The 72,089-nt window shown below is 35.8% G+C and overlaps 4 protein-coding genes across 4 annotated transcripts; 1 reads left to right on the top strand and 3 right to left on the bottom strand.

The window, feature by feature from the left end:
* Window positions 1-8,797: 8,797 nt before the first annotated feature.
* Window positions 8,798-9,721, bottom strand: LOC100602239 (olfactory receptor 5M3). Its single transcript, XM_012512331.2, is given in 1 exon segment — window positions 8,798-9,721. A coding segment is annotated over 1 exon segment (924 nt).
* A 30,918-nt stretch (window positions 9,722-40,639) lies between these two features.
* On the top strand, window positions 40,640-41,614 carry LOC100601901 (olfactory receptor 5R1). Its single transcript, XM_003275285.2, has one exon. The coding sequence runs from the start codon at window positions 40,640-40,642 to the stop codon at window positions 41,612-41,614; it is 975 nt and encodes a 324-aa protein (XP_003275333.2).
* A 3,595-nt stretch (window positions 41,615-45,209) lies between these two features.
* Window positions 45,210-46,148, bottom strand: LOC115834698 (olfactory receptor 5AL1-like). The gene is given in 3 exon segments (XM_030810118.1): window positions 45,210-45,570; window positions 45,572-45,656; window positions 45,659-46,148. Coding segments are annotated over 3 exon segments (936 nt in total).
* A 21,126-nt stretch (window positions 46,149-67,274) lies between these two features.
* LOC115834649 (olfactory receptor 5AL1-like) lies at window positions 67,275-68,243 on the bottom strand. Its single transcript, XM_030810037.1, has one exon. The coding sequence runs from the start codon at window positions 68,205-68,207 to the stop codon at window positions 67,275-67,277; it is 933 nt and encodes a 310-aa protein (XP_030665897.1). The 5' UTR covers window positions 68,208-68,243.
* Between the last annotated feature and the right edge of the window lie 3,846 nt (window positions 68,244-72,089).

Genomic DNA, 72,089 nt, shown 5'->3' with positions numbered 1-72,089 from the left:
CAATTGCCAAATTGCTGAATGCATTTAGTTACAAATTCTTTCCCAAGGCCCATGTCCAGAATGATGTTTCCTAGGTTTTCTTCTAGGCTTCTTACTTTTTGAGCACTTACATTTAAACTTTAATTCATCTTAAGTTAATTTTTGTATATGGTGAAAAGTAGGGGTGAGGTTTCATTCTTCTGCATATGAATAGCCAGCAACATTTAATGAATAGGAGGTCATATTTTTTTGACTTTCACAATTGTCAGATGGCTGTAGGTGTGCAGCTTTATTTCTGGATTCCCTATTCTTTTCCAATGTTGTATATGTCCGTTTCTGTACCAGAGCCATGCTCTTTTGGTTACTGTAGCTATACAGTATAGTTTGAAGTCAGGTAATGTGATACTTCTGGCTTTGGTTTTTCTCTTTTTTCTTTTCTTTTCTCTTTCTTTTTTTTCTCGCCATTCAGGCTCTTTTTGGTTGCATAGGAATTTAAGAATAGTTTTTTTTCTAATTCTGTGGAGAATGACGTTGGTAGTTTGATAGGAATAGAGCTGAGTCTGTAGATTGCTTTAGGCAGTATGGCCATTTTAATGATACCAATTCTTTCAATCCATGAGCATGGACTGTTTTTCCAATTGATTGTGTCAGTATGACTTCTTTCAGCAGTATTTAGTTTTGTAGTTATTATAGAAATCTTTCACCCCCTTGGTTAGATGTATTCTTATGTATTCTATTTCTTTAATGGCTATTGTAAATGGGATTATGTTCTTGATTTAGTTATCAGCTTGGATGTTATTGATATATAAAAATGCTGCATTTTCATGTTTATTTTGTATCCTGGAACTTTACTGAAGTCATTTATTTGTTTAAACAACCTTTGGCAGAGTTTTTAGTGTTTACTAGGTATAGAATAATATTAGCAGCAAAGAAATATTGTTTGACTTTTTCTTTTCCTATTTGGATGCCTTTTATTGCTTACTATTGCCTGATTGCTCTGGATAGGACTTTCAGTAGTATGTTGAATAGGAGTGATGAGTGTGGGCATCCTTGACTTGTTCGGTTTTCAAGGATAATGCTCCCAGCTTTTGCCCATTTAGCATGATGTTCGCTATGGATTTCTCATAGATGGCTCTCATTATTTTGAGGTATGTTTTTTCGATGCCAAGTTTGTTGAGGGTTTTTTTTATCATGAAGGGATTTTAGACTCTCACCAGTTGTGGGCCCCTCAACTTTGGATTTCCCAGCCTCCAGAACTATAAGATACAAATATTTTTTCTTATTAATTACCCAGACTATGGATAATTTATATGTTATAGCAATGCAGATGAAGAAATTTTTTTAATTTTTTTAAATATGTGTATGCAAACATCTGTCTTCTAATAAGGATATCAGTCACATTGGATTAAGGGCACACACTACAATATGACTTCATCTAGTCATATCTTTCATGACTGTATTTTCAAATGTATATCATTCAGAGGGATTGGGCTTTAGAACATGTATTTTTAGAGAACACAATTTAACCCATAGTAAGTAACAATAGCTTAAGATTTGTATTGGTTAAAAATGTATAATGGAGATTTGCCTAGTTTATACCTAGCTAGAAACATGGTGCAGAGAAAATAACTAAGAATTACTGAACCCAAGAAAGAGCTTGTATGAAAATGCTAACAGAGAGAAATAGCCTAGAAGTAGGACACAGTATTAACTAATGTGTCACAGTGTGGCCAAGGACTCACCAAGTGTTAAAGTAAAATGAATCCTATCTAATTATTAACTTGCCCTAGGAAGGAATCTTAGGCTGAGGTAAAGTGCCAAGAATCAAGTATCTGAAAAGTATTGTAAGAACAATTAAAAGGAGGATTAGGGTGCTAAGTGCTGTAACTAATGAACCACCAAAACAAAGTAACTTAAAAAGATAGGTTTATATTTCTTTTTTATGCAATCAGGTGATTATGAGTATTAAATAAGGCAATTAGACCCTCAAGATGTGTCTTCCATAATACCATCTAGGGAATTCAATTCAGTGGCCACATTTTAGAGTAAGAAAATGAGGAGAAAGTTCAGGTTTAGTGGCTTTGGCCTTTAGGAGATTATTCTTAACTTTACACATAACTTTCTACGGATCTATTGTCAAAACTTAGTAACAAATGTATACTTCTGTTCATAACAGTCTCTGAGGATCTTTTGCATTTCTGTGGTATTGGTTATATGCACACAACCTAGAAAATTTAGAGGAAGTGGATAAATTCCTGGAATCACACATCTTCCCCAAATTAAATCAGGCAGAAATTGAAACCCCAAACAAACCAAATTATGTTCTGCAATTGAATCAATAATAAAAATTCTAGCAACTTTTTTTTTTAAATAAAAGCCCTGGAACAAATTGATTCACAGGTGTACCAGATGTACAAAGAAGAGCTAGTTACCAATTCTACTGAAACTATTCCAAAAAATTGAGGATGAAGATATATTCCCTAACTCATTCTTAAGCCAGCACCACCCTGACACCAGAATCTGTCAGAGGCACTCACGCATACACAAAGGAAACTTCAGGCTAGCACCACCCTGACACCAGAATCTGTCAGAGGCACTCACGCATACACAAAGGAAACTTCAGGCTAGTATCCTTGAAGAACATAGATGCAAAAATCCTCAACTAAATACCAGCAAAGTGAACCCACGAGCACATTCAAAAGTTAATTCACCACAAGCAAGTAGGTTTCATTCCTGGGATGCAAGGTTGTTTCAACATGCATCAACCAATAAATGTAATTTACAATGTAAAGAGAATTAAAAATAAAAACTATACAATCACCTCAACCTATTCAAAAAACTATTTGAGAAAAATCTAACATCCCTTCATGTTAAAAACCCTTAACAAACCGGGCATCAAAACAACATACCTCAAAATAATAAGTGCCATCTATGAGAAATCCACAACCAACATCATGCTAAATGGGCAAAAGCTGGAAACATTCTCCTTGGGAACTGAACAAGAAAAGGATGCCCCCACTCATCACTCTTATTTAACATACTACTGGAAGTCCTAGCCAGAGCAATCAGGCAAGAGTAAGAAATAAAAGGCATCCAAATAGGAAAAGAAAAAGTCAAACAATCTTTCTTTGCTGCCAATGTGATTCTATACCTAGAAAACACTAAAGATTCTGCCAAAAGGTTCCTTGAACTAATAAATGACTTCAGTAAAGTTTCAGAATACAAAATAAATGTAAAAATCAGTAGCATTTTTGTATACCAATAACATCCAAGTGGAGAGCTTAATCAAGAACATAATCCCATTTACAATAGCCACCAAAAGATAAAAAATAAAATACATAAGAATACACATAACCAAGGAGGTGAAAGATTTCTCTAAGAACTAAAAACACTGCTGAAGGAAATCATACATGTCACAACCAGTTGGAGTCAGTATCATTAAAATGGCCATACTGCCTAATGCAACCTACAGACTCAGTACTATTCCTATCAAACAACCAATGTCATTCTTCACAGCATTAGAAAAAAAAAAAAACTATTCTTAAATTCCTGTGGAACCAAAAAGAGCTTGAATACCAAAAAAAAAAGAAAGAAAAAAAGAAAAAGAAAAATAGAAAGAAAGAAAAATAGAAAAGAAAAGAAAGAAAAAGAAAAAGAAAAAAAGCCAGAAGCATCACATTACTTAAATTCAAACTATACTATATAGCTATGGTAACCAAAAAGCAAGGCACTGGTACAAAAACAGACATATACACCAGTGAAAAAGAATAGAGAATCCACAAATAAAGCTGCATACCTACAGTCATCTGACATTTGAGAAAGTTAGAAAAAAAAAAAAAACCTCCTATTCATTAAATATTGTGGGGATAGCTGGCTATTCATATGCAGAAGAATGAAATTTAACACCTACTTTTCACCATATACAAAAATTAAGATGAATTAAAGTTTAAATGTAAGAAGTCAAAAAGTAAGAAGCCTAGAAGAAAACCTAGGAGACATCATTCTGAACATGGGCCTTGGGAAATAATTTGTGGCTAAATGCATTCAGCAATTTAACAATTCCTATGTTAGCAATTTGCAACAAAAACAATAATTCATAAGTGGGACCTATCTAATTAAATGAAGAGTTTCTGCACAGCCAAATAAACTGTCAGCTGAGGAAATAGCCTACAGGATGAAAGAAAATATTCACAAGCTATGACAAAGGCCTAATATCCAGAATTTATAAGAAACTTAAACAAATCAACAAGCAAAAATTAAATAACTCCATTAAAAAGTGGTCAAAAGCCATGGGCAGTTTTCTAACATATACAAGTTGCCAAAGAAACATATAAAAAAATACTCAACATCACTAATCATCATAGAAATGTAAATCAAAACCACAGTAAGACACCATCTCACACCAGTCAGAATGGGTATCATTAAAAAGCCAAAAAACAACAGGTGCTGGCAAGGCTGCCAACAAAAGGTAACATTTATACACTGTTGGTGGGAATGTGAATTAGTTCAGTCACTGCAGAAAGCACTTTGGAGATTTCTCAAAGAACTTGAAACAGAACTACATTCAACCCAGCAATCCCATTACTGTATATATATCCAAAAATAAAAATAAAAAATAAATTGTTCTGTTGTGGCTTTCTTACTCCTGTAGTTTGGCAAGCAGGAGGGGGTGGTGCCCAGTGGCTTCTTCACTCCCATACTTCAGTGAATGGGAGGCAGTGGCACCCATTAGCTTCTTCACTCCCATAGCTTGGTGAACTGGAGGAAGTGTTACAGCTCTTTGACTCCTGCAGTTCCATGAGTTCCAGGTTCTTCTCTCAAGACCAAGAGGAATGAGGTACACGGACACTGAAGTGTAAGTAAGGCTCAGTAAAATTTTTTAAGTGAAAGAAGCACTCTCAACAGTAAGAGGGCACCCAAAATTGGACAGCCTTATGCGAGGCTGAGTCTGAGCGTTTTATGGGCTTAGAATAGGGAATGCATGCTGATTGATTTATCGGTGAGCTTGGAAAGGACACCATTCAATTAGTTAAAAGGCATCATTCAGGAAAAAAAAAAAAATTGAAAGAGTGGGTCAGTGGATTCTATCTGGAACTAGTGGCTCAGTTTTCAGGCCTTAGACTGTCCTGGGCTTGGAGGTGGAGTTTCGCCAGGGACTGAACCCTGTCTGCCTAGGAATTTGTCTCTTTCCTGTTGCTAAAAGTTCTACACATTGATAATTATGCATTTCGGCAAAATATTGGTTTGCATCATATAAAATTTCAGTGAGTCTCTTTCTTTCTAGTTGGACAACTGTTCAAAAAAGCACCATCTGTCAGGAGAGATGATCATAGCAATGCATGTCTCATGCATCTCATGGTTGTGTTCAGATGTCAGATGCCTCAAACAATAAATCACTGGCAAAATGAATAAAAGTAGAAGTCATAACTGAAGTCAGACAGATCTGAAATTATACCTTTGCTATACATACACTTTCGCTATGTTACCTTGGACAAGCGATGTACTTCTGAGCCTCAGTATACTTATCTGTAGAATAGGGAGTCTATTATCTTACATTTTAGTTGAGATGATCTTAGAATAATATAGGGATAACTGTCTTCCCAATACCTGTTGCATGTAAAGCAAACAAAAAGTTGTCATTATTTGTGCAGTTTTACCTCTAAACAGTTTACTATTATTGTCTTACCACTTCTTTAGGATTATGGTTAATATTATTCTCACTTTGAAGAATAAAAGTATTCCTATGTGAAAAAAAAGTGATGTTTAATTTTCCCTTTTTTAAATTTAGGTTTGGGGTACATATGCAGGTTTTTTATACAGACAAACTGGTGTCACAGAGGCTTGGTGTACACATTATTTCATCGCCCAGATAATAGGCATAGCACCTGATACGTATTTTTTTGCTCCCCTCCCTCCTCCCACCCTCCATTCTCAAGTAGGCTGTAGTGTCTGTTGTTGCCCTCTATGGATTCACATATTCTTGTTTTTTAGCCCCCACTTGTAAGTGAGAACATGCAGTATTGGCAAGTTGAGATACTATCAAGCCAAAGAATATGGATGCAAACCTACATTATTTAAATTCTAAAAAGTATACTTCCTAAATTTAGTCTGGAAAATCATGAACAGAATTGTGCTTGGGAAAATTTTTTTTCAGCGCCAAAGTACCCAGAATTTATGAATTTCTTCTCGCCTATTATTGAGAAAGCCTATTGGATGAGTTTGACACTAGGGAATTTTGACTTCATATGCAACATCTCAAGAAAATGTAGAAATCAGAGTCTACAACCTTAAAAGTAACTAGATGGGTGACAAAAAGTGACTTGTCCAAGGTCATCTACAAATTCACTTGAAATTTGGAAACTGAAACTAGAAACATGATTTGACCACTGACCTTGATTCATCATTCTTTATGTAACACTAAACTAACTCTCCAAAAGAATAAAGAGAAAACGCATTTTACCTTCGAAAAAAGAGGTAATAAAGATGGTTCAAATTTACCTGCCAACAAGCCGCAAGTGATTAAATGCTTTCAAAACATATTTAGAAATTGATTAATAATAAGAAACTAATTTAGCATATCAAGAGTTCCCCAAAAATGGCAAATAAATGTTCTTATTGCCAAAATAAATTACTTTTAACTTTAGAGTAGTCCCAAAAGATCCTTGTGTACCTTAGATATTAAAAGTCTCTAGAGGTTTAACATTTTTCATCCAAAGACACAGTAACACTATAATTGAATCTAAATTACCAATTTGTTTATATATGCAAAAGGTTATAAAATGTTGCCCATGATTTATATGTATGTGGAAATGAGTTCATTGCATTTTTGGTTTCTCTTGATGTAAATAAAATTCAATAATGGACAAAGAAGAATGCTTTTTTACACTTCTACCAGCAGTGTACAAACATTCCTTTTCTTCCCAACCTGGCCAGCATCTGTTATTTTTTTGGGTTTTTGATAATAACCATTATTACTGGTGTGAGATGGTATCTCGCTGTGGTTTCAATTTGCATGTATTTAATTATCAGTGATGTTGAGCTTTTTCATATGATTCTTGGCCTCATGTATCTTAGTTCAACCATTGTGGGAAACAGTGTGGTGATTCATCAAAGACCTAAAACAGAAATACCCAGCAATTCCATTCCTGGGTATATGTCCAAAGGAATATATATTGTTCTACCATAAAGACACATGTCCGTGTATATTCATTGCAGCACTATTCACAATAGCAAACACATGTAATTGACCTAAAATCCCATCAGTGATAGACTGGATAAAGAAAATGTACAGATATGCCATGGAATACCATGCAGCCATAAGAAAATAAAACAAAATGAGATCTTGTCCTTTGCAAGAACGTAGATGGAGCTAGAGACCATTATCTTTAGCTAACTAATGCAGGAGTAGAAAACCAAATACCTCATGTTCTCACTTAGAAGTGTGAGTTAAATGTTGAGAGCACATGGATGCATAGAGCGGAGCAACACACATTGAGGGCTATGAGAGGGTAGAGGTTGGGAGGAGGGAGAGGATCAAGAAAAATACCTAATAAGTACTAAGCTTAATATCTGCTTGACGAAATAATCTGTACCGCAAACCTCTGTGACACACGTTTACCGATATAACAAACCTGCGCACCTACCCTTGAACTTAAAATAAAAGTTAAAGAAAAGAAGAATGCTTTTTTCTCAGATGGCACCAATCTTGTTTTATATTCACATCTTTGCAGATAATCTTTAATTTTTTAAATGTATAATTCAAAATATGTAAGTTACATTTCTTTAGCTACATATTGTTTGCATCAAAACAGATAGTGATTATTTACTTATTTATTTGGCCTAAGGACGTAGACTTTGATGAAATAAGTTAAGTTGTAGCTTCATCCTTATTCTTCATGAAATAAGGTGCAAGAGATGTGAAATTATGTTCCCATTATTATGTCAGAAAATTGTTATTGATAACAACAAATAGTGCATCCTAAATACTGAATTTATTTCAAATGCAAAAGTTAACTAGACTATGTAAGTGCCATGTCTTGGTCACAGGTGTACCAAATATCTCACAAGAGTGGAATGTAATTCATTCTGTGGAATTTGGAGAGCCATGGTTTTACAATGACAACTTCTTCCACTAATTCTCCTACTCTTCAGTCAGAGTGAAGACACCAGCAGGGGAAAACCACAGTCTGGTGACTGGCAATTGTAGAGTTGAAACACTGCAGTTACTGGGATCTGTGAAAGAGAGACACCCACCATGTTGTTGCTTAAGAAACACCAAAAAGTTAAAAAACTTAAAATACAATAGTATTGCTATTTTCAAAGTAGCAGTCTCTGAACAGATGCTACCCAACATAATGAAAGATGTATTAAACAATAAACAATCTCATAACCATTAGTGAGACCACTATTTTACATCCTCACACTGGAAAACCAAATTAAATATTTTGAATTGTTTCTGCCCCAAATTTGTGTTTAATTGGGCAAATAAATATTACCTAAATTCATGCAACTGCACTTTTGAATAAGAGAAATTCTTTTCATTGCGGCTAAGTATTTGAGCAACTTCCATTAGCACACCTATGAACTTTGGCACACATCGCCATCTCAATTAATTAATTTATTCATATTTAATTAATCTCCATACTCACATGAACAGAAATGAAACATTCTACCTTATATTTTCTCCATTTGCATCACTTTTATTTTTCTTTTCAACTGACAGAATATCTTTATCTTAATGTTCCTAAGTACTGGGCAATAACCTTTCTCCAATCAAATAATAGAAGACAAAACTAATTCAAATTTGATTTTATTTTGTTTAACATGATCTGCTGATCACTTTCATCATGGCCTTTTTCACATCTTTGTTCCTCAGACTGTAGATCATGGGATTCAACATGGGGATCACTGTGGTATAGAACACAGCCACCATCTTCCCCTGCTCCACAGACTCCTCTGTGGGACGTCTGAGATACATGAAGATCAGAGTACCATAGAATATGATGACAGCTGTCAGATGGGACCCACATGTGGAAAAGGCCTTCTGCCTTCCTTCTGCTGAGCGCATTCTCACAATGGCAATGAGGATGAATAAGTAAGAGATGATAATTACAGTCAGGGAATATGTGAAGTTGATGCCGGCAAGTATGATCATTGTATATTCTTTTACAAAGGTCCCAGCACAGGCCATTTTGATGAGAGGTGGATCTGCACAGTAGAAATGGTTGATCTCAATTTTTCCACAGAAGTACAAGCCATAAGTCCATAATGTTGCTGCCAGACTCGTCAGAAAACCATAAATGTAAGGGAAAGTAATCAGTCGAATACAGACAACCCTTGACATTTTGCTGCCATAAAGCAAAGGATTTCCAATCGCCGTGTATCTATCAAAGGCCATCGCAGCAAGAATAAAAATTTCCACATGCACAAGAGCAATGAAGAAGAAACACTGTACTAAACAGCCAGCATAAGAAATTGTTTTTTTATCTGATAACAGGTTTTCCAACATTTTAGGGGTGACATTGGAAGAAAACCACACATCAACAAATGACAAGTGACTGAGGAAAAAGTACATTGGGCTGTTAAGCTGAGGACTGATCTTGATTAACATCATCATGCCGATATTGCCTACCATGGTGATAACGTAGACCACAAGAAAGATGATGAAGAAGAGAACTTGCCATTCTCAACGGCTGGTTAGCCCCAAAAGAATGAACTCTGTCACATCAGTGAAATTGAGCATTTTCTCAATTCTACATCAACATGAGTTACAAATCTTCATAATAACTAAAATAAAATAAAAAATTAGGATTTTTTATTTATTAATTTATACCTTTATCTGTGCTCCTTTTATATAATATCTATGATCACACTTTAACATTATTATTTTCAGCAAATCTTTTCTCAGCACCTGTTATGTAATAGGCTCCACAATGAATAAATGTAGACAGTCCCTATTATATAACCATTAAACAAAGTTTACTGGCTGAAATACACTGGTAGTAAGTATTGTGAGTAGTCAAATTTCCAAGATTACTTCTAAATATCCCTCATTTCCAATAATGGCATGTTTGGAGTTTCATATTTTTAAGATAATTACGGGGGATTATAGTTCTTTTTGTAATAGGACTAAACAAGTCTGCTTTTTAAACTTAATCTCTTCTTCATTATTAGCATATTCTCAATGATTAGAGAAAAAAGCCATATGATGAAATAATTCATCAGCCTAAAATGTTATCAAAATATTTTTAATCTAATCTCACATTTGCATTCTTTTCAAGTGAAGAACAAAAAGCCGATGACAGTAGCCATCAGAGTCAAGTTAAAGGGTGAATTATTTGCCCACGTTCACACTATATAAACATATCCTGGATATGGACTCCCAATTCTAACATGAAATTATAATCCACTAGATATCATATACTTCTATGTTTTAGAGATTCAAAAATAAGTAAAACATACAGATTACTGTCAGCATTTATGAAGGTACTAATGTAAATGAATACTTTTTGAAACTTGGATGTATTCTTATAGAGTTATAATAAGGACAGAAATTTGGGAAGGGATTTATTCTTCTTTGGGAATTCAGTGGAAAGTTTCTTTGATATTTTGGAAATTTATTTTCAAACATAGGATATATTACATTGGAAAAATTTTTTAGAAAATATTTCTCAAATTATGTTTTAAATATATTAGAAATATAACTAGTGCTTTTCATGATGTTAATAGCTATAACGGAGAATAATCCACAAGTGTTCTTCCATCAAATGGGACATCTTTGTGCTCTGTCAAATCTCTTAGTAATTCACAGTCTCCCTAGTAAAGTTATTTACTGTACACATCATTCATGTAGCTTACAAATTTACATGCACACACACTCACACACACATACATGTCTATATATATGTCTATATCTATGTGTGTACATACATATACACACACCTATATGTATACTCACATACTTATAGCTTATATATTTCTTTCATATATATATGAGAGAAATTCCATTAATTAGATATTTTGTCAATGAATATTCACATTCTGCAGAACAAAGAGTGCAAATCAATCTAATAAGAATCTTGAGATAGCCTTTCAGCAGGACAATATATTTGTTGGACATGGGGCTGTTTCATACCTTCTGATGGCTATATCATCTCTAGAGCAAACGATTATTCCCAAGACCCTTCCTGTAATCTGCAGTATTAAACTATGTTCAACCACAAGTTGATGAAATTTATCTATAATTATTACTGGCTAGCAGTTACCAGAAAATTTAGAAAGCAGGCAGGAAGGTAAATTTCATTGCATAGTGAAAATAAATGCAAACTTATCCACAGTGAAAATCCAAGTTTTCAACCACCAAACTTGGAAAGAACATTTTTCTGTGGATAGAGGAGAAAATTACTAACTGAAACAGATTACATTCTACATGGCTCTAGAGGTTTGGTTTAATTCATAAAAATTTGAGGCATCAATTAGTGGGTAAATTTTTACAAATGAATAATTGTTAAAGTTCTAAAAACCATATAAAGTGCATTAGAATACATTCATGTATAGGCTGCAAAATCTCTTACAGGTTTGTTAAAATAGTCTCTAAGATCCTTAGATTCATGACTGAACAGAGATTACAGTCATGTCCAGATTCCTGATTCAACAGTTTATGCCTGCAGCTGCCTGAAATATTCTTCTTTATGTAATTTTCAAAGACTGGCAATAGAGGGATTCTTACTTGGAAATTCATATCTCATTCTGTAGTACTAAGGATGATTCAGCACAAACAAGAATGTAGAAGATGGCATTGTTAGTACTCCCCATAAACTAAATACAAAGATACCTGAGTGATGGTTATCCAGGTGATGAATAGCCATAGTAAACTTACAGGAAACTAGGGGTTCGATATGATCCTAGGGGGTGCAAGGTGTACAAAGAAATAGAGAATTAGGGACCTCACGAGTATTTAGAGAATTTCCTCACCACCTAAATCAAAAATACACACGTAGCCTTCCCTTATTGAATTACTCTATTTCAAATTAAGTTACCAATAAATATAGATTCTTTTTTAGACCAGGTGTGAAGCAATATTAAGTATCCCAGTCAGGCCAAGCGTGGTGTCTCACCCCTCTAATCCCAGCACTTTAGGAGGCTGAGGCGGGTGGATTGCCTGAGGTCAGAGTTCAAGTTCAGCCTGGCCAACATGGCGAAAACCCATCTCTACAAAAATACAGAAATTAGCCAGGTGTGGTGGTGCACTCGTGATCCCAGCTACTTGGGAGGCTAAGACAGGATAATCACTTGAACCCAGGAGGCTTAACTTGCAGTGAGTTGATACTGCGCCACTATACTCCAGCCTGGGCAACAGAGCAAGACTCCATCTCAAAAACAACAGCAACAACAAAAAAGTATCCCAGTTAAAGAGTTCTGTTTCTATTGTTAGACCTTGGTTGGATCCTGGCTCTATGACTTATTTTATAAAACTGAACATGTTTTATTCTAGTTTTTTGCTTTGTTTTTAAGTTTCCTGTTCCTCAATATGACTGAATAATATCAATTTCATTGTGTGTTTGACTATGTTGACTATGAAAAGAGGCATTACACATTAACACATAATAGATATAAAAAATAATTATCAGATGCGCTCCATTAATCATTTGTAATTATCAAATAATATAATTTTATTGAAAAAATATCTCTTTTTTTATCTCTCTCACACCCTACACACATAACATAATAGATAAAACCACGAATGCATTCTTGTAAATCATAAAATAATATTTTATTTACAGGAATCTTTTATGATTCCTGTAAATCATAAAAGAAAATAAAATCTACAATATAAGCTCCATCTAACAATTCCAGATAGATGAATTTTTCACCAACCTGAGAATGAAGAGAAACCTCTCCAATAAAGATGCAGAGTTGAAAAGTGCGTGCTATATATGGGAATGGTAAACACTTTCAACCTGACAAAAGAGAAACTGGGAGAAGTGCAAAGGAGAAGCCTCCCTTGTTTGCCTTAGAAAGCAAAAAGCAATTAAGGTTTTTTCCTTAGAAATGACTCTGTGGGAAGTACATCTCTAGAGAGAAAGCCAACTGTTGAGTTTGTGGTTTTTTTTTTTTTTTTTTTTGACTTTTCTACAATACTATATTCCCTCAACTCCAGTTTTTTTGAATGTGTACTAGAATTAAATAAAATTTGGGAGGGAATTTTTATCATACTAAACCTGTTTATAGGGTTACTCAAACTGTATATATCAATTTCATGCTCTATACTTCACATTCTCTGCCACTTGGGTTTTCCAGGGAAGATGAGTCAAGCGTTATTTCCTATAATTAAAATTATAGCATATCAAAGCAGAAAACAAAGTCTGTTTTCTTAGATTTCCTCATTTTATAAATAATAAAAATACTACTCCAAGTAGTAGTAATAATAATAGCAACAATAATGCATTTTTGAAGTGGCACACACCAGATACTGTGCTAATTTAATTATCGTAACTCAACCCTGAGGTAATTACTATTACTCTCACTTTATAGACGAGAAACTGAATCTTTCAGAGGTTCAGTGACTTGATCAGTGTCACACTTTCAATGAATCAGGAACTAGATTCCTGATTCCAGAATTTGTACCATTAACCATCTCATCCTTTCGTCCGACAAATAACCATTACAAGGCAAGGGACCAAATTTCTTATTTCCTAATCCTAAAATACTCTCCTTTTCATTACATAAGTGGTGTACATGATGCATTGTATCATAGTCTTTATGGACTTAAGGGAACACAAATCTGTTTTTTGTATAGCCAAAAATTGTGGATTGTTTTGGTGTCATATGCAATTGATCACTTTACTTGGGTGCCTGATAATTTACTCCCACAGCTCAAACTTGTTCCCTCTTCTGGCCTCCCCACTGCACTACATTAACACCACCCATATTTACATTCCCCCCCACACACAAAAAATGTTGATTCTCATTCATTAAGTTGTGGAGAAAATTGCTGGTTTCTCCTCACATCCATTATTCCTTCTCCATGGTAATACAATTTTGATTAAAGGGCCGTTGACTGCATTGTCCCAGCCCTGCCCCAGTACTTATAACAGTATTTAGCACATGGTAGGTGTTGACAAAATATTTGTTAACTGAAAAAAATTGTTAAAGTGATCAAGTTTTCAATCAATGACTAGATACACAGAAGAGGTATATAGCTAAATATTCCTAAGTACTTCTCAGAATAATGTTGAGATGTTTCAGGCACAAAATGAAGCTGTAGTTTAACACTGAAGAACTTTGGTTAAGACTGTGAAAGTTAGAGGTCTGAGTGCATCTAGAGAGAATAATCATTGGCATGAGAGAATAATTGTGCTATCTATTGCCAGGAGTTTACTATCCACAGAGGTCACATTTTATTTATTTCTTTATTTATTTTGAGATGGAGTCTTGCTCTTCCAGGCTGGAGTGCAGTGATGGGATCTTGGCTCACTGCAATCTCCGCCTTCTGGATCAAGCTATTCTCCTGTCTCAGCCTCCTGAGTAGCTGGGATTATAGGTGTGTGCCACCACACCCAGCAATTTTTTTTTTTTTTTTTGTATTTTTAGTACAGAAGGGGTTTCACCATGTTGGCCAAGATGGTCTCGATCTCTTGACCTCCTGATCTGCTCGCCTTGGCCTCCCAAAGTGCTGGGATTACAGGCATGAGCCACTGAACCTGGACGGGCCTCACATTATGAAGAGTAACCTACAATTCTCCAAACACAGACTGTTTTTCAGTTGCAAATTAAATAATTTTTGTCTGTACTAATATTGTGTTAGGGTTAATTTTTAAGGTCAGTCTACAAATCACTAAACAGCCTCATGTGATTTTTCTGGGTTTTATGTTGTAAATGTGGTTATCAGTTACTGCGACAAGCTGTGAGAGCCATCTATTTAGCATAGAGAAATCCAGATAAGACTCATTCCATATAGGAAGAAAGTAAGCTTTTCTTATTCTAGTCCTAATTAAAGTCCTCTCCAACATAGAAAGAAGGTAACTTAACTTAAGAGTTGCTTACTTGAATTATGCAAACGTTGTCTTCTCTTAAACACTTCCTGGAGGCTCCCATATAAAATTAATAATCTCTACTCCTGCATTTTGACAGCCCTTAGCTCAGATTGCTGATATCGTAGCTATCACATTTTATCACAGTTCATTTTAAGTGCATGTTTCGTAATGCTAGACTATGAATAGGTTGAAACCAAACACAGTGTCTTAGTCGTTATTGCATTTTTGATGATTATATAATATTAAGTATTTTGCTAGTTACTGTAGAAAATACAGTAAGGTGCATAATATTTCCTGTCCTACTTGCTCACACTGGGATTCACACCTCACACACCCAGAAATACACACAGACCACACTGACCCACCAAACTTATCCCATGCCTCTAGCACATACTCCAAGATGCCTGCATCTGTCTCAGGGTCCAGGGCAATTTGTATTTTTTAATTTATTAATTTTAATTTTTACTTTTATGGGTATATTAGGTATATATATTTATAAGGTTTTTTTATTTGATGTTTGTAGGATTTTATCTGTGAATTTTTTAGAAATTGGTGATTAAATTATATGTCACTAAAATTAAATGATGATATTAATAAATTAATTGAAGTCTCATGTTTTCCTAAATTTCATAAAACCATGCTATACCTTGATCACCTTGGGCACATCTTCTCAGGACCTCCTGAGGGCTGTGTCATGGGCCATGGTCACTCATATTTGGCTCAGAATACATTGCTTCAAATATTTTATAGACTTTGACTCTTTTTGCCTTCCTGACAGAATCACTTCTTTATGGTAATACCTCTTAATACCATCAAAATAGCAATTAAATTTCAACATGAGATTTGGAGTCAACATTGAAACCATAGCACACAGCCATGTGAAAATAGAGGCAGAGATCGTTAATATGCTGCCACAAGCCAAGGAATGCCTGGGGTTACTAGAAACTAAAAGAAGAAACAAAGGATTCTTCTCTAGAGTTCAGAAAGGAGGATGGCCTTGCAGAAACCTTGATTTGGGGTTTCTAGCCTCCAGACCTGTGCAAAAACACATTGTTGTTGTCTTAAGTCATTCGGTGTGTGGTACTATGTCACAGCGGCTGAAGAAACTAATACTTTACTCTTCAGTTTGGAGCTGTCATTTATATCAGCCTTTATTAGTCTCCTTATCTAAAGCCTAGGAGGGTGGGCTGTTTCAATTTAGGATGCTACCTAGTAGTGATGGGGAGAGAGAGCAGCAAAATTCTAGACAGACGGGGAAGGTCCCTAGTGAATTCCCACCACAAGCTGAAAAGCTTGAGACCATGGCCCAAAGTGAGAACTTCCATCTTTGTATTCCTGATGGAATGTTTGCTTTTCCTAAACTATCCATGGCCCAGCCCTGCCCCATCCTGTGCCTATAAAGACCCCAGACTCAGCTGGCAGAGAGGATAAGCAGCTGGATGTTGGGGACTATAGCTGGACGTCAGAGGGAAGTGGCTTGACGTCAGCTTGATGGTGTAACTTTGGAGAAGAATCCAGCTGGAGTGGGCTGGACTTCAGGGAAAGATTACCTACCCTCCCCATCCTCTTCTCAGCTCCCCTTCCCACTGAGAGACACTTCCACTGGCAATAAAATCCCCTGCATTTACCATCCTTCAATTCACTTGTGTGATCTCATATTTCCTGGACACTGGACAAGAACTCGGGAGCCATGATTATGGATACAAAGGGCTGTCACATTCGGCCTTTGCCCTCCCTGGTGGAGGGAAGCCACAGGCCCAATGAGCTGTTAACACTTAAGCTATCCATGGAAGAGAAGCTAAAAGAGCACTGTAACACACCCTCTGGGGCTTCAGGTGTCACAGGCACCCAGCCTGAATGCTGCTGTGTAGCCTGCACAGAGTTCACTCCTGCTGGTGCCCAAAATTGTTCCTTCAGCTCCTGCACCTCTTCACCTGTGCACTCTCCCATGAAGAGTGGAATTCATCAGGGTCCAAGTAAATGGAGTTTGATCTCACCAGCACTGAAACAGCCAGCTGGTCCCAGTGCTCCTGCACTCCAGTTCCTGCCACGCTGACTCCTGCACTCCTCCCACAAGGAGTTGAGAGTGGCAGGCTGAGTAAATGAGGCACCCCTATGGCGAGTCCTGTGAAGGCGTCAGGGAAGTATCCTGCTTCAGTAGAAGGGCAGTAGAATCTCTTTTCAATGATTCAATAGCCTTTAAATCCTACTCACATTGCCAAATTCAGGTTCAACCCTTATTGCCTATGATTAGAAAAATGGTTATTTTGTAATTATAAGTGTGTTCTCACTCTGGCTTCAAAATTAATTTTCTGCTTCTTACGCTACCTCTACAAAATAAACTTTCGAGCCTGAATGTCATAATTATAACTCATTCCTTTTCTCCAGAATTTGTACCTTGACAGTAATTCATTTAGAACACCTCCTTTCTGCTTTTATGATAATGTTCAGATTGGGTAAGGCAGATATAAAAATGCTTTTAAAAAATACATAATTTAATACAATAATATTAATGTCTTCACATTAGTATCTAAATTTAACCATAAAACCTGTTTTAAGATAACTTGAACTGACTTAAGCTAATGTGATTTTCAAAGACTTCTAATTAATTCCTAATATAGCAATTTTTGCCAATATTTACTAAAATATCATATGAGATTGTTATGTATAGCACACAGACATTTTGATATTTTCAATATTTGAAAATATATAATATTTGTTGCTTTCTATTTGTGACAATTGGCACAGAATTATCACTTGCAGTGGCTATATAAAATTTAGTTTCGGATTTATTTAAATAAACGTCATTTAATTTAAGATAAATATGCTTAGCACACAATAGTTCATGTGATTTGTCAATGTGGGAAAAAAGAATGTGGAAAAAATGTTCTGAAAACACAACTCTAGGCCAAATTAACATAATCACATACATATACACACAAACATACATGCACACACCAGCCTGTCATATATGTATACAGAGTCGGTATGGACGTATTGTTCATAGAATAATATATATGCATATATAATATACAAAGTTTTACCACATATAGTAACTTTTGGGGCTATTATCTGCCTCATAGGCACTGCTTCTCATGAGTTGTATATATTATCCACCTTTTTACAATGTTTCAGATTTCAATAATTTCCATAATGTTCAGAACTATTGAGTAGTAGAATTAAGGCTTGAAGTCCAATACATCTAATGTGAAAGTCTCTTTTTATGTTATTGATTAATTTCAGTGATATAATATGCAAACATATTAGGAGGGGACTCAGATGTACCGTGAGCTTCCCACATTGTAGAATGAAATGTTTTCCAGGACAGAGCTAGCTTTGAGTTTCTGAGTTTTATGAGCACCATTCACCCAGGAGTTCATAATGTTAAAGCAGCTTTGCCTCCTTTGCCCACCACTCAGAAATGGTTTTGAGGCGTCCATTTGAGAGAAGTCAGAATATCATCTAATTTCACTTAACGAGTACATGGTACGAATGAGCTTTTACATCAAGACAGTAAGATTCCAAGAGCTACCTTCTTCCTGCTTAGCTAAGGTGACATCCTTGGAATGCCAGCAAATTTTAATTACTAGTCATGCCTGGATCTGAATCATGAGCTTGTTGGTGAGATGATAGCAGTAATAGAGTGAATAACAAGGTTAATCAGGTCAAGATAGAAAAAGGATTGTCTTTTACTATAACACACACTTTTAGCATGGCTTTTTTTAGAGTACAATTAACATGTCAGAATGAGTTGCTAAATCCATTCTAACACTATCAGAATACATAGGTCATAATAACACAGTATTATAATTCAGAACATGGATTTAATTAAAAACTAAATAAATCTACTTCAGCACAACATATTTTGGCATTTTGTGATTTTTCTCTAATTAGTAAAATAATAAGCTATTATAAAATATTTTATTCTTAACTTGTTAGAAATAATCCAACATTTTAAGAACAAAACACTAAAAATTATGTGTTGAACAAGACAATATGGCTACCGTAAAACTTTTTACTTATTGCTAAATTAACTTTTTCTGATAATATTCCTTAAAGTGTTGTGTCTTTACATTTGCTTCCAGTTTGTCTCCTTTCGTTTTTTTTGAAATAACTTCCATAGCCTTTTACACCCTCTTCCTCCACCACTCCACTGAAAATCTTACCAAGGCTATACACGACCTCTATGTTGCATAAAACGATTGTCAAGTCTCCATCACATGCTGTTTATCCTGTCAGCAGTGTTTGCCAGAGCTTGTCACTCTTTGATTATCTTTCCTTATGTGGATTCCTACACTCTCCTGATTTTCTCCTACTTCTCTGGATGTACCTTCTTGGTTTTATTGCTGTTCCTTCTTCATTGCCTTTTCTTGTTAATATTGGAGAGACACAGATCCAGTCACTTCTCTGCCATTTTGTCTTTTTATAGCTGCACATCTTCCTTTCCTCGATAATTTCATTCAGTCTTTATACACACCACACACACGCACACACACACACATACACACACACACACACACCCAACAGTTCCTAGAATAACATTCTTTTGTTCAGCATCATTTTATTATAAAGTTGACTAAAAATTAAACATCAATCCTTGGCCAAATCCACTGTCTGTGTGAAGTTTGTGTGTTCCCCTCATGTCTGCGTGAGTTTTCTCTGGGTAACGTGTGTGTTCCCACATCCCAAAGATGTGCATGTTAGACGAATTGGCACATCTACATGGTCTCAGACTGAGTGTGGGTGTGTGAGTGTGCCCTGCCATGGAATGGCATCCTGTCCAGGATCAGTGCCTGTCTTGTGTCCTCAGCTGCTAGATAGGGTCTGGCTACCTGCCGCCCTGAACTGGAATAAGCAGGTAAATAATTATCTTACTTGCTTTTATTAATGTTTCTTAAATCTATTTATCTATCTCTATCTATCTATCTATCTATCATCTATCTATCTATCTATCATCTATCATCTATCTATCATCTATCTATCTCACATTTATTTTGTGAGATAATTAGAAGTGTTTTCATATTTATTTTAGAAATTATTCTACCATAAAGACATATGCATGTGAATGCTCATTGCAGCACTATTCACAATAGCAAAGATATGTAATCAGCCTAAATGCCTATCAATGACAGATTGAATAAAGACAATGTGGTATATATACACCATGGAAAACTCTGCAGCTATAAAAAAGAATGAGATCATGTCTTTTGTGAAACCGTGGATGGGGCTGGAGACTATTATCCTTAGCAAACTAACACAGGAATTGAAAACCAAATGCCGCATGTTCTCACTTATAAGTGGAAGCTAAATGATGAGAACTGGTGGACACAAAGAAGGGTACAACAGACACTGGGGTCCACTTGAGGGCAGAGGGTGAGAGGGGAGAGAGGAGCAGAAAAGACAACTACTGGATGCTGGACTTAGCACCTTTGTACAGATGAATTAATCTGTACAACAAACCCTCATGACACAAGTTCACTTATAAAACAAACCTTCACTTGTACACCTGAACCTAAAATAAAAGTTAAAAAAATCAATTTCTAATGTATCCAAAAGAATAAAATGCCCAGGAATATGTTTAACCAAGAAAATCAAAGACTCGCAAAATGAAAATTATAAAACATGGCTGAAAGATAATAAAAGCCTAAATAAATGGAAAGTCCTCTCATGTTCATGGATTGGAAGACAGTGTTATTAAGATGGCAATAAAAAATGATCTGCAGATTCAATGTAATCTCTGTCTAGATCCATTTTTTTCCTTTTTTTTCAGCAATGAAAAAGCCAGTCCTCAAATTTACATGAATTTGAAAAAGAAGAAAAAAAAGAAATTTTGTGATGTTTTTGTTACCAGAAATATGCCATAGGAAGTTAACTCTTGTTTACATCAATTAGCTTCTGGTAAAATTGATCTCATTATACTTTGTTTTGTGTCAAGTCACAGTTTCCAAGAACCTATCATTGAAATTAAGTGAGGACTGTGTATGTGTGTGTATGTGCATGTAAAATTTCCCAATTACCTCCTCATCTCAACACACTCCTCTGAATTCTAGACTCCTATATTCAACATCCTATTTGACACCTTTACTTGGAAGCATATTAAACATCTCAAATTTATTGTGGTAAACCACCTCAGATCGGCTTCTTTTTAACTTTTCCTATCTCAGTGCATGGAAACTTCATGGTTGCATCAGGCAAAATCCTTAGAGTAAGGCTTGACTCGTGTTGCTCCTATCTCACATTCACTCTGGAAGGAATTCTGGCTCCAGCATTCAACTACATTTACCAACTGCACTCATATTCTGTGGTCTTGCTTATCATTTTTTGTAATATAAATATTTTTCCAAGTAGGTTTGTAGTTTCTATGCTTTCCGCCTACAGTTGACTGTTTTTGTTTGTTTGTTTGTTTGTTTTGTTTTAACACAGTAGCCGTAATAATCCTTTTAAACAGAATTGCCTCTGCACAGAAATTCTGCAGTGGTTGCCCTGTTTCACCCCAAAATTCAAAGTCTTTATGAGAGCCCGTAAAGTCTGGCATGATCTGGCTGGCCCCTGTTAACTTTCTGATTCTTGATCTCTTAGTGCTACCTTGAAATCACCATTCTTCTATCCACTCTGACCTCAAATACTCCAGGGCGAGGCCAGCCTTGAGTATTTGTACTTGCTTCCCCTCCCTGGAATAAGTCTTTCTCACATATTGCTATGCTTTCTCTCACTTCCTGACACTTCCGTGGTTATAAAGTGTGAGAGCCCTGGAAGTGGACTATCTGGCTATAAATCTGGCTCTGCCATTACCTTCTATAAGAACTTGGTCACATAATATCGCTGTGTCTTGTTTTCATCATCTTTAAAAGAGTAACAGTAATAGTGAATGCCTCAAATGCTGCTTTGAGGACTGGGTTAAACTGTGTGAAGATCTAGAATCGTGCTCTATAAGCATTCATTATAATAGTACTACCACTGTATTCCTTCCCATATACGTTTTTTCTTATAACATCACTATATAATATTTTTAAATTGTTAGCTTATTTGATGTCTTTTTGATATTTTATTTTATTTTATTTTATTTTTTTACATGGAGTCTTGGTCTGTCTCCCAGGCTGGAGTGCAGTGGCGCAATCTTGGCTCACTGCAACCTCCGCCTCCCAGGTTCAGGTCACTCTCCTACCTCAGCCTCCTGAATAGCTGGATTTACAGGAGTACGCCACCACACCCAGCTAATTTTTGTATTTTTAGTAGAGATGGGGTTTCGCCATGTTGGCTAGGCTGGTCTCGAACTCCTGACCTCAGGTGATCTGCCCTCTTCGGCCTCCCAAAGTGCTGGAATTACAGGCATGTTCCACCGTGCCCAGCCTCTTTTTGATATTTACTGTGTCTGCAAACATTTTGGTCTCCTTTTCACTGTTTTCTGTAGTGCCTGACACAAACTAGGGACTCACTATAAAATTGTTCAAATGAAAGAATCTCTTAGAAAGCTTTGACAATTTCACTCACAGAACTGCTGTAAGAATGCCCATTTTTTTCTGCACTATTATTAAACATTATAAATTTGCCAAGTTGATTACTTAAAAATGCTGTTTCTTCTTTTATGTTTATATATTTGATCATTAATAGAAATTGATATTTCATGTTTGTTATTTATTCACTTTTTTCTATTTGAAATTGTTCATGATTTCTATGTATTTTCACATTGTTTTTCAGATTTATTTGCTGATTTATAATCCTATGTTATTTTAAAATATCGGAATATGTTTTCATTTACTGAAATATTCTCCTCACTGTTTCCTGTGCATAATTTTTTGTTGTTGAGTTTCAAAATAGAGAAGCTTAAATGAATGCAAATATACCCATTAAGTTCTTTGTTCTCTCCCCTCTTTTAACTCTTCTTTGTCTCTTTCTCTTTCTCTTCTTTCCTTTCTTCTCTCCCTCCTATCTTCCTTCCCTCCCTCCCTTCCTCCTTCCTTCCTTCCTTCCTTCCTTGCTTCTTTCCTCTTTTTCTTTCTCTTGGCTATGCTTGAGTTTCTCCATCCTAACATTGTATCATTGTTAATCTGGAGCATTTTATGTCTTTTAAAAGTATAATTAACTCTTTAATTAGTTCATAATAATTATTTTTATAATAACTATAAATAACTCATTAATCAATAATTTATTTTACCATGGGGAATAAGTCAAGGATTCCACATTTTAACTTTATTTATTCTCCATAAAACTGGTTGATGATCAGAGCCTCATTTGGTGTTTAAGACATCTTTTTCTGTTTATTTAAAATAGTGAGTACCTACTATGTGTCAAACACTGTATTATATACTTGAGACACAATGGCAAGTAAATACACAGAAGACCCATGCTCATATGTCACATATTTTGATGGGGAAGGGATATTAATGCACAGTAAAATAAATTTTCCCAAACTATAATCAATTATGAAAAAAAAATTATGTTGTACTAGGAGAACGTATAACAGAAGGGCCTGGTCTAAAATAGAGGTCAGTATCATTCTGTTGAGGTATGATTATGAGTACGAGCTCACGAAGTAATAATAAAATTATCTGAAATACTCCTACAAACCTGGTTTGCTTCTCTGATTTCTGTATTGCGCCATTAACAGAGCAACTCTTCCCCAACCCTTCCATCACAGTTTTAAGATTATTATAGATTGAAAATGACTTACTAAGTGGCAGTGTATTTTCTCACCTAATATTCTATTTTTTCAAAAAATTATAGTCAAGATCATCCATTATATTTTTCTAAATAAATATCTGTGTATATACACCCCCCGCATATATGTGTATGTGTATATGTATATACACACACAATTTTAGAATCTCTGTTATTTTCTGAAAGAAAACCCATTTTGTTATTATAATTGTACCACATTTATAAATTAACTAGAAGATAGAATTGAAATATTTATGATATTAGGTATGTTCCTTCATGAAATGTACTAGGCTTCTTTATTATATGTCCCACAGTAAACTTTTCAAAGTGTCTTCGTATTAGTCCTATCATTTTTTATTATAATGATATTCTGCTCATTTTCTCCTTAGTATAGTCAGAAGTATTTTTTATTGACAGTGATGCATGATTAAACTATTACATGTATAGTTGTATATATAGGTGCATATGTTTGTGTGTGTGTGTGTGTATATATATATGTATTTGTAACTGGCCACATTAATAAAACTTTGTTAATTTATATACATTGTATTGGCTTTTCTATATTGCCCAGAAATAATAGAACACCTGTCTCCTTTTTGCTAATAATTATTTCTTTTATTTGTCTTCTTATCTTTATTGCGACTGGTTTCTTTCTTTATTGCATGTGGCTTCTGTCTTCCTAGTCTCTATTTTTCCTACTGCCTACCACCCTCACAAAAATTCTTAGGCTATAATTTTAAAAGAAAATTAATGGAGGTAAAAGGAATCTATTTCCTGATTTTCATTAAGATATTTCTACTTTTTCTCCATTAAATATGATAGTGACTACTAATTTGTGACAGATCATCTTATTATTATGTTAATATTTTTCTTATTTCTGTTTTCCTTGGAGCTTTATTTATGATGAGGGATTAAGTTTTATTAAACACTTTCTAAAAAAATGTATTAGGAGAATAATGCATTTCTTTCATCTTGTTAATTTTTTGAATCACACCACTAGGTTCAACAATGAAAACTCATTAGTAGTTAGAACAATCTTTACATTTAAAAATACCAAGCAAATAGATATAGTGTCTTAAAAATTAATTTTTTTTTTTTTACCATTTAATTATATCAGATAGTGATAGCAGCAGGAGGCAGACAAATGCCTAAGCAGATGGAGAGGGTTCTCAATGAAAGGACACCTCCAAGCCAAAGACAGTCTAAAGCCTGAAAGCCAAGCTACAAGTTAAATCCATGAGCCAGATTAAGAACCTGTCTTCCCATTTGGCAAGCTTTTCTCTGATTCATCATGCCTTTGTTTTAACTTTTTTTTATACTCACAAACCAATCAGCACACTCTCCCCTATTCTGAGCCCATAAAAGTCTTGGACCCAGCCACACTGAGAGAAACCACCCAACTTAGGGTGAGGGACCACCCTCTGACACCCATGTCCCCTCTCTGGTGAGAGCCATTCTGCCACTCAATGAAATTCTTCACTCATCCTCACTCTTCAATTCTCAGTATATCCTCATTCTTCCTGGACATAGGACAAGAGCTTGGGAACCACCGAACACAGTTACAAGCTATAGCACAGGTGGGCCAAGTCGGTGGGGTGCCTCCAGCAGCAGGCCCAGGGCCGAACAAGGCCCACGTGTAGGGGCACTGCTGGCTGTGGAGGTCCCTGGATGGCAAAGTGGCCTAGAAAAATCCTGTGTCAATAGTATTGTTAATGTCTATCTTTTCTCTCTGACAATATCCTTTCTGCTGCTAATACATGAGCATTATTGAAAATATAATCATGTTTGCTAGTGTGGACCATTGCTAATATATAGGCAGTGTGCTTGGCTAATAAATTGAAACTGTTCTAATAACTTTTCACAAATTATATCAACTTACCCTTTATAATAACACTTGATTTCAGGTTTCAATATTAATAATATATATTTTTTTCTACTCTTTATTTACATGTGAATAAATTAAGGTCAGTAGAAGGAAGACTAGGTGCTCAATGTCACACAAGTTGTGTAAGTTTGAAACAGAGAATATAGTTTTCTCACCACCTCCCTCACATCAACCACATTAATCTTTTAACCATTTGTTATACAGATTTCCATATTAATGTTTTCCTTTATTTCTAATTTGAAACTCAGCTTATCTCAGACTTTTTTTTTTCTTTTCTCAATTTTTGGAACTTAATTTCTAATGCACCTTGTTAGAGTCTTTCTTATTTAATTACAAAGTGGTATAGCACTGTGCATGAATAACGCTCTGCATATACCTTCATTTGTAAGTAAACACATTCAGAAACAATTATGGCCCTGATGTTTTAAACTGCAAAATTAAGATTTTCCTTCAAAAACATTTATTTTAGTAGTTTTAACTAGAGTGATTTATTTCGATATGTTTTAATCAATATTTGTTATGCAATAAGATATTTGTGGCCTGTTATATTTCTAGAAAATAGACCATAGTTATAAGCATTTTATCTTGGTTCAGTTTATAATGTATACTCTTAAAATATGCAGTAACCAATGATCTGCTCAACTGTTGAAGCTCATAAATCATCAACCCCATTGAAACTGTGCAGATGTGGCATATCAAAATATGCAGTAACCAATGATCTGCCCAACTGTTGAAGCTCACAAGTCATCAACCCCATTGAAACTGTGCAGATGTGGCATATGCTATGTTATATTATTAGCACGCATGTCTGCACATTTGATATTTATATCCTATCTACATGTGAGTAGGCCTTTAACTGGTTGTCTTTCTTGTATTTCTTGTTCAAGAAAGAATGAAACAGCCCTTAGTTTACTTTAATGCGTTCTAATAGGGCATTCTTAGCATAGAACATGTCAAAAATTTTTATTGTGATAAAAGTCGTAGTTTTCCATTGAATGTAAAAAACATTAATTGGTGATTATATCCCCAAATTATTTTATACAGATTAATATACACTGGCTCACCAAAGAATTTAAGAGCACCAGTGTAAAAGGAATTAGTTTAGCAATTCTATTTCTAGCCAGACTTCAAAAATTCAAAGTATCTGGAAAAATTAAGAAAAATGCCATTTTATGTAACTGCCATTCTTCCTCTGTTGATTTTAATTGAATAATTGCTGATCATTAGGTAAAGAGAAATGAAGTCAGAGTTTGCTTAAACATTGGTGATGAAACTGTCTCTCTGGGTCTCATTACAAAATTCTTCATTGCAAACACAACTCCTTACCGTAATTGCTATAAAAAGTTTATTTACTTACTAATCAGTTTCCAAGGGCCTTATTAAAATGATTGGTTTCTCAGCTTTTTCATGGCGACATATTAACTGAAACCAATCTCAACAAACACAAACTTTCAACTTTTTCATTAAGATTAATGAATATGCAGTTTAATTTGAAAGTGTTGAGATAATTATCTTCTTCCTCAGGGATGGCCATTTCCTCTACCTTGAAGCACCTTCCTTTGGGAGACAAGGTATTTCTGTGGGAAAAGAAGAGCATTTGGAGCCAAACCTAGGTTTGTACCCAGGGTTTTCTCCTATTTACCCACGCGCTCTTGGGAACGATATAAACTCAGAGCCTCAATTAAGAAATGAAAATACTACTTACAGCAGAGGAGTATTTTAAAATGTACAATTATAGTGAATATTAAATTACTTTGCAAACTAGAAATTAATGATATTATATGGATTGTGAATAAAATAACACTAATGATAATGATAGTGTTTAACATTTAGTCAATGCTTATTGTGTCCTACACAAGGTGCTAAAATATTTATATATATTATATCATTAATCTTCATAAAAACACGAAGATATAGGTAAAATGAGTCCACATTTTGGGTAGGAAAAGAGGCTCAGATAATTTAAATACTTTGCCTCAAGCTACAGCTGATAAAAGTGTTAGCTAGAATCCAGATGTGAATATAGATTAGATCTTTTTGGCTACTATGTGCTTATTCGCTCCCTTTCAAAATTTTCAAAATTTATTCTAACATACTAAAGCATGTATTATGATTGTGTCTCAGTAAACTGTAACAAATTTGCCATTCTCATGTTATTTGTAATAATAGGATAAACATTGTATTAGACATATAGATAAGAGACGGATAGATATATACATACACACCTACATACATACATGCACATGACAACAATTCTTTGCTTGGTCAAACCTTTGTGTGGCTCCTGAGCCTTCTCCTAAGCCCATCTATGTACCTGCTTGTAAAATTCAATTTTAGCAAATAACACCGCTAAGTCAGTTTAACAAGAATCCCCCCACCCATGATATCTGATAGCTTTCAATATCTGATTAGGTTCGTTATCTTCCGCCATCCCCTAAGTAATGTCTGATCACCCTGGCCTGTCTTCTGCAAGAATCCTGTAAGGTTGATTTAGCCAGAAGCTTCTTAAACAATTATGTTTTCTCTTAGTCATTTTCCACTCACTGACCTCCACTCTGCCCCCTGGCTATACATTTCTACTTGCCTATGCTCTACTCAGAGCTGAGCTCAAACTCTCTCCCCTGCTGCAAGACCCCATTGCAGTCATCCCTGTATCTATGCCAGTGGTCCTGGATAATTTCTTCCTTACTGTTCTTTAACAAGTGTCATTAGATATTGTTTTTTTCTTTAATACATGCACACACTTATGCATATATTATTAAATTCCTCAACTAAGACTATCAGTCTTCTAACTATGAATCCCAGTAATACAATCCAGGGAATAGTAAACTAAATACATAAATATCAACATTTTCACATTTTTTTAAGTTTCATACACACAGCCTGTAATGTGTTTTTTTTTAATTTTGAATTTCATGCTGTTTTTCTTAATTTTCCCACATTTTAGCCTCTTTCAAAGTTACTACATGGTATTTCATTGTGTTAAGCCCCTATTTCATTGAAGGACTCTTTGAAAATGCTACTTCTGATTATATCAATCTTATATACCTGGTTGGTGCAAAAGTAATTGCAGTTTTGCATCGTGAATTTTAAATCATTATAACTAGGCTCAAACAAATCTTTATTAATCAAAATAGAAACAATTACAATCAACACATTTTTGCCAATGAGACACAAATTTGCTTATTCCTGTAGTGTAAAAATCCATGCTTTGGGACTCGACGAACTCTTAGAAAGCACTTTCTGAATCCTGCTGGTTGTGGAAGCGTTTTCCCTGCAAAAAGTTGTCAAGATTCTTGAAGTAGTAGTCAACTGGCGAGAGGTCAGGTGAATATGGCAGATGAGGCAAAACTTCGTAGCCCAATTCGTTCAACTTTTGAAGCGTTGGTTATGTGATGTGCAGTCAAGCATCGTCGTGGACAAGAGTTGGGCACTTTCTGTTGACCAATGCCAGCTGCAGGTGTTGCAGTTTTTGGTGCATCCCATTGATTTGCTTTGCATGCTTCTCAGCTGTAATGGTTTCACCGGGATTCAGAAAGCTGAGGTGGATCAGACTGGCAGCAGACCACCAAACAGTGACCACGACCATTTTTTGGTGCAAGTTTGGCTTTGGGAAGTGCTGTGGAGCTTCTTCACAGTCCGGCCACTGAGCTGGTTGTCACCAGTTGTCATATTCACTTTTAATCGCACTACATAATCCGACTGAGAAATGGCTCGTTGTGTGGAATGGGAAGACGACACTTCAAAATGATGATTTTAAAAAAATTTTTGCTCAGCTCATGAGTCACCCACTTACTGAGCTTTTTCACCTTCCAATTTGCTTCAAATGATGAAAGACCGTAGAATGGTCAGTGCTGAGTTCTTTGGCAACTTCTCATGAGGTTGTAAGAGGATGAGCATCGATGATTGCTCTCGATTGGTCATTGTCAACTTCCGATAGTCAGCCAGTATACTCCTCATCTTCAAGGCTCTTGTCTCCTTTGCAAAAGTTTTTGAACCACTACTGCACTGTACATTCATTAGCAGTTCCTGGGCCAAATGTGTTGTTGATGTTGTGAGTTGTCTCTGCTGCTTTACGACCCATTTTGAATTCGAATAAGAAAATTGCTCAAATGTGTTTTTTGTCTAACATTATTTCCATAGTTTAAAATAAATATAAAATAAACAGCAAGTAATAAGTCATTAGCCAAAAAAAAGCAAGAAATGCTCATTAAAATGATGTATAACATAATCACATTTATTTAAGAATGCATTCCAACATCAAACAACAAATTTCAACAATGCAAAAACCGCAATTACATTTGCACCAACCTACTATATAGCATTTGTACAGCTTCTCTCTGCTATGGGACTTAGACTACACTCAGGGTTATAACTTATGAGGCTCTATGTTGCCATCGTCCTTTCTTTGCAAGTTCTTTCCCTAATGTTTTCCTCCTTGCCTACCACAAAACTTCTCCTTCATTGGCTGTGGCTGCATTTCTTGTCTTTGCACTTGCTGTGTCACTGAAATACTTTTTGTTTTTATTATACTTTAAGTTCTAGGGTACATGTGCACAACTCGCAGGTTTGTTACATATGTATACATGTGCCATGTTGGTGTGCTGCACCCATTAACTCATCATTTATATTAGGTATATCTCCTAATGCTATCCCTCCCCCCTCCCACCACCCCACAACATGCCCCGGTGTGTGATGTTCCCCTTCCTGTGTCCAATTGTTCTCATTGTTCAATTCCCACCTATGAGTGAGAACATGCAGTGTTTGGTTTTAAAGCCTAACATTTTCTCGTCCTTCTAGTACAAGCTCAGAAGTTAACTTCTTAGAAGAACTTTTACCATATGCATTCACTCTTCTCCTTACCTGATCTCCAAGAGAGAAAAAAAAAAAGTTAACCATTTCTCAGTGTTTCAGTGTCTTCTTGTGTCACTGTTGTATTTTCATATTGCGTTATAATTCTCTCCACATCTGTTTCCCTTATTAGGCTAGGAACTATCTGAGGACAGGAATTCTGACCGAGTTATCCTTTTCTTTACCTCCAGTGTCTTATATATTATGGTGACTCAGTTTGTTATTCTTATTTATTTATTTATTGGTTTTAGCAAATAGTGGACCCATTTGAAAGGCATTCAAAAAAACCCTTATAATAATAAAATATTATCATTTTAATTAAATTTTCAAGCCAAATCATTTTATTTCTTTAGGGCCTTTTTTTATTTGAATATTTTTGATGTTTAATTCAACACGCACTTTACCTAATAGATCCCACTCTAAGTATTTTATTTCCTATTGTATTTTTAAAATTTTTGTCTGCAATACATAGGGGTTTCATTTTTATTAAAATTTCAACATTCCGATTTTTGATTTCCTTAGATTTTACTGATCACATAACTTGTAAAACATATTTTTATTTGTTCTTTAAAAAAATCTGTGTCTTACTTTTCCTTTGTATAGATTTGTCAGCCTCTATGATAATACTTTTAACTGAGAGGTACTGATATTTCAAACCCCAAACGAGTACAGCTATTTTAAAAGTTGTAATCTTTTTATGTTTTTATTATATAAACTACTTATTATATAAGAAAACTATTAAAAACTTTTTTGTGGACATTTTCAAACAAATGTAAAATTAGAAGAATTTTTATAGAAATCCCCCTATAACAATTACCCAACTTAAATTTTTCTCAAAGGTCTTAGAATGCACCCACCCACACCTAAATACATAGAGGTGATATTATTTCTAAAAAAAAAAATCCCAAAGCTTTTAATGGTCAAGAAAAGTTAGATAAATTTCAAGGAGCTTAGAGAATTATTGTTCAGATTCCTGTGAAGAAACAACCCACAATAATTCAAATAAAGAGAAATAAACAAACATGGGATACTGAGTACCTGGGATCTAACCATGAAACTTTATTAGCACCTCAGTGGCTGAAGGGACTCAATGGGAATCCAGAGCCCAATGATAGGTAGGGTGTGAGTGAGAGGTTGCCTGAAAGGAAATAAGGACAGGGATGCCTCTACTACCAGGCATCACTTTAGAACTGTGACAGCCATAGTCCAAGAGCAGAGAGAGAGCAGGGCTAATGTATCCTGGCCTCTCTCTGCTCATCCCATCTGATCTCCTGTTACAGGTTCCAGTTGGCTGCAACCTATTGAACCCAGCCATCAAGTATTCCTTAGAGATGTAGTTCATGGAAATCAGTATCTTCATGTTTAGAGAAGAGTAAGAAAGAAATGTGTAAATTAGTAGTTATGTTTCTGGAGTTAGTCAAAGTCCCAGTTTGCTGCTGTGTGACCTTGGGCAAAGCGCCTGGACTTCTTAGACTTCAGTTTCCACCTTCGTAAATAGGGATGATAACACTACTTATAGTGCTGCCAGGACTAAATATGCTAATATATAGACCTCTTAGAATAGTGCTTGGCACAATATGAGTGACTATAAATGAGTTTATAGTCTTACTTACAGTGAATATTATGACTAGAGTGAATTTTATTACTATGAAAGACTGTGGTGTCCTATTCTTCACTCATAGATGAAATTAAGAGAGATAATTGTGAGAGCTCGAGGAGTCTTAATTTCCCCATCTGTTTAAATGACCATGTTAAATTAGATGATCTTAGAAGGCCAGATAGAGAACGATGCAAATAATTACTTGTTAAGATCTACCTTAAGAAATTAAAAGCAAGGTTTAAAACACACTTTTTCTCTCATCTGATGTCAGTTGTGTTTGTGTGTGCTTGTATTGCACAGAACAAACTACTTTTAAAATAGATAGATAAGTCAATTTTAAAATATTTATTTTCATTTTTTATAGTAAGACCTGTGCTAGGATGCAGGAATACAGTGGTGAGCAAATTGGAAATGGTCCCTGACCTCACAGATCTTACAATTTACTGAGAGAGACTTAAAATAAATGGCTACAAAGGATCATATAATTATGACCTGTGATTATTCCTTCCAAGAAGAGAGAGGCATGATGCTGAGAGAATTGGAAGGGAAACCCAAAATAGTTCAGTTTTCAGCAAAAATTTCCCTGGTAAATGATACTTTGTTTGAATACCAGAGGATTGGCAAAAGGGGTGGGAGTAGGGACAACATTTAAGGAGAAAAAAAACAATATTCTGAATCTCAAAGCAGCAAGAAACTTGCAACATCAGAAGAAATGAGAAAAGGTACTGTGGCTAGAACAAAAGTGAATTTGAAGGAGAGCAAGGTAGAGCTGGAGAGGAAAGTCATGCAGGAGCCTGAATACTATTGCATAAAATTTTATCTTTATTCTAACAACATTTGGAAGTCATTAAAACTTTTTCAATCCACATGATTATTGAATGGGGTTTGTGTTTCAATAAATTTATTAGAGACTAATTAAAATGATATTTTAGCCATTTTAGAAAAGATGATGTTAGTTGGGATTGGAAGATGGCAATGGAGAGGGAAGGAAAAGCATGAATAAGGTGAACATCTAAGAGGTAAAAAATTACATATAAAATTGAGGAAGTAAGGAAGACAAAGAAGTGAAGGATGAATACTAGCATATGACTTGCCTAGTAGGATAGACAATAGGGATAAAGCACACAGGACAACGACTAAATTTGAGGTCAAGATATTGGGAACTTGGCCTTGGGAATGTAGAATTTTAGTCGCCTTTGAGCCACGCAACTTAAACTCAATACTAGGTATTTGGATATAGAGCTCTGAAGCTCCAGGAAGTGGTAAGATAGAGAAACAAATGTAAGAATCATTGATAATTGAAGTTGTGGGTATAATAAAACAGTCTACAAAAATGAGGAATGGGAAAAACTAACCGCTGAACTGAGGATGCCAAATCTGCAATTAGTGAGGTAAGAGAAAAACAAAGAAAATGTGGTGGCGTCACAGAAGACAAGGAGTGAGACATTGTACAACATCTCCAAATTTCAGAAGAAATTCAGCTAAGAATGGACAATTTTCCATTGTATATATCCATAGTGAGACAGTCAGTTAACCTAGAAAGGATTGGTCTCAGTGATAAGTGGGAAGCTGGGTTTGAAAGAGCAAAGGATTATGAAAAATTGGAAACAATAAACAACTTTTTTGAGAATTCTGACTAGTGCTACAGGTTGTGTTTTACATCCACATACTAATTCATATATAATAGTTTTTCAGTTTGTAATTTGAGAAGAAACTGAACTTCACTATTAATAACAAATAATATATTTTTCAATATTGATTTAGAAAAAGCATGAAATGAGTCAACAGGACTTCTTTTATTCAGGTATACTTTTTTTCCTTTTTTTTCTTTTAATTTTTAGGTTTATGGGTACATGTGCAGGCTTGTTATACAGGTAAACTTGTGTCACAGTGATTTGTTGTACAAATTATTTTGTCATCCAGGTACTAAGCCTAGTACCCAACAGATAATTTTTCTGATCCTTTCCCTCCTCCCACCCTCCACCTTCAAGGAGGTCCCAGGGTCTGTTGTTTCCGTCCATGTGTCCCTGTATTCTCATCATTTAGCTCCCACTTATAAGTGAGAAAAGGTTGCATTTGGTTTTTTGTCCTCTTGTTAGTTTGCCAAGGATAATGGCCTCCAGCTCCATCCATCCATCTTTTATATGTCTCACATTTCCTTTATTCAGTCTACCACTGATGGACACTTAGGTTGATTCTATGTCTTTGCGATTGTGTATAGTGCTGCAATGAACATACGTGTGCATGTGTCTTTATGGTAGAAAGAAGTTCTTTTTTTTTTTTTTTTTTGAGATGGAGTCTCCCTCTATCACCCAGGCTGGAGTACAGTGGTGCCATCTCGCCTCACTGCAAGCTCCGCCTCCCGGGTTCACGCCATTCTCCTGCCTCAGCCTCCCAAGTAGCTGGGACTACAGGCGCCCGCCACTGCGCCTGGCTGATTTTTTATATTTTTTAGTAGAGACGAGGTTTCACCACGTTAGCCAGGATGGTCTCGATCTCCTGACCTCACGATCCACCTGCCTCGGCCTCCCAAAGTGCTGGGATTACAGGCATGAGCCACTGCGCCCGGCCAGATGTTCTTAATGTACAACAAAATCAATGTCTTCCAATGTTATAAAGCGATATAAAATTTAAAAATAAGGGTATAATCATTTATATTGAAAGATGCTTTTAGAAGACGTAGAGAGACAAATCAATCAGAAAAGATAGATTCAGTGGCAAAAAAAGAAAAAGGAATGAACAGTAAGAAAACATGATAATGAGATGAGATGTAGAACTTAGAATGATGAGTCATATATGTGTCTGTGTGCATATACATGGGTGGTGGGAGAGAGACAGATACATGAGGAAATGAATTTTGAGGAATATGTAGAAATCATTTTCATTAAAGACAGCGGAATATACACCAGAAAGATTTAATAAATTTTCCAGATTCACTTAGATAGAGGTTGAAACTTGTAGTAATGGTTTTGGTTTTCTTGTCAGCTTTTGGAGTATCTTGGTTTTATTTGTGGTTCTGATTCTGTCTTGCTTATTAAAACAGATATCTTTGAACATTTACTGCCTACCCAACAGTTTACCAAACTCTTCACATATATTAACTCATTCAATACTCTCAAAGACATTATAGAGAAGATATAATTTTACTTCATTTTAAAATTGAGGAGGTTGAGACTCAAAAAGTCATAGACCTTTTCCCAAGATCTCATAAGTAAGTTGCTCAGGATTTAAGTGCTCATCTTATTATTTCACAAAACTTGATTCTTAATAAAAATGAACTGAGTGATATGGTTTATTATATCATTTGCAGTAGTAGATCACATATTTGCCGTCATGGATATGTATATGATAAGTATTTTTGAAGTATGATTGTTTCAGGAATACAGTTAGTTTGAAGGATTAAAAATTTTTTTCAATGTAATTTGTCCAGCTCATCTCACATTGAGAGAAACATAGGAGGAAACATCAGCTTTCAGATACCTCTAGAGGTTCAAGTTTAGATCCAATGGGATCTAGGAACTAATAAATCATCTGAATAACTTCCAAATGAGCTCATTAGGAGTCAAGATCATTGCTAAGCCGGTAAGTGAGTCTTTATATGGAGCCAATAGGCATCCCTCCACCCATACCCCATATCCTCATCAGAAGCCTCTCTCTTTGGTAAGCTTTAATGTTAAATGGATTCAGACTGCATCCTAACTGTATTTCATACCTTCACACTGTCTGCTTTTCCAGAACTGTCTAAAGGATATCTATTTGTATTTAAAATAATACTTCATTGGACGGGAGCAGTGGCTCACGCCTGTAATCCCAGCACTTTGGGAGGCCAAGGCGGGTGGATCACCTGAGGTCAGGAGTTCAAGACTAGCCTGGCCAACATGGTGAAACCCCCTCTCTACTAAAAATACAAAAAATTAGCCGGGTGTGGTGGCATGTGCCTGTAATCCCAGCTACTCCGAAGGCTGAGGCAAGAGAATCGCTTGAACCTGGGAGGCGGAGGTTTCAGTGAGCCAAGATCACACCATTACACTTCAGCCTGGGCAACGAGAGCAAAACTCCGTCTCAAACAAAATAAAATAATAATGATGATAATAATAATACTAATAATAATACTTCATTAATCCTCAGTGCTATCTCTCTTTCTCTCCTCCTTACAAACACACACACACACACACCCTGTCTCTCTCTCTCTCTTTCTCTCTGTCTCTCTCCTTAAATGATGACATGACAAGTTGAGCAGAGAACCTCTTAGAATTTACCATGCTTTCTGCAATAGTTCCCACAAAATAAGAGTTGTTACTGTATGGACGATGGAGGAGAGAGATGTATGCAGATGTGATTTTCTCACTAAAATTCTTAGGATATTCATTTACCAAGAATGGCCCTCCTTAAGTTCTGGAAATGAGATTTTTAATAATCCATGCTTAGTCTTGGCAAACACTGAACGTAAGGTAAAATTTCCCCTCCTAAATAAGAATGGATACTCACTATACATTTTTTAATCCTATAACACAATAAAGTAGACACTTATTGGCATATCATTTACTGAATATTGCTTCTCAGGTGAAGCATTCGGCTTTAACCAGGGCTCCAATATAATCCAAATCAAACCAGGGCTTCCCAACCTTTTTCCATGCCATATCATGCCATTTTTGCATGGGTTGAGTTACATAGAGGGAACACCCAATGGCTCAGGATGTCCCCAGGTCTGAACACCTATAGCACACTGGTGGCGCACAGGGTGCCCCTGCAGCCTGTTGCTAAGATCTGGTGAAGAAACCAAGCTTGTTGCAGCCCTGGAATGAAGAATGCTTGACCTGAAAAAGCCCTGAACACCCTGATAAAGAACAAGGTAGAACCTGAATAGCACTAGGCAGTGAGTAAATCAGAAAATGTCTTGGTGTCTTGATTGATAGGGCAGTGGAAAGGCAAGAGGAGGTCTCCATTAATCTTTTGCTTTTCCGTTATTGAATATATTTTTCTATGCAAAGCATTGCCATTGTATTAGATGCCAAAGTGTTTAAAACCTCAGAAATATGTCTCTAATAGTTAAGAAGCAAGGCAAGCCCTTCAAGAATTAGTGTTTCAGAGAGAGATGTAATTCATTTTGCAACTGAGTTTTGAGAATCTAGATTGGCAAATATAACCTATGGAGATTTGAAGATAGCAAAATAAATAAAACTGCTTAATTTTAAAGAACTAGCCAACTATCAGAAGGGCCTAAAAAAGACAATTGCTAATTAATTTTGGTACTCACCAAAATAATTAGAAAAACCAATGTTTTCTTCAACATGCATGGTTAAGTGAATATCTAAAATTTTTGACCAATAGTTTAAATAGGTACTAAGATGTAATTTTTCAATGCTGTAAATATTGGCATTTAAAATTAAATATAGATTTAAACTAATGCCTAAAATTAAATGTATCTTAATATAAAATAATTAACATAACCTATATTTTTCTAGTTTTGATGAGTGATGATTAAATATAAATTTAACTTGTAGTTGAAAACTGTCTTATTAATGAGATGGGAGTCATATTAATGGTGTCTTGATAAGAAGGATTATCCAAATGCTTAAGTCTTTTAGAATCCGGGATATTTTTTACACCTGGGAGCAAGAGATCATAAGATTCCAGATGGATGAAAAATATGCCTTTTGTTTATAACATGGGAAAAGGAATGATTTTGAAAATAGAAAACAAAAGAGAACCAAGAGCACAGGTGCTTTCTCAGTCAAATCATTTTCAGAAAAACGGAAATATAGAAATAGAGGAACTGAAGATTAACTTTCTTAAGACTATTTTTGCGCAGTTGGGATTTCACTGGCATGGTGGAGTGTTGTACTCGGACTAATTCACAGGTTAGGCAAACAAATCCCAAAAAGAAACTTTGAAAATATTTCCAAAAATATTTTAGATAATGTTTTTGAAAATTTTGAAAGTATATCTGAATATATCTGGTTGCCATTCCCAAAATCAAATTTGCTCTTTGGATTACTGATTCTCAAACATGGTTGTACATTAGAATCACTTGGGCCTCGGTGCCTCCAAGATGTTCTGAATAAATGGTATTGGATGCCCCAGTATTGTCATGTTAAGGGCTCTAGATGATTCCAATATGCAGTAAAGTTTAAGGCAAAACTTGCTTTAGGAAGATGAAGTGAAGCAAGAAACATTAGTGCTTATGAAAGAACTCTTGGTCTGAAATATGGAATTGATTTTAGATTTCCCCTAAAAATAGATAAAGATATGAAAATGACTAAATGGGTGGTGAGACTTTGGGATGGTGATTACTTCAGAAAAACCCAGACAAATGAATTGGAGGCTATGAAGAAAAACTGCTTTTAAAAACTTAGAGGAATTAATAAAATAATGTAGAGAGTTGTCAGGTAGATGCAGAACCATAAATGCTGTATTTTTATGAGCACTGTAACAGACTTTTATAAGTAATTTTATTTCTACGTGATTTTTAAGTTTATTGAATTTGGAATTTAAACTCCAGTTTAATATGCAACTTCTCTGTGGACTTTGTTTTTCTACCATAATGTGGTGTATGTACCTACTTAAACTTAAATATTCCATGTTACCTAATAGCACATGTCCACCATAGTTAACGTTCTTACTGATACATCTATTTTCTCATGTGGCTTTCTCTCATTTGGTGTGACAGGTACCTTGGAACCATCACAAATCTTGAAGTTACATAAAAGCAATAACACAAGAAGTGCTAACATATAGATGGACTTCATTAAGTAAAAAATAAAATGAAATAAATGGTAGATAAACCTCTTTCCCTGACACTATTTTTCAGTGAAGGTGGTCTATTTACTTTTACATTGTGGGATAGCCTTATAATTACCCTCAATTAGGGTTCAAATTATAACTTCACAGCTAGAATTGACATAAAATCCTTTGTGAAAAAAATTGAGCATATTCAAGTCCCATATGTAAGTCAGATAATTCTCACTTTTGAATATTCATGAATGAAACAGTTATTTACTGAGAATAGCAATATATATGTGTATATACGTATATGTCTACGCATGTGTGTGTGTGTAGACATGCATATATATACATGCATAGACATATATATATATATATATATGTTTTAGGAGTCTTCTATTTTATTTTGACCTAGTATATGAAAAACTTAGCAATCTTTGGAAAACTACAGTTTTCATGTTTGTCTTCTCTAAGCTTTAAACATTTAGTTTGACACTTTAGCCTTGTTCTTCCATCCCTGTGATTAAAGCTTAAGGAACAAACCACTACACTTCGGCAGCATAAGGATGATCTGAAATACGGGCTCTGCTGTCAGTTATACATAGTCACACTAATACTCTGTGACCATCACCAGAAAGTTGGATTTTTCCAACGTTTATAAGCAGTTATGGGTGAAAGCCTTCCTCATAGGGTAAGCAAGAGACTATCTTAAGTTAATTCATGTAATGCACTCAGAATATTTGATAAGGACATCACTCAATTGCAATAGATAAAATAATAATAGTACTAATCAATGGAATATGAAAGACAAAGTGGTTAGATATGATGATCTCTCAAAGCATTTTCTAGTTAATATTTCATGATTCTATTTTTTGAAAAATAAAGCCAGGACCAAAATTAAAGTTTAAATAGGCTAATATTGGGCTTAACAAGATGAATCCTCTTTTTTTCAGGGCTGGTAGAAATACAAATAATTATAATTATCCTAAAAGATGCATCAAAAACTCCACCCACCAGTATATGTTTCCATAAAACTTTTTACAACTGAGTATATCCTTAGAATATGTTTCTAAAAGTACAACCAACTAGAGTAAGTGCCTTGGATATTTTAAGCCCTAGAAATATATTGACACATTTGTGGAGGAAATTATTTATCTACATGGGATTTAACTATGATAAACTACTTGTGTTAACACTTTGAGCAATATACTTCCAAATATGTTAAATTTGGATAAACTATTTGATTTGTGTTAACTCTTTGGGCAACACACTTCCAAATATGTTAAATTTTGAATTGGAAAAATAATGTCTTTTTAATTCATATGTAAATAAAATTGTGTGTTTTCTCATATTTCTGATCAAATTTCTTTCAATTTCTATAGCATAAATTACTTATTCTATATAAATGTGGGAAGGAATATAACAAATTGAATAGTTCATGGCAGCTCTAAAATTATTTTGATCTATTTTTGACATATTTTATGGAAGTATGCACAAAACTGAAAAATAAATATAAATGTCACATCTATAAATTCAATATTTTTGTTCTGTTATATATGCATGGAAAATATATAAGATTTTTAATGGCAGCAAAAACATTGAAATATTAGTGTCAGTTGTCACAAGCGGTTTCATACTATACAATTTTAACCAACATTCTGTCTTATTTTCTAAGATTACAAAGCAAAATATTTCTTAAGAAGACTATTCTGCAAGTAAAAGACCCCCCTCAGGCAAGATTGGCCTCTGTCATTAGACAGGTAAGATGTTATGTTTTTGCCCACGTGATGATATGATTCAAGGCAAGAAGACAACAATGATCACCTTTACCCAACACTGACAGGGAACACGAGAAGTATCATTTTTATTCTTCAACTGCAACAAAATCTACAAAACCTGCTAGGATAAATGGCTGAAGTTAATATCACTTATGTCACTGTATTCATTCTGAAAGGAATAACTGACCGGCCAGAGCTTCAGGCCCCGTGCTTCGGGGTGTTTTTAGTTATCTATCTGGTCACAGTGCTGGGCAATCTTGGGTTGATTTCCTTAATCAAGATTGATACTCGACTCCACGCACCTATGTACTATTTCCTCAGCCACCTGGCCTTTGTTGACCTTTGTTACTCCTCTGCTATTACACCGAAGATGATGGTGAATTTTGTTGTGGAACGCAACACCATTCCTTTCCATGCTTGTGCAACCCAACTGGGTTGTTTTCTCACCTTCATGATCACTGAGTGTTTCCTTCTAGCCTCCATGGCCTACGATCGCTATGTCGCCATCTGTAGTCCCCTGCATTATTCAACACTGATGTCAAGAAGAGTCTGCATTCAACTGGTGGCAGTTCCATATATATACAGCTTCCTGGTTGCCCTCTTCCACACCGTTATCACTTTCCGTCTGACTTACTGTGGCCCAAACTTAATTAACCATTTCTATTGTGATGACCTCCCCCTCTTAGCTCTGTCCTGCTCAGACACACACATGAAGGAAATTCTGATTTTTGCCTTTGCTGGCTTTGATATGATCTGTTCCTCTTCCATTGTCCTCACCTCCTATATCTTTATTATTGCCGCTATCCTAAGGATCCGCTCTACTCAGGGGCGACACAAAGCCATTTCCACCTGTGGCTCCCATATGGTGACTGTCACTATTTTCTATGGCACACTGATCTTTATGTACCTACAGCCCAAATCAAATCACTCCTTGGACACAGACAAGATGGCTTCTGTATTTTACACAGTGGTGATCCCCATGTTAAACCCCCTAATCTATAGTCTAAGGAACAAAGAAGTGAAAGATGCCTCAAAGAAAGCCTTGGATAAAGGTTGTGAAAACTTACAGATATTAAAATTTTTAAAAATAAGAAAACTTTATTAAACAAGCAGGAAATAAATCAAACTTTTTCTTGTAATTATTTCCCAATGAACTGAAAATGTAGCTGTTACTTTAACAGACCTTGACATTTTCTACGAAAGCCAGGCAGATCATGAAAAATCAGTACGAATTAAAGCATCCAATTCAGGCCATCACAGTCTTGGCAGACCACTGAAACCATGTTCAAATACGAACAGCGACACACTCATATATGCAAACACTCATAGGTGTATTTAAATCAAAGGCAGCAGCATGTTTTTGTTAGAGTTTGGGATGCTGAAACAAGATTGAGTTTGGACACCATTTCCTTCATATTAGCTCTGCAACCTTGGAAAATTGAGCTAAATTTTGTGTGACTTTTTTTCCAAGTCTAGGAAATAATAGGACCTAACTCATTGCTCTTCTTTTAAGGATTGTGCAGGTTAATATTTATGAAATGCTTAGAAAAATATCCAGTGATAATAAGTGTTTTGGAAGCCTTAGGTATATAAATGTTTGTTATATAAAGTTAGAAATGAATTTATTTGGCCTGGCACAGTGGCTCACACCTGTAGTACCAGCACTTTGGGAGTCAAGGGGTGGGAGGATTGCTTGAGCCCAGGAGTTCAAGACCAGCCTGGGCAACATAGCGAGACCTTGTCTCTCTCTCTCTGTCTAAAAAAAAAAAAAAAAAACACCAAACCAAATAAAACTAAAAAACCAACTATTAAAAAATAAATTCATTAAGGTCTATTAAAAAATAAATTCCTTAAGGTCTCCAAGGCTAATTAGTCAAGTAGTCCTACTTACTACAATCAAATAAACATAAGATAGGTGTGAAGTTTCATTTCTAAATTGAAGGTCACATAACTAGCAATTTGAAAATTCTAAATGCAAATTTAGGTGTATCTGAATTTTTTTTAACACCATGGGTGTTAAGAATGAGGTTAATTGGATTTAAATGTGTCATTATCAGATTTTTAAAAAATATAATTGGAAGAACATATTTTATAAGAAATAACTTTTTAAAATAAATACCTTCATTGTAGTTGCATATTTGTTAAATTAGAAATTATCCTAGGTTATTATGTAATTTATTTCTGCCTGCTATTTATTCAGTCACCCTTGTAGATGATGACATATGATCAAAAAGTAATGATATGTTATATTTTTATTATTTTGACATTTCAGAAAAAATAGTAGTTTAAAATTATCCTATATTTTTTTGATTTTACAAGGATATTATGATACTTGCAGCCATTACATAAAACACAATTTGAGGTTTGCAATATACTGTGATTATTTCCTCTTCTGTACTTTCTTTATAAATGACTCAGATATGCTACCATGAGGTGCTTTTAGAACCTTGTGAGTGGAGTGAATTACCTGGCTTTTAAAACAAGTTTAACAGAGAAACCTGGCTTTTCTACTCTCCACACTTTGTCTTGTGAGTGTATATTTATATGGATGGATATACACAATATTCTCACATACCAGAGCCATGACAAATAAAAGAGTCATAGACAGTCTCTCTTTTTACAGGTAGTGAGATTCGGGTCTATAAATCCTGAAAACTCACCTGGAGGACAACGGTCTTCTGTGGTTTCACTGCACCTGCCTACTTCATAGAATTATTTACAGTAGCAATGTTTAAACATTAATTGAATTCTTCATGTCTTTAGAGAGTTATAATTCCCTACTATTAACAATCACATATTGAGATAAACCTAGGTTTTCTAAGGGAAATGAGCTAAGAAATTCAACTTTACTCAATAGATATATTTTTTCTGTTTATTCTTGAGTGGATACATGCAGTTCTGTGCAGCCTCTAAAACTATCATCTGAAAATTGCTCCAGGTCACTGGGTTCATCTCCTGAAACACCAGCCTTTCAGCCTAAACATTGAAATAAACACTATTCAGTCTCCAGGCGTATTTAAATTAATATTTGTATTTGTCATCCTTCTGTTTGTGATCTCTATGATGTTTCTGTATCCGGGTACAGAATACAGAGGCTGACAAAAAATATAGGTCTTTAGCCGTGTCTAAGGTCAGTGGAGAACATGCTTGATTCCAGGAAGATTTGGCCCCAGATTTGAGTTTTGATACTTCTAGTGTATAATATGTAAAGCTCAAATTACTTATAAAACAAGAAGCATACTTATTGCACAAGCTGCAGTATGGGCATGTAGTAGAAACATGTGTGAAGGCCTTCGCATGATGGCTGGCACCGAAAAGAGCCTTGGTAAATATCAACTTTATTATTATTGGTGAACGACCCTTAATACATTTTCTTGTAAACAAAATTTTTATATAATTTATTTTTGTATCTACAACTGATTAGTGGTCCACCTTGAATAAATACTCATCTCCATCCAATGTTATAAAAATTAGCTGAGGCAATCCATTTTAAACACTTTACCCAGAATTTGATACAAGAAAAGCACTCAGTAGTTGGTAGCTCATTCGTACTTTGAAAAATTAGGAGCTCAATAAATTCATAATTTACTAATCTAGTCTTTGTTAAATTAAACAAAAGTGGTTTTATTTTTTTAAAATGCGTATTTTAAGTAACAACTATGAAGGAGCCTAAAAAAATTATTTTAAAATATGTCTATCGGTACACACACACGATGAAATTTAAAAGAATTAAATTTATTTTAAAATAGCACAATAAAATAGCTCCTTAACTTTTATATTTTCTTTTTGTTGATTTTAAAATAAAGAATATCATATTGCCAGCTATCTCAAACTTTATTACCTTATTATCCAAGGCCAAATAAGAGAAATAATAACAATGTCAACAATTAAGTGTAATACACACCATATGTGAAGTAACAGCTGTATGCTAGGAACTTTGCAAAGCTCTATATTTATAATGTTATTTAATCTTCACAATCAGTCCAAGAGCTAGAAACTACAAGCGCATTTTGAAGATGAGGAAACTAGGTACAAAATGTGAAATAATTTACCAATAACAACAGTTGATTATCACAAAAGCTAAAATTATTAGTCAAACTGTTTGAAGAGTCCAGTTACTAATCAGATGCTTATATAGAGCAGGCAGTGAATTATAAGGGTGTGAAATGGCTCTAGTTGTCCAAATGGATACGGAATTCTTGGTAACTGCTAGTGCTACCCTTCCCAGTAGAATGCAGAGAAAGTAGAGTGCTAAGGAAATTATCCAGTCTTAAAACCAAGAAAAGCATCCTTGCTATTTAAATTTTGACATTCTTTCCAGATAATCTGTGCAGCAAATTTGAAATGTAAGATAACAGATGTTGAACTTTAATATAATTCAAATATCGCACATGATTTAAATAAAACAGCTATTTCCCAATGCTGTTTATTTCATTATTGATGAAGCTGTGTTGTTCAGAGAGGAGTAAGATTATCTCTCTCTCTCTCTCTTTCCTTTTCTTTTACAATTCAATGACATAAAATTTACCCAATGCATTTTACGTGGAAACTACAGAGAACGACATAGTGGATGAAACATACCCTGAGTGATTTTGAGCAGCCAAACTATGGAATTTGGCTCTGTCATTTACCACCAATGTGACTCTAGATAAGACACAACTCAAAGTCCTGGGTTTTGCCTCTGTCTAGGGATTTTTAGGTTATTTTATAGCCAAACATAACTTTTCTATAATTCTCTTTAGTGCATTTTTTACCTCCTGATTTCTTAGGCTATAGATCAGTGGGTTTAACATAGGAATCACTACCACATTAAACAGAGAAGCAACTTTATCCATATTCAGGGAATGGCTTGACTTGGGCTGCAGGTACATAAAAATGATTGTTCCATAAAATATTGTGATGGAGGTCAGGTGGGAAGCACAGGTAGAAAATGCTTTCTGTCTCCCTTCAGCAGAATGTATCCTCAGGATGGCAAAGAAAATGAAACCATAAGAAATCAGCACAATTACTAGAGAGCAGAGAGTATTGAACCCAGCAATGATTAACAACATCAGCTCTTTGATGAGTGTCAGAACAGGCCAGAGCCACTAAAGGAACTTCATCACAGTAGAAGTGGTTGATCACGGTGGAGTCACAAAAGACAAGTAGAATGTTGCCACTGTCTGTACAAGTCCCACAGTGAATCCATACTCATACGTGCTAGCAATCATTTTAATATAGAGTTTTCTAGGAATGAGAATGACATAAAGTAAATGGTTACAGATGGCAAGATACTGATCATATGCCATGATTGAGAGCAAATATAATTCACAAACTACAAATGTGATGAAGCAGCATACCTGAATGGCACATGCATAAAATGTTATACTTTTAACTTCACACAGAAAATTTACCAAGGCATTTGGGGTGACAGATGAAGTAAAAGAAAAATCAACAAAAGCTAGATGGCTGAGGAAAAAATACATGGGTGTATGAAGCTGAGGACTGATTTGGATTAGCATAATCAAACCAAGATTACCCATAAAGCTATCGAAGTATACTACAAGGAATACACCAAAGAGAGTGACATCAAGCTCTGCATTATCTGTGAGCCCCAAGAGGATAAACTCATACACTGTTGAATGATTGCCTTTGGCCATTGAGTAGGTATAAAAGTTTTCTTCTAGAAAACCCTTTAGAGCACACGTTCTGAGTAATCGTGTTCCCGTTGGAAATAATCAAGCAGATGTTAGGAGATGGTTCTGACCCGCCCTGATCTTATGTTGAACACGTTGAAAGGAACATCTTCAGGCTAGTTCTGCTTTCAGAATAAAATAATTTGTCCCAAGTAGAAATTCCAAAACATGCATTTCTGTGGAGATTTGTAAAGATAGAAAGAAGATATGTTAAAGGTTTACATAATTGAATGATCTATGTCATGTCTTTTTAAAAGAGAAAATCAAGATAGAGAGTTATTTGAACACAGATAACACAAAGCATTTTAAAATTACTGGGGCTGGACATGGTGGCTAACACCTGTATCCCAACTCTTTGAGAGGCCAAGGCAGGAGACTCACTTGGTCCCAGGAATTCAAGAACAACCAAGGCAACGTAATGAGACCTTGTCCCTATTAAAAAATTTTTTTTTAAATTGGATCACTTTAAATAAAATTGTACTAATTCTTTTGGAAAATTTTAATTCACAGGAAATAATAAGCTTAAAAAAATATTGCACAGTAGGTATATGAAAGGTCCTAAAAATTATGGGTACAGATAATCTCTTTATAATACATTCAGAATAATTTTTTTAATTTTTATTTTTTCTTTTATCTATCAATAATTTTTAGTTTTTCTTCAAATGTTATGTATTATTCGTGAATTAAAGAGAGAAAGAAAAATGCTTAAAAATGTGAATAGACTTGCTTTTAAAAATATTCGTAACAGGATTATAAATGCATTAAGAGATTCAAAAAACACATTTGTCATGTTTCTTAAAACATCCAAATGCAAAGCAGGGGAAGTAAACAATTCTAGAATGAGCGTGTAAAAGTACAACCTGGTTCCTGGCTAATTAAAAGTAGCCAGCATTTAATGATCTTCACTTGAACGGAAGTGATATAAATTTAATTTTTTGTATTATTCTAGCTTAGATTATCTTTATATCTAGCCTATATAATGGCCCTATGACTATCATCTTTATTTTCACATATGGAAACTGAAGCTGAGAACTTAAGCCCTCTTCATGCTTCATGACTGGCATGAGGTGAAGCAGAATAACTCATTAGCTAGTCTGTGACTCTCTAACCTCAATCTATAGTTGATGCAAATTATCAGAAAGGCAAGAATTTCCACATCAACCAGAGATCAAGGCAACTTTGAAAAAGCAATCAATGAATTCATCCATGCCAAGTGATTCAGGTAGTGACTATCTCATACTGTTTGCCAAGTAAATCAATTTTAGCTCTTGATAGCGTTAATATTATTTAGATTGAGGCTTACTCTGCAGAAGCCTGTGTGTAATCTCTTCATATTGATGATTGTAGGAGCTTAATCTTTTTTGGAATATTTTGAAGTGTTCTTCCATTGTCTGTCTAAACTGTAATCTCTAATCCTTACCTCTCCTGGCTCTCTTTTTAGTACTTACATTGCTGTGCTGAATTGAAACCTGTGTGTCTTTTGCTCTGATATTACCAGACTCTCCAACATCTTCAATCATTTGATTTTTTATTTCTTAAAATAGAACTTGGCTACTCCTTGAAAACCTGTTTTTCCTTAGGCCATTTCCATGCTCAATTTAAAATTCTCCACACATTTCAAATATGGCAGGTGGGATAAGGCATTGCTGGTGCTTGGAAAATTGCTGCATATTGATAATTACATCTTGCATTTGTGTCAATTCCCTTGATGCTTTGAAGCTTACACACTTATATGCTTTGTCACTGTATTAGTGCATTCTCACACTGCTGTAAAGATACTACTCAAGACTGGGTAATTTACAATGATGGTGGAAGAGGAAACAGGCACTTTCTTCACAAGGCAGCAGGAGAGAATGTACATGCGAAGGAGGAACTGTCAAACACTTATGAAACCATCAGATCTTGTGAGAACTAACTCACTATCATGAAAACAGCATGGGGGAAACCACACCCATGGTCCGATAACCTCCCACTAGGTCCCTCCCTTGACATGTGAAGATTATGTGTATTACAATATGAGATGAGATTTGAGTGGGGACACAGACTCAAACCATATAATTCTGCCCCTGACCCCTGCCAAATCTCATGTATTTTCACATTCCAAAACCAATCATGATTTCCCAGTAGTCCCCCAAAGTCTTAACTCATTTTAGCATTAACTCAATATTGTATAGTCCAAGTATCATCTGAGACAAAGAAAGTCCCTTCTGCCTATGAGCCTGGAAAATCAAAAACAAGTTAGTTTCTTTCAAGATACAATGGGGGTACAGGGGTTGGGTAAATACACTCTTTCCAAATGGGAAAAATTAATCAAAACAAAGGGGCTGCAGGCCCCATGCAAGCCCAAAATCCATCAGGCAGTCGTTAAATCTTAAGGCTCCAAATTAATATCCTTTGGCTCCATGTTTCATGTCCATGTCATGCTGATGCAAGAGGTGGCCTCCCATGGCCTTGGGCAGCCCCACCCCTGTGGCTTCGCAGGGTACAGCCCCCCTCCCAGCTGCTTTCATGGGCTGCCGTTGGGTGTCGGAAGCTTTTCCAGGTGCATGGTGCAAGCTGTTAGTGGATCTGCCATTCTGGTGTCTGGAGGATGATGGCCCTCTTCTCTTGGCTCCACTAGAGAGTGCTCCAGTGGGGATTCTGTGTGGGAGCTCCAACCCACACTTTCCTTTCACATTGCCCTAGCAGAGGTTCTCCATGAGAGCTCCACCTCCCACAGCAAACTTTTGCTTTGACAGCCAGGCATTTCCATACATCCTCTGACATCTAATTGGAGGTTGCCAAACCTGAATTCTTGACTTCTGCTCAGCCATAGGCCCAACACCACATGGAAGCTGCCAAGGCTTGGGGCTTGCAGCTTCTGAAGCAATGGCCTAATCTGTATGTTGGCCCCTTTTAGCCATGGCTGAGATACAGGGTGCCAAGTCTCAAGGCTGCACAGAGCAGCAGTGGGGCCCTGGGTCTGGCCCACAAAACCATTTTTCTCTCTTAGGCCTCTGAGTCTGTGATGGGAGGAACTTCTGTGAAGGTCTCGGACTTGCCCTGGAGACATTTCTCCCATTGTCTTGATGATTAACATTAGACTCCTCATTATTTACGCAAATTTCTGCAGTCAGTTTGAATTCCTGCCCAGAAAATGGGTTTTTCTTTTTTACCATATCATCAGGCTGCAAATTTTCTCAGCTTGTGTGCTCTGCTTCCCTTTTGAACAAAAGTTCCAATTTGAAGCCATATCTTTGGAATGCATAAAACTGAATGGTTTCATAATAATCCAGGTCTTGTCTTGAATGCTTTGCTGCTTAAAAATTTCTTCTGCCAGATACCCTAAATACCTCTCAAGTTTGAAGTTCCACAGATCTCCAGGGCAGGGGAAAAAAAATGCCACCAGTCTCTTTGCTAAAGCATAGCATGAGTGACTTTTACTCTAGTTCCCAATAAATTCCTCATCTCCATCTGAGAACAATTTGGCCTGGACTTCATTGTTCACATAATTATCAGCATTTTGGTCAAAAACATTCAACAATTGGAAGCTCCAAACTTTTCCATATCTTTCTTCCTTCTTCTGAGCTCTCCAAACTGTTCCAACCTCTGGCCATTACCCAGTTCCAATGTCACTTCCACATTCTTCAAGTATCTTTACAGCAGCAACCCACTTCTGGCATCAATTTACTGTATTAGTCTGTTCTTACTGCTATAAAGATATTACTCGAGACTGGGTAATTTATAAACAAAGGCGGTTTAATTGTTTCACAGTTCTGCATGGCTGGGGAGGCCTCAGGAAACTTGCAACCATGGCAGAAGTGGAAGTAGGTATCTTAACAAGGTGGCAGGAAAGTGTGTGTGCAAAGGAGAAACTGTCAAACACTTATGAAACCATCAGATATCATGAAAACTCACTCACTATCATGTGAACCACATTGGGAAAACCATCCCCATGATTCAATCACATCCCACTATGTTCCTCCCTTGACATGTGGAGATTATGAGGATTACAATTCAAGATGAGATTTGGGTGGGGACACGGAGCCAAACCTTAACAGTTACTTACATATTTCCAGGCCAGTCCTTGTTATTTATTCAGAATGTTGACACCAAAATGACTCTGTCCTGTCACAAAGTTGTCATTAGTTCCCATGAACGTGATGCATTTAACATATGGCTTTTCTGATTATTGATTATTTTTATCAGTGACCCCAGCACCATTCCACTTCAGCTTTCCACTCCCATGGTTCCATGTTTAAAATTATTTGTCTACAAGTTTATCAAATGCTAGATATCCAAAATTGAAACATTTTCTTATGATCACAAACTTCTGCCCTTCCCTTTTCACCTCAGTTATGACTACAGGTCTTCACTTATTCACACATATCACTATTCCTTAAACATCATAAAATACTCATTTATTTTGTCACTTTATTTTTTCAATTCTTCCCCTATACAGCTTAGTCTCCATGATATATTGCTTCAACTACCCTTCCCAACATCCAACATTTCCTTGCCCTATTTTTTTAGATATACCCAAATCTAGGTATTTTGTAATGTTCTCTTCACAATGAAATCTGAACTATCAAGAACAACAGTTAAGAAAAAGTGAACTATTACAAACTTATATTCAAAATCAGCAACTTATTTACTTGACTGACTTTTCCTTAACCAAGGTCTTTCTCCCAATCTGTATGTTGCTATTTCAACCCTTTTTTTTTTTAATTATAATTTAGGTTTTAGGGTACATGTGCACAATGTGCAGGTTTGTTACATATGTATCCATGTGCCATGTTGATTTCCTGTACCCATTAACTTGTCATTTAGCATTAGGTATATCTCCTAATGCTGTCCCTCCCCCCTCCCCCCACCCCACAACAGTCCCCGGAGTGTGATGTTCCCCTTCCTGTGTCCATGAGTTCTCATTGTTCAATTCCCACCTGTGAGTGAGAACATGTGGTGTTTGGTTTTTTGTCCTTGTGACAGTTTACTGAGAACGATGTTTTCCAGTTTCATCCATGTCCCTACAAAGGACATGAACTCATCATTTTTCATGGCTGCATAGTATTCCATGGTGTATATGTGCCACATTTTCTTAATCCAGTCTATCGTTGTTGGACATTTGGGTTGGTTCCAACTCTTTGCTATGTGAATAGTGCCACAATAAACATACGTGTGCATGTGTCTTTATAGCAGCATGATTTATAGTCCTTTGGGTATATACCCAGTAATGGGATGGCTGGGTCAAATGGTATTTCTAGTTCTAGATCCCTGAGGAATCGCCACACTGGCTTCCACAATGGTTGAACTAGTTACAGTCCCACCAACAGTGTAAAATGTCCTATTTCTCCACATCCTCTCCAGCACCTGTTGTTTCCTGATTTTTTTAATGATGGCCATTCTAACTGGTGTGAGATTGTATCTCACTGTGGTTTTGATTTGCATTTCTCTGATGGCCAGTGATGATGAGCATTTCTTCATGTGTTTTTTGGCTGCATAAATGTCTTCTTTTGAGAAGTGTCTGTTCATGTCCTTTGCCCACTTTTTGATGGGGTTGTTTGTTTTTTTCTTGTAAATTTGTTTGAGTTCATTGTAGATTCTGGATATTAGCCTTTTGTCAGATGAGTAGGTTGCAAAAATTTTCTCCCATTCTGTAGGTTGCCTGTTCACTCTGATGGTAGTTTCTTTTGCTGTGCAGAAGCTCTTTAGTTTAATGAGATCCCATTTGTCAATTTTGGCTTTTGTTGCCATTGCTTTTGGTGTTTTAGACATGAAGTCCTTGCCCACACCTATGTCCTGAATGGTATTGCCTAGGTTTTCTTGTAGGATTTTAATGGTTTTAGGTCTAACATTTAAGTCTTTAATCCATCTTGAATTAATTTTTGTATAAGGTGTAAGGAAGGGATCCAACTTCAGCTTTCTACATATGGCTAGCCAGTTTTCCCAGCACCATTTATTAAATAGGGAATCCTTTCCCCATTTCTTGTTTTTGTCAGGTTTGTCAAAGATCAGATAGTTGTGTATATGTGGCATCATTTCTGAGGGCTCTGTTCTGTTCCATTGATCTATGTCTCTGTCACCACCAGGTCTGCCCTAAAAGAGCTCCTGAAGGAAGCACTAAACATGGAAAGGAACAACCGGTACCAGCCACTGCAAAACACGCCAAATTGTAAAGACCATCGAGGGTAGGAAGAAACTACAGCAACTAACGAGCAAAATAACCAACTAACATCATAATGACAGGATCAGATTCACACATAACAATATTAACGTTAAATGTAAATGGGCTAAATGCCCCAATTAAAAGACACAGACTGGCAAACTGGATAAGGAGTCAGGACCCATCAGTGTGCTGTATTCAGGAAACCCATCTCACGTGCAGAGACACACATAGACTCAAAATAAAGGGATGGAGGAAGATCTATCAAGCAAATGGAAAACAAAAAAAGGCAGGAGTTGCAATCCTAGTCTCTGATAAAATAGACTTTAAACCAACAAAGATCAAAAGAGAGAAAGAAGGCCATTACATAATGGTAAAGGGATCAATTCAACAAGAAGAGCTAACTATCCTAAATATATATGCACCCAACACAGGAGCACCCAGATTCATAAAGCAAGTCCTGAGTGACCTACAAAGGGACTTAAACTCCCACACAATAATAATGGGAGATTTTAACACCCCACTGTCAACATTAGACAGATCAATGAGACAGAAAGTTAATAAGGATATCCAGGAATTGAACTCAGCTCTACACAAAGTGGACCTAATAGACATCTACAGAACTCTCCACCCCAAATCAACAGAATATACATTCTTCTTAGCACCACACCACACCTATTCCAAAATTGACCACATAGTTGGAAGTAAAGCTCTCCTCAGCAAAGTAAAAGAACAGAAATTATAACAAACTGTCTCTCAGACCACAGTGCAATCAAACTAGAAATCAGGATTAAGAAACTCACTCAAAACTGCTCAACTACATGGAAACTGAACAACCTGCTCCTGAATGACTATTGGGTACATAATGAAACGAAGGCAGAAATAAAGATGTTCTTTGAAACCAACGAGAACAAAGACACAACATACCAGAATCTCTGGGACACGTTCAAACCAGTGTGTAGAGGGAAATTTATAGCACTAAATGCCCACAAGAGAAAGCAGGAAAGATCCAAAATTGACACCCTAACATCACCATTAAAAGAACTGGAAAAGCAAGTGCGAACACATTCAAAAGCTAGCAGAAGGCTAGAAATAACTAAAATCAGAGCAGAACAGAAGGAAATAGAGACACAAAAAACCCCTCAAAAAATTAATGAATCCAGGAGCTGGTTTTTTGAAAAGATCAACAAAATTGATAGACTGCCAGCAAGACTAATAAAGAAGAAAAGAGAGAAGAATCAAGTAGATGCAATAAAAAATTAAAAAGGGGATATCACCACTGATCCCACAGAAATACAATCTACCATCAGAGAATACTACAAACACCTCTATGCAAATAAACTAGAAAATCTAGAAGAAATGGATAAATTCCTCAACAAATACACCCTCCCAAGACTAAACCAGGAAGAAGTTGAATCTCTGAATAGACCAATAACAGGTTCTGAAATTGTGGCAATAATCAATAGCTTACCAACCAAAAAGAGTCCAGGACCTGATGGATTCACAGCTGAATTCTACCAGAGGTACAAGGAGGAACTGGTACCATTCCTTCTGAAACTATTCCAATTGATAGAAAAAGAGGGAATCCTCACTAACACATTTTATTTCAACCCTTTTAATTCTATCTATACTACTCCTACCACATATGCTAAGCAGATGCTACACTTTTTGATATTTAAAATGGGAACTAAAACAATAAAATAGAGATTTCTCTACTTCTTGTCATCAGTTGTGTGAAATTACCTGCTTCCACATCTATTCTTGTTACATGTTTTGGTGGGGGTGGGGGATTGGGGAGGTCTCCTGTTTCTCATACCTAAACTTATATTTTGGTTCCGTTCTCTTTGGCCTTCTACATCTCCTTCCTCTGCTAATCTATTAAATCTCTCCCATCAATCTACTACTCCTCTACCTTTATTCCTTCACCTTTATTCTTCTCTTCATTCTTTTAGTACCAGAAAAAGTTACCAGGGTTCACTGCATCCTTCACGTTTGTACATCAATCTCTTGTATTTATTTTTTTTAGCATTGCAACATAATTACTCTCTCCAAGTTCACCAACATTCTCTTTTCTCTCAAATCCAATGAATATTTAAAAATTTCACTTCTCTGTAGCATCAGACATCATTAGCATTACCTTTCCTCATGAAAACCATTATTTTGTTGCTTTCCAAGCCATCAGAGTCTCTGGGTTTTCCCATCTTTCAGTCTACTTTTTACTTCCCTTGATGGCTGTACTTCTTTGTTTATGATTTAAATAACCCTATTACTTTACAGTTATTTCTGAAGCCAAACCATGTCTTTTTTGCATATTCTTGTTGGAAGCTATCATCTGATGCTATGGGGATCATTGTTGATGTGCTGCCATGCAGATGTCTAGATCTCCAGGTCACATTTCTCCTTTGAACTCTTTGTACACATATCTACTTGCTTTTCAGACAAATTATATTATATATTCCAGATTTACCTAAATTTAACATGTTCAAAGAGGAGTCATCATTTCAAAAGCCACCCAACCCCACTCACATGCCTTGGAGGATATATTTTATAACTCACTAAATGGTGTCATCTGCCATACAGTTTAAAAACAAAAACAAAAATTCATATGTCCCTCTAATATCCACTAATAAACCATAAGTGAATGCTCCTGATTTAGTCTAAATTTTGAAGTCTGTCTACTTCTAATATCCTCTATATTTTCCTTATTAGAGCCTCAAATAATAGCTCTGGATTGTTACCCTCTAACTGTTATCTTCCCTGCAGTTTTGCCACCCTCTATCCATATGGCACCTTGAGGGTACTTCCTAACATGCAAATCCTAGCTTTCTGTTTCCCATTAGCTTTGGACTACAGCCCAAACTTCTTAGCCTTATTTATTAAAGTTTTCCTAAATAAGCCCTTCTTTGTAAACTAGTCTCCTTTCTTGCAATTTCGTTTATGCAATCCCCGTGCACCAACCATGTTGCTTACCATCAGTTTCTCAGATGTGACCATGGACTTTGAACATAGTTTGGCCAGAATTCTCCTTCCTTTATATCTTTCTTCCTCTGGCTGGCTACTATCTTTCCACTTATCAAATCTGAGGTGAAATTTTGCTTCATTCTAGAGGTGTTTTATCATCTCCCAATTAATACCTCCAACAATCTAGTCACCTCTTAATTTGTTTGTAAGCTACTTTAAAGTTTTTAATTCTCAATAAGCAAAGATCTATATTTTCCCCAATACTTAGCAGGACTCAGCAATTAGTAGACACTTTAAATAATAGCAGAATAAACGAACAAATGAATACAAAGCTTGTGTTACCTGAAACCACATTTTTCTACCTCAATTACCTTGATTTCCTTCCCACTACATCTTGCTTTTGAGTAATGCACAATAACCAAAAAGAGTCCAATGTATCCTTAGGCAAATTCTGTGAATGTCAACAATACTTAACATTACTTAAGTGTTGTGAATATATTTTGTATAATCTGTTGGTCCCTCTAGAATATTCTCATTGAATTACATCATTTTTAACAACTCTAAACCAAAGACACAATGATGTTTCACAAGCATGAGCAATTATGTAATGGTTGATCTTTTGAGACCCAATTTGTTTAAAAGGCAAAAAATAACCACTTAAAGGGCAGGTTACTATCCTGAACCAAAGTATAATAAAGAATTAATAATGGATAGCAAAAGTTATTTTAACATATGGGAAACAAGCCAAAATCTTTTGATTTACTTTTTATACTACCTTTTAGATTTTATGAAATTTATAATTTTATTAAGTAGTCCTGGTATACACTCAATCAAAGTTAGTTATCTTGCAGTTGAGCTTTACAAGGCTACAAAGTAATGATTTGGATTGTACCAAAGATGCACCCTTACATCTGAAACTCAACAACCTGTTGAGCAGTAAGCAAATAATAATCAATCCATAAATTCCTTATTGTCCTGGAAGTATATTTAGTTCAATCTCTGAAAATTATTGTCTAAACATTCTGTTCAAAATGTTCAAAACTTTGAAACTTTGTTGTGCTTCCTAAGGTCTTTTGGAAAGCATTTAAAATCATGAAAATAACAAAGAAATTAACACTTCATCTCTTCAAGCCCTTAACACACTCTGTTCATCTACATTCCACACACCCCTATAGATGTAGAATGATAAATTGAAAGACATATAGATAAAAAACATCAGGCCAGGCACAGTGGCTCACGCTTGTAATCCCAGCACTTTGGGAGGCAGAGGTGGGTGGATCACGAGGTCAACAGATCGAGACCATCCTGGCCAACATGGTGAAACCCCATCTCTACTAAAAATACAAAAAATTAGCCGGGCATGGTAGCAGGCGCCTGTAGTCCCAGCTACTGGGGAGGAGGCTGAGGCAGGAGACTGGCGTGAACCCGGGAGGCAGAGCTTGCAATGAGCCGAGATCGTGCCCCTGCACTCCAGCCTGGGTGACAGAGTGAGATTCAGTCTCATAAAACCATAAAAACCCTAGAAGAAAACCTAGGCATCACCATTCAGGACATAGGAATGGGCAAGGACTTCATGTCTAAAACACCAAAAGCAATGGCAACAAAAGCCAAAGTTGACAAATGGGATCTAATTAAACTAAAGAGCTTCTGCACAGCAAAAGAAACTACCATCAGAGTGAACAGGCAACCTACAAAATGGGAGAAAATTTTTGCAACCTACTCATCTGACAAAGGGCTAATATCCAGAATCTACAATGAACTCAAACAAATTTACAAGAAAAAAACAAACAACCCCATCAAAAAGTGGGCAAAGGACATGAACAGACACTCTCAAAAGAAGATATTTATGCAGCCAAAAAACACATGAAAAAAACTCATCATCACTGGCCATCAGAGAAATGCAAATCAAAACCACAATGAGATACCATCTCACACCAGTTAGAATGGCCATCATTAAAAAGTCAGGAAACAACAGGTGCTGGAGAGGATGTGGAGAAATAGAACACTTTTACACTGTTGGTGGGACTGTAACTAGTTCAACCATTGTGGAAGTCAGTGTGGCATTCCTCAGGGATCTAGAACTAGAAATACCATTTGACCCAGCCATCCCATTACTGGGTATATACCCAAAGGACTATAAATCATGCTGCTATAAAGACACATGCACACGTATGTTTATTGCAGCACTATTCACAGTAGCAAAGACTTGGAACCAACCCAAATGTCTAACAACGATAGACTGGATTAAGAAAATGTGGCACATATACACCATGGAATACTATGCAGCTATAAAAAATGATGAGTTCATGTCCTTTGTAGGGACATGGATGAAACTGGAAACCATCATTCTCAGTAAACTATCACAAGGTCAAAAAACCAAACACCGCATGTTCTCACTCATAGGTGGGAATTGAACAATGAGAAGACATGGACACAGGAAGGGGAACACCACACTCTGGGGACTGTTGTGGGATGGGGGAAGGGAAGAGGGATAGCATTAGGAGATATACCTAACACTAAATGGCGAGTTAATGGGTGCAGCACACCAACATGGCACATGTATATATATGTAACAAACCTGCACATTGTGCACATGTACCCTAAACCTTAAAGTATAATAATAATAAAATAAAATAAAATATAAGAAAAAATATCACAGGAAATCACTTATTTTTACAAAACAAAAAAACAGGAAGAAAAATGTAGTCTTATTGAATGTGAATATTTTTATTAGAATAATTGCTCTGATTTTTCATAATACCACTATGACAGAGTCGAAAGCAACTACAAAAATATTAAATAAAAATTTTGTGGAAGTCACCATATTTTTCTGGATTTTTATGTCTAACTAATCTGTGATGATTATACTACTCATTTTCCTTGGAGACTTGAAAGAAACTCAAGGAACCTTGAAAGACAACTACATATACATGGGTAAGAACCTCTGAGAATCTGTTCTTCAACTATTTTAGAAAGTTTTTAAATTTTTTTTTACTTCTGTCAAAATCACAATATCTGATTTTAGGAATTCTTCTTAAAGTTAATTTAATTAAAAATACAATTATTTATGTCATTATTAGTGGTTCAGCCATCTATTGCTAAATAAAAATTTACTCCAGATCTTAGTGACCTAGAGCAATGATTTGTTTTGTCTTAGAATTCCACTGTGCTAACCAGACTGTTCTCCATGTGGTGGCAACTGAGGCAGTGAGAAAGCTGTAAGTTCTAAGATGACCTCAATCGCCTGGCTGCCTTTTGGTGAGGCTGTCAGCTGAAACATTTTTTTTTATTCATGCACCATCTCCATACGTCTGCCTTGGGCTTACAACATGGCAGCTGGGTTCTAACATTAAACCTTCCCATGAAGAAAATGCAGATACTTCCAAAACCCTTAGGGCCTATCCTTAGAAGTTGCACAATATACTTTTGTGTTTTTTTTTTTTCTATAAAGCAAGTTACAAGGCCATAGGGAAGTGGAGTATGCAAGTCTGTTCATGTGGACAAAGGGATTCATTGTGTTCATTGTGGACCATTTGGCAATAATCTACAAGAATCATGATCCTGAATCTGCCTCAAGGCACTTAAAAAAAAAAAACAAACAGGTGAGACCATGGATCATTTGTTAATATCCAATAATAAAAATGAATTTTGAATTCAGAACCATTTAGCTCCTAATCCTGATTTTGCTTTATATAAGATACCTGTTTGCAAGCAAGACATTCATTTCCTTTATGATTCATTTACAAAATTGGGATAATTCCCACCACACAGGCTTAGTATAATGACTTAACTTGGCTAATATGAATCAATAAAGTTTAACTGCTTTATAATCACTATATTTAGTGGTATAAGCCAACTCATTTTCTTATAACCAGAATTTATTAAATTTTATTTTTATCTGGCAATTATAAATGATTTATCCAAAGTATAAGTTTTAGAATGATTTTTTTTCCCAAATTTGACATGAGATGTTTTATTCTGTATATTAAATAATTTTCTTGGCCTTGGTTTCTCTGAAAAAAATATGATACTGTATAGCAGGCTTCCTTAAAGATATAAGAACTCTTCTGTTTCAAAATTTTGCAAATGGAGGTTTTAATCACCTTGATGTCTATTTCACAAAACACCATGATGTTTTGCCATTTTGATAGAATCTTGCTAATTGTAAATGTTGAACTCTGCGTGGCAAGATCTCTAAATGCCTTAATAACACATATAAATCAAATGGTAGGAGAAGAAATGCCACAAAAATTCAGAGTCCAGTGGTTTCCTGTGAGCATTTACTTCAAGTAAGCAGTGTTAAAGCAAACTAAATATGGCCTGAGAAGGACTCCGTACTTCTATATTTGAGTCCTTGTGGATGAACTGTAACCTAGTTTAATAGTCAGACAAAATTGAAAACCTAACTTAATAGTATGCATCTGTAACAATAGCTGAGTGCTGACCAATCCCAGGGGCCATACTTTGACCACTCATAGACTACTGAGTTTTAAAACTGCCTTCAAATAAGGCAAATGCGGAGCTGTAACCAATCTCACTGTTTCTGTACCTCACTTCCTATTCCTGTACATCAATTTACCTTTGTTGTCTATAAATTTGTTCTGACCACGAGGTACCCTTGGAGTCTCTGTGAATTTGCTGTGATTCCGGGGGCTGCTAGATTCACAAATCGTTCATTGCTCAATTAAATTTCTTTAGATTTAATTCGGCTGAAGTTTTTCTTTTATCAGATGGCGTCAGAAGCGGGAACCGAAGTGGAGCTTCTAGCGACCCGCAGGAGTGCTGAGTGAACAGCAAGGAACCTGCAGGATCCACTTGTGTCCGCTGTCTCTCAGAGCGGCTGGGGATCATGGGTAAGCTCCCTTTTGGGTTTTGGAGCTCCACAGATTTGTGTTTTGAGCTCTCCAAGTTACTTTGAGCAAACTTCTGATCCAAACTGGGTTTGGAGTCACAACAGAAACTGGACTATGTCTAACAACGGATTTGATCTGGGAATTAACTGGCTTGGATCCAGTTAGAGGCCTCTTGCATCTCACTGGGTCTGAAAGGAACTGGTAATAAGCAGTAATATTGCAGGGGTTATAAAATTTGGATTTGAAAATTCACAGGGATTTTTGTGTTCTACCCATTTGTTTCACTTTTCTAGCGCGCTTAGTTGGGGAAAAATCATTGGCTAAGTTAATCAAGAGAACCTGAGAGCAAAGCCAGTGTTTTAGGTAAAAATGAAATCTTTAATTCCTGGAAAACTGAGAAATTTCTCAGTTTTCTGGAATTTATAGAAACTGAGTATAACCTTAAAACTTTTGGCTTATACTTTAAGCCTGGGAGGCAGAGAAGTCTTACAGAAACAGCAAAATCTTACTAAAGTGGAACATTCCTAATGAACAACAATGCATTGAAGTACATTTAAAAATGAGTGCTCTCACCGGACGCGGTGGCTCAAGCCTGTAATCCCAGCACTTTGGGAGTCCGAGGCGGGTGGATCACGAGGTCAGGAGTTTGAGACCAGACTGGCCAATATGGTGAAACCCCGTCTCTACTAAAAATACAACAATTAGCTGGGTATGGTGGTGCATGCATGTAGTCCCAGCTACTCCAGGGGCTGCAGCAAGAGAATCTCTTGAACCCGGGAGGCAGAGGTTGCAGTCAGCCAAGATCATGCCACTGACTCCAGCCAGGACAACAGAGCAAGACTCTGTCTCTTCCACCCACTCCCTGTGCCAAAAAAAATGAGGGCTTTCAGTAAAGTCCCTTTTGGCTAAGAACGGGTTTAGCACTATGGGATGTCAACTGCTATTCTCTTTGGAATAATCTGCCTTGCACTCTTTGCTGACGACTATGGGTGACAGGATTAAGCATACAGGATCTTGGGACATGGGGAGCTTTTTCCTCTCTCAAAAGTGGAAACTTGAGAGCTAATGAGACTTCTGGAAAAAAAAATTCCTTCACAACAGCAGCCACAATTTCACTGTCGCTGCAGTGGATGGGTCTTTCTCTGGCCTCCCTGAACATTTTGCCTTTCCCACCCTGCCACAGGCAATGCTTTTCTCAAAAATTCAAACATTATAAAATTAAAAAATTAAAAAATGTAAATTTTTGCCTAGGTTAGAGAATTAAAAGATTGTCTTAAATTAAAATAAGCTAAAGGTTTGAACAAGTTGTTAAAAGTTTATGGAAAGTAATTACAAGAGATTCTATGTGTGAACATATTGGCTAAAGTTAAAATGGCATTATTCAGTTTTTTTTCCCATAAATTAAACATTGAAATAGAAGCACAACAGAGTTTTTTTAGAACATTGCTCTGCTCTGAGGAAAACAAAATGTGAAGGGGTTATAAAAGGTTTATAAAAATCTTACCTTATGGTCAAAATAATTGAAACTGAATAGATTTATAAAATGTTATTAAAAACTGACTTTAACATTAAAAATACACTAATGGAAACATAAAATTTGGCTTTCTCTTTTAAAAGGGATTTTTATGTAATGTTAAAAGATAATGAAATGTTTTTGTTTACCTTCTAAGTAAACTACAAAAGAGAAAAGGTGGGGGAAGGAAAGAAAGGAGATACAGTCAGTTGTGCTCATGCTGTCTTCATTGTCTTGTTTGGGAAGCTGAGTCTCCTCTGTATCAGAATAACATTTCATCCTTTAAAACATTTTTGAGTTATTATTTTGGCTAAATGAATGACTTATGTAACCTAAGATTCTATTTTGTCATATCCAATGTTTTAAACCTTTGATATTGAACAAACCCTTCAAAATCAAGCTCTAGGTTATCATGCTAAATCAGTCAATACAAAAATTGTTTAAATATACAATTTAATTGAACTCCATGGTCTGAGTCAGATTATGATAACCCATTAGTTATCAGTGCTATGCACCTAAATTGGAGAAACAACTGGTATTCAAGAGGACATGAGTCCAGTGTTAAGCATGGACTCATGAACAACCAGGACATCCACTTTGTCCTTCCTGAGTCCTTAAAGCTTTTGTTGTTAAAGGTTCTACATTTCATGACTCATCATGGAAAAGATAAAATAATCTAAACTGAATATATTGATGTGGTGACTTATAAATTGCAGAAATAGTTTAAAACCAATGTTTGGTTCCATATTCCTGGGAAGACAATCAAAGCTTCAGATACAATTGGCTACCTGATGGACCATTTAAACATTTATAAAGGGATTGCATTCAATTGTCATTTTTAATGCATGTTTTCTGGTTGTATAAAAGCTTGTCCATGCAAGGGGGCTGATGTTATTCTACCAGTAGATTATTATGCTACAGTGTATTTTCACTAGGTAAAGAAAGCTTTTTATGGTTCACTGAGGACAGTTCCTTCACAGTCTAGAGCCCAAAGATTGGATCTTCGGAGAACATCTGAGGAAGACCGTCCTTGCCATCCACACTACAGCGAAACTTTGGCACCTTAATCTTGTGTTTATAATCTCACAACTGAGAAGTTTCCTTCCACACTCCTGGAACTGTACACCCATTGGAACCCTTAAAGTAAAATTAACGAGGAAAGTTTCTCCCTAGAAGAAGATGGCGTCTGTGATGTGAACAGCTCTTCCCAAGATCATGGATCAAAACTTCTACTACCATAAGACTCTTATATTTGAATATTTTTTCCTTGTTTATGTCTCTATGAACAATAGAAGTGAAAAGGGGTTCCATTATGTGCAATTATAGTGTATACTTTCATTTGTGAAGGATTTTTCCAGCCAGTCTTATACATGAATAAACTTATATTTTAATAGATAAAAGATGAAGGCCCAATGTAGGCAAGAAACTTTAGTGGTGCATACGTTACCTAATAATCAGTCAAAACTCCTCTTAACCCATATCATGAATTAAAGAGAACATTATCAGGAGGCCTTCAATCTTCTAGAAGGACATCATTTATTAAGTCCTTTTTCCATGGTTTAGAATAAAAAAGACCATATTCAGAAATGTCTCCCTCATAATAGGCTCAACAGCAAATTCCACTTTAAAGGTTATTGTTACATAACAAACTTAAAATTGTCTTGTGAAAGTTATGCTAAATAATAGATTGGCTAAACAGAAAAGCACATGTGCAGCTGCTGACACTTGTGGTCTATGGAGAAATACACCAAATGCAAATTATAAAAATTCAGTTGTAAGGGATTAATGAAAGACCACTTAGTCAAATGAGTAGACTTTGCACCTAGCTCATTCTTTAATGTATTTAATTTAAGTTGTTTTGTTTTATGGGAACCCTTGGTAAGAAGCATCCTCCAAACTCTTTGTGTCATCCTCCCGATATTCGTAGTAATAGTTTCCCTGATGCACTGTATTCTCTCAAAGGTTTTAAATGTTTGCATGCAGCCATCTCTAGAATGTCAAGTGGTTTGTCTTCAACTAGAACGACAAAAGCTGAAAGAAATGTGCTACCATGAGGATACCGTAACTTATGAGTGACATGTTGAGACTAGAAACCCAAAATGATGGTAACTGAGAGTGGCGCTAAGGCCCTAAGCTTTGGTCACACTTTTGTCTAAGTGAGAACCTGAGCAAAAAGGGGGAATTTTTTTTAAACAAAATTATGGGAGGCCATTATTTTGGACTAAGCTCATGCGCTAGGCCCTAGGAAACCAAACCAAGCGAAAATGGAGTCACTTGTGCTAAATGTGATATAATCAAACTAAGGCTTCAAGAAAACACATAGATCCTAGAACAAAACAGGTTTTGTTTTTCTCCTGTAAATAAGATGTTCCAGCACAAGGAGGTACCCTCTGCTCAGTCCTTATTCTCTCCTTACAAACCTCACTGTTTCCCAGTGGGTTTCAAAACTGTATAAGTACATTTATGACAGTGATAGTAACATCAATGACTAAGGTTTTGATCAATCTCTCAAAATTGAGGAAATGAACAAAAAGGGGGAATTGTGAAAAAAAAAAAAACTAAATATGGCCTGAGAAGGACTCCATACTTCTATATTTGAGTCCTTGCAGATGAATTGTAACCTAGCTTGTCAGACAAAATTGAAAATCTAACTTAATAGTATGCACCCGTAATAATAGCTGAGTGTTGGCCAATCCCAGCGGCCATACTTCAACCATTCATACACTGCTGAATGTTCAAACTGTGTTTAAATAAGGCAAATGCCGAGCTGTAACCAATCTCACTGTTTCTGTACCTCACTTGCAATTCCTATATGTCACTTTAACTTTTTTGTCTATAAATTTATTCTGACCACGAGGCACCCCTGGAGGCTCTGTGAATGTGCTGTGATTCTGGGGGGCTGCCTGACTTGGGAATTGTTCATTGCTGAATTAAACTCCTTTAAATTTAATTCGGCTGAAGTTTTTCTTTTATCTGTGGTAGTTTTTGCTCATCTCCTCCAAGTTAGAAAACATATTGCTGTGCCACAAGTTTACTACAACTCAGAAATAAGTGTAGCACTTTTTGGAATTATTTAGGGTTACCGTAAACAATATACTATGCTGGGGTCTAGAGCTTTAAGCCATTTACTGGATATTCCAGAAGACTACCTCTTTTGCCTCAGTCCCAGAGGAAGAGTAGATTTGGAAAGTGATCCAATGATGTTGGAGATATCTGTGCTTGGAAGTAATGATACTTGGTCTCTGGAAAGACCAAATCAGCATCACAGCACAAACATTGAAGCAAAGCCAGACATTCTGACGAATACATGAAATAGTTTTCTGTCTGAAACAAAGTACCAGATGAAGGGACACCAAGTAAATACTAAGCATCAGCTGTCTATTCTGTACTTGATATTATAAGATTCACCAACTTCTAAGTTTGGGCAGGCACAACAGCAATGCATTGCAAATGGAAATTATTCATATACAACCTGGTTAAATCAGGTTGAGATGGCATTAACAAATTATATAAACAGCGAGTTCACAGTTTTTATCGCCTATTCCTGCTGCATAGACCCTTTTCTGTCAACATGTGCTATTATTGCATGGGCTAGAGGTTCCAGCTGAGGAGTTTCCAAGTAAGATTTGTACCCAGTACAAATAAGGGTTGCTACATCATGAAGAAAATAATCAGATATAAAGTTGTGTCACTTTATATTCCCACTAGGAGGTGGCCTTGAAGGATGATGGTGAAAGCAAACTGTCCCAGTTGGTAGAATATTTGGCCTTCCACTTCGTATGGAGAAAAGGTGGCCTGAAGAAATGGATATATTCTGATTCATAAGCAGTAAGAAATAATATTGGCCAGTTGATTAGCGTACTGGGAGTAACACATTCGAAAGAACGTGGTATCCTTGGAAAGGAGATTTTAGATAATTTTGTAGAAGTGGGCACAAGACATTAGTTTCATTTTTAACTCCCAAGGATTAGCTCTAGCAAAGGAGGTTTGTAACAATGAAGACCGGATAACCTGTCCTGTAGATGGCAGTCATCCTTTCTCCTCTCTTGCAACCTCAGGGCTTTGACATCATGTATGCAATGGCACTGTGAGCAGAGCAAACACTATCAGGAATGAGCCTATACATATATTCAACAAAAATTTACACTATTGCTTCAGAAGAAAATAATACATTTTATAGCAATGAAAGTTTGATGTGATCATGCTATATAATGAATGGTCTCAACATGTACTCATCACTGACAATCATTTTGCTTATAGAATATGGACCCCTTCCTTACACCTTATACAAAAATCAACTCAAGATGGATTAAAAACAAATGACACTTCTCAAAAAAACAGACACTTCTCAAAAAAAGACATGTATGCGGCCAATGAACATATGAAAAAAAGCTAAACATCACTGATTATTAGAGAAATGCAAATCAAAACCACAATGAGATACCATCTCACACCAGTCAGAATAGCGATTATTAAAAAGTCAAGAAACAACAGATGCTGGTGAGGCTGTGGAGAAATAGGAACGCTTTTACACTGTTGGTGGGAGTGTAAATTAGCTCAACCATTGTGAAAGACAGTGTGGCGATTCCTCAAGGATCTAGAACCAGAAATACCATTTGACCCAGCAATCCCATTACTAGGTATACACCCAAAGGAATATATATCATTCTACTATAAAGGCACATGTACATGTATATTTACTGCAGCTCTATTTGCAGTAGCAAAGACATGGAACCAACCCAAATGCCCATCAATGGTAGACTGGATAAAAACATGTGGTACATATGCACCATGGTATACTATGTAGCCATTAAAAAGGAATGAGATCATGTCCTTTGCAGGCACGTGAGTGAAGCTGGAAGCCATCATCCTCAGCAAACTAACAAGGAACAGAAAACTGAACACTTCATGTTCTCACTCATAGGTGGGAGTTGAACAACGAGAACACATGGACACAGAGAGGGGAACATCACACACTGGGGCTTGTCATGGAGTAGGGGGCAAGGTACGAACAGCACCAGGACAAATAGCTAATGCATCAGTTCAGCAAATGTGCTGGCTGAATGTGAGGGTAATATGGGAGGGATGATGCTTGAATGATCGTGTAAAAACATTCAGTCAAGTCAATAGAGATATTGTCAAATGAAGGATAATCTAACTTACAAGGGATATTCAAACCAAAATATTTCAGCCAAGCATCTCACCATTTTCCCCCCAGTTCAGCTATGGAAGAAAACCTTGCCCAGTATTTGTAATATTATATGCGATAATAATAATAGCACATGTCTCTCAAGATAACCTAAAGTTCTCAATATTGTAGTGAAATAAGATAAAGTGATAATTTCAAGGTGCTTTCTTCTTTATTTCTATGTAGTATTGAAGCATCTCATGGTTAAAGAGAGTAGATTATTCTTATCTCTCTTTTGCAGTTCAAAAATGAAACAAACATCTATAAAATGCCTATCATTTGTAAGCCAAAGCAATAAAAATATTTTCAAAGAAAATAAACTCCAGAGGACAAAGGCTTCTACATATACCAGCACTGTACAAACCTTGATTCAAAATGTCCTGACTCTGTATGTAGTATTTTTTTTAGTACCAAAAAATTTTACTATTGATTACTAGAACACATTTTTTTCAATAATTTTTTTCATAGCATTTTTTACCTCTTGATTCCTCAAGCTGTAGATCAATGGGTTTAGCATGGGAATCACCACTGCATAGAATACTGAGGCAAATTTGTCTTTATCTAGTGAGTGGCTTGACTTAGGCTGTAGGTACATAAAACTGAGGGTCCCATAATATATGGAAATAGAAAACATGTGAGAAGCACAGGTGGAAAAGGCTTTCTGTCTTCCTACAGCAGAGTGGATCCTTAGGATAGCAAAGACAATGAATACATAGGAGATGAGAACAATGAGAAGAGAACAAAAAACATTGAACCCAGCAATGATGAACAACATCAATTCCTTGACTTCTGTATTAGAACAAGCCAGAGCAATCAGAGGAACATCATCACAGTAGAACTGGTTGACCACATTAGAGTCACAAAAGGACATGTGGAATGTGGCCACTGCTTGTATGAGTCCCACAGTGAATCCATAAATATATAAGCCAGTGACCATTTGAATGCAGAGTCTCCTAGGCATGAGAACTACATAGAGTAAAGGGTTGCAGATGGCAACATACCGATCATATGCCATGACAGACAGCAACAATAATTCCCAGACTGAAAATGTAATGAAGCAACACACTTGAGTGGCACATGCATAAAATGACATGCTTTTAATTTCATGCAAAGAGTGGACAAGAGTGTTTGGAGTGATAGCAGAGGTACCATAAAAATCCACAAAAGCCAGATGGCTGAGGAAAAAATACATAGGTGTGTGAAGCTGAGGACTGATTTGGATTAGCACAATCAAACCAAGATTACCCATTATAGTAACTAAGTAAATCAGTAGGAATACACCAAAGAAAATGACCTGAAGTTCCTGATTATCTGTGAGCCCTAGGAGGATGAACTCAGTCACTGATGAATGATTGCCTTTTGCCATGTAATAGATACAAGATTCTTCTAAAATGAACTCCAGAGCACACCTTCTGAATAATCTTGACTCTGTAAGAAATGACCAATTAAATGTGAGAAGATAGTCATGACTTACCAGGGTATTATATTAAGTTTAATTGAACTAAAGTTTTGATAAGTACTCTGAATTATATATAAATTTGCCTTATGCTTTCCAAGTAAAATAATTTGGTTCAGGCAGAAATTCCAAGATAGAAAATTCATTAAAGAGTTGTAAAAGAAAAAAGTATTTTAAGTAAAATACTGTAGTCAATACAACAGCAAAATCTATGTTGTACTTTTCTGGAAAAATCAAAAAATAAAAACACATTGTAATGCTAAGAATGTGAGTAACATTGACAATATATGTAAAATTATTTCTTAAATTGTAAGCTTATTTTATGAAATCATACACAGATATATTAGTTCAAAAGGATATCACAAATTAACAAAATTAAGTGAGGAAAAATACCATAAAAAGTCAAAATCAAAATATTAACACTATTTATCATCTTGGGCATCCAAGTTGGAGTAATTTCAAAACTTTCTTCTTTTTGCTTATCTCTTTTTTTCCTTTATAGACATTTCATATTGATATTAAAGAATAACAGGATTTTGAATACCCTGACTTTGTCTTTTTGGAAGAGTACACACCAGTGAACAATTTTACAGAGCATGAAAGAGCTTTAGCTGACGGAAAACCTTATTTAACTTCTATGTTTAGATATCTAAGTGGTCCAAAGTGTACAGCATTTGGGCAGTGTTTTGAAGAACTAAATTCTACAGACCGTTTTCTCAAACCCAAACTGGGCTCTGAATGCTTGAAAGCTGGCGGAGATAAATTGCTCCCTGCATTTCTTAAGCAGAGCAGGGGATAAGTTAACTTGATTCTTTTTTATAATTATATTGTTTCTTGTTGCTTTACATGTACCTTGCAGATCTTCAAGGAAGGTAAAAAAATAAATAAAATATAAAAACCACCCCTTCCCATAACCTCTGTCATCTCCTTAGAAATTTTATCTTGGTTACTCTCTTCTCTTTTCTGTCACTTTCACTTCTCAGCCAAACATCTTAGAGCAGGCCTCTACTTTTTCAATCGTATTCATAATTTAATCGAATGTAATTTGCCTTCCTTTCCCATTAAACCAAAAAATCTCACCAACTTCACTATTGACCTCACAATCCCCAAATCCAATTCAGCCTGTTTTTCTTTGGCAGAGTAGTAGCACTGGACTCTGTTAAGATGCCTTAAGTTTCCCAAACAAAGTGGTCTCAGGGTTGATTGTTTACTTTGATTCTGTACCTTAGAAGCTCTGCTCCATTATATACGCTTTAGGTGACATATACTTCAGGTTCTAAGCCCTGGGCTCTCTTCTTTACACCTTCTTGTTCAGTGATTTTATCTAATCCAATGTCTCCAGTAAGCATCTATATTCTGGCTATGCACACATATATACTTCTAATTCAGATTTATTTTCTCTATTGGTATCTCTGCGTGTTAAATCTAATATTCAAAACCTGGAGTATATACTTTCTGTAAGTGAATAGGGACATTATTCACTCAGTGTTTCAAACCAGGGACAATTATCTTTTACTATGCATTCCTGTTCCCTATGCCAATATTTAATTTGTCCCCAATTACTAACAATTTTGTATCTGACATACTTTTCCAATCTGTTAACTTACATTCCTCTCTTGATGCAACTTTTGTTTTCTTTATTGTAACTGGCAACTGACTCATATTCTTGCCCCCAGTCTTTCCTACTTCTCTCTCTTCCTTACATTGCAGCTTAAATAAACTTTTTACAGATACAAACTTTATTTCAATATTCTCCTGGTTAAATCTCTTAATGTCTTCTCCATTGCCCTTAAGATAAAGTCCTAGTGTTTTTCTTTGTTTGTTTTTTTTTAAACATGGCTGACATAGCTCTTGAAAACCTAGGCCCTGCATCTCAGACCAGGCTCATCTTTTGCAGCATTCTCCATGTGGTCTTCATGTTCCAGATGTGATCAACTATTGCAGTTATTCAAATGTAATCTACATATTTATATAGTTTCCTTCTGTGCCCAGAACACTTTTCCTCTGCTATTTTTACCTATCCCTGATTTTTCTTCTAGTTAACTTTAAATTTTTCTGTTGAATAATTTCCTCCTGGAGGCTTTCCTGACCTTCCAGGCCAAAATTAGTGCTTCTTATATTCACTATTTTGGATCCACTGATTGCTTTACGATAGCACTTGCCACACTATATTGCAACCAACTGTTAACACAGGTCTGTAACACACATCTGTAACACACCCTAAACTTGAAACTCTTCTTTTTAAGCAAGTTTTAATTCTTAAATTATTTTCTATCCATTTTAATTACTTACCTCTAGTAGTACTTAATATAAACAGATCATCAATAATTTCCTGTTAAATGATTAACTGAATAGAAGTAATAGTCATATAAGTTTAATGCCTTTCCCACAGTTTGAGTTTTTTGTTTTTTCTACTACCCAGTATCTTTCTCTATTCAAAATGCTGTCTTTCAGTTCAACAGCAAACCTCCAAATAGTACACTGCACCTGAAAGCAATGTTTGTGAAGCCAGTAACATTTAAATTTACCTAGACGTGAGTCAGCTTTGTAATTTTTTTTTTTTTTTTTTTTTTTTGGTGGTCCCTCTGGAAACTTCCTTTTGTTACTTTTGTTAAACAAACGTTGCAAAACAAAATAATGATTATTCAGTAACAGGCAATTATTTGATGTTTAGTGTTTGGGGACAAAGCTATTTTCCTTGAAATGGTAGATCACTCTTTCAACTACTAGTCAATAAATGAGTAGGGAGTAGAGGAATACTTTAATGATTTCTTTTGGGAAAGCAATTTGATTAATGGCTATATCTGCTTTGATTATTTGCTACATTTGCTTTAATTCTGCTGTATTGGCTTTTGATCGCAATTATGAATTTATTTAAAATAAATGTTGAGCTTGTGGGCCTCATATTTAGCAGCAGATTTTATAAAGTTTTAGATGAAAAATAACTTTTCCAGTTAATAACACTCAAATCTGCCTTCTGAGACTAATGTCACATGTTATAATTGGCATTGTAGTTCAACAGTAGGGATTAATTATTTTTAAAAAATTTGTTGTCCTCCCTAGGAGAGAAATGCATGCAAATGATAGGTTAATTGACACCTAGTTGTTCTCATTCCATGGAAAGAGATGAACTCCTTCATCCAGGAGAATGTTTGGCAGTAATATCTGAAGCTTGTTCTATAAATTTTTGAGATAGCTCTTTGAAGTCTATATTGAAAGATGCCTGACATTATATGCAACAGATATGCTAGAAATACTTTCACATAATAATGAAGACACAGGAAGAAAATTGAGGAATGTAGGAGTATGAGGATTAATTTATTATGTAGAAATAAAAACTCTCTACCTGTCTATATTTTTAGGAAGTCACAGAAGACAGTTCCATTGTTTGGGCAATAAGGAATGCACTAGCATAGGGGAAACTGGTATGTTTTTTAGAGGCTCAATTGTGGCCGTGCTCTTCGGCTTGTATGAATGGAGTGGACTTACAGGTCTGTGCTCCCTAATACCAGTAGGGATGCTGTTATTCCGGAATGAGAGTAACAAGGTGGATGCAATACTGGTATTGGGTTACAATACTTGATTAGGCTGCAACTGAGATACTTTAACCCGGTTTCTATGGTAATGGGTTATGGATGGTGGTGTTCTTGGGTTTAGACGGATGGGCAGCTGATGTTGTCTAATAATTGTATATAATTCTATAGTTGTACAGGACATATAAAGCATAGTATTTTAAAATATTGGTCCATCTGTGTATTTAGACAAAATATGGAGCTGGTGAGAAAAAAAACA

Source organism: Nomascus leucogenys, chromosome 4 (assembly GCF_006542625.1).
Source record: "Nomascus leucogenys isolate Asia chromosome 4, Asia_NLE_v1, whole genome shotgun sequence".
In the NCBI taxonomy this organism is placed as follows: Eukaryota; Metazoa; Chordata; class Mammalia; order Primates; family Hylobatidae; genus Nomascus; species Nomascus leucogenys.
This window is presented reverse-complemented; position numbering and strand designations above follow the sequence as displayed.

What these genes read in the sequence shown, in the direction of transcription:
- LOC100601901 (XM_003275285.2), top strand. Translation starts at nt 40,640, where the DNA reads ATGGCTGAAGTTAATATCACTTATGTCACTGTATTCATTCTGAAAGGA.
- LOC115834649 (XM_030810037.1), bottom strand. Translation starts at nt 68,207, where the DNA reads ATGGCAAAAGGCAATCATTCATCAGTGACTGAGTTCATCCTCCTAGGG.